Source organism: Quercus lobata, chromosome 9 (assembly GCF_001633185.2).
Source record: "Quercus lobata isolate SW786 chromosome 9, ValleyOak3.0 Primary Assembly, whole genome shotgun sequence".
Taxonomy (NCBI): domain Eukaryota; kingdom Viridiplantae; phylum Streptophyta; class Magnoliopsida; order Fagales; family Fagaceae; genus Quercus; species Quercus lobata.
This window is the reverse complement of record NC_044912.1, coordinates 40665283-40737371: the sequence shown is the minus strand read 5'-3', so window position 1 is coordinate 40737371 and position 72089 is coordinate 40665283. Positions and strand designations below refer to the sequence as shown.

General features: G+C 35.0%; 2 protein-coding genes and 1 long non-coding RNA gene across 5 annotated transcripts; 2 read left to right on the top strand and 1 right to left on the bottom strand.

Moving 5' to 3' along the window:
* Positions 1-12665: 12665 nt before the first annotated feature.
* On the bottom strand, positions 12666-13142 carry LOC115961741. The gene has a single exon (XM_031080668.1). The coding sequence runs from the start codon at positions 13140-13142 to the stop codon at positions 12666-12668; it is 477 nt and encodes a 158-aa protein (XP_030936528.1).
* Positions 13143-29185: 16043 nt separating this feature from the next.
* On the top strand, positions 29186-36704 carry LOC115961740 (flavanone 3-dioxygenase 2-like). Its single transcript, XM_031080666.1, has 4 exons — positions 29186-29394; positions 29540-29665; positions 29728-29830; positions 36471-36704. The coding sequence occupies exons 1-4, from the start codon at positions 29186-29188 to the stop codon at positions 36702-36704; spliced, it is 672 nt and encodes a 223-aa protein (XP_030936526.1).
* Positions 36705-54364: 17660 nt separating this feature from the next.
* LOC115959523 lies at positions 54365-57583 on the top strand. 3 transcript variants are annotated; one of them, XR_004084902.1, is made up of 5 exons: positions 54365-54560; positions 54961-54991; positions 55078-55149; positions 56215-56269; positions 57448-57583. It is a non-coding gene; the product is annotated as an uncharacterized LOC115959523 (long non-coding RNA). The 3 variants fall into 3 exon arrangements; XR_004084903.1 differs by lacking the exon at positions 54961-54991 and having other exon boundaries at positions 54369-54560; positions 57448-57582; XR_004084901.1 differs by lacking the exon at positions 54365-54560 and having other exon boundaries at positions 54898-54991; positions 57448-57580.
* The last annotated feature ends 14506 nt before the right edge of the window (positions 57584-72089 follow it).

Here is a 72089-nt window from a genome sequence, read left to right as displayed (position 1 = left end):
CTCATTTTAGCCTTTTAAAACCACATGATGAACTGTTCGGCAGTCTCATCTGCCCATTGTTTTAATATACCTAATCTTCCATTGACACACCTAAATCCTTGGGGGCAAAGTGGGTTTGGAATTTCTCTTCCTTTTCAACCCAACTGCTAATTGATTTTTGAGTGGGGGGGAAGGGGGGTACTGTAAAGGAATCGGGAAACATTTGAAGTACAGTAGTCATTATTTGACAATTCATCACACTGAATTGTGAAACTCGAAATATGTTCCATAGCAGTTTTATCTTCATCGCCTTAAAATGTGATAAATTTGGAATCTTGTAACTTCCTAGGAAATTCGGCTTCCCCATCTATCCACTCAGGGTAAGTTTTCCAATACAAAGGTCTTGCATGCCTTCATAAACTAGAACCATACGTTTGTTTGAATAAGTCCTTTAACTGATCGTACCTTACTTGACCTGGAAAGGGTATAGCATTTGGTTTTGGGTCTTTGAATGGTGGTCTATAGGGTTCTTGGTAATGATTCCTATCTCCCTCTTGACAATCAAAACTCGCCCTTGCATTTTCTTGGACATTCCTTAATCCTTATCATAGCCATTTTTGGCATTCTCATGAAAGCCAAATCTATGTCGCTATTTTCATGACCATTATTATGTAAGTTTGGTGGCCTAGGTATCTCATTTCAAGGAACCTCAATTTGAGGTTGTTCAATTCAAATTGGTCCATTCCAGGTTGCTCCATTCGGCTGCTCAACTCTAGGTTGTTCAACTCTGGGCTGTTCAACCCTCGGTTGTTTAGGCTGAATCTGCTCAACTCAAGTCTCTAAGTTATATGATTCAATTCTAAGTCTCTTTCCAATTCCATTCGATTTCAAAAGACTAAGACAGATTGCAAATAAGTTAATTGATGCCTAGCTTGTTCGAAACAAACTAATTCGAAAGTTCACAGTAAAAGGCTCAAAGCCTAAGTTATTACACCTAACACTGAAGCAAACACGCTCAAGATCAAATGAGATTAACAACTAAATACTTGGTTCAAACATAAGTAAATATGTTCAAGCTAAATCACAAAGTTACAAGCTTATATTTTTTATGTTAGAAATATTGGGCCAGTTAAAACCCAAATAAAGCGTGTCCAATAGTGGGTCCAATCTAATCTATAAATCAAAACTTTTGTTCTTACCGATGAGTTATATCTTTTAAATCCATACCTTTTGGTTGTTTGTCTGTATAAAGAGGACATGGGCTCGTTTGTCTGCACGTTACAATTTTTTGGGACTGGTAGACAAGTAATCTCTCTCTCTCTCTCTCTCATCAATTTTATTTAAGTATTTAGGCGGTAGATGTTTTCTTCTCATAACAAACACCACCGCATGACTAATTTAAAACACTTATAGATTCTATTTATTGGAAAGATTATTATAAAAAAGTTACAAGAGGACTTATTAATTTTCTGACACTGCACTAAGCCCAATGAAGTTACAATTAAAAAAGTTACAAGATTATTATAGATTCTTTTTTTTTTTTTTTTAACACTTCACTAAGCCCAATGAACACAGATTATCTCCTTGATAACTATATTACATTGATTTCAATAAGTTCTTTGGATTGTTTGTGATCTTCTATTGGAATCGAGCCCCTTATTTATACTAGGAAGTCTCAAAGGTGATTGTCATTCCATGTGTTGCTTTATCATGGGGCTTTAAGACACTTTCTAAACTGAAACAAATGATCTTAACTTTCAATAATTGCTTTAAATTTTACTATAACAATACAATTAGAAAATTTATATCAAATCATCTAAAGTCTTCTAAAATAGAACTACAGTACAAATTTTACACATTTTAAGCCAAAAAACACCCATATCAGTGGATGTAAAAATGTGTAAAATTATGTATATATTTCCATGAGCTACAGTACCCGTGTATATTTACACGGGTACTGTAGCTCGTTCATAATTATTTTATTAATTTCTTCTCTCTCTCCTATATCTAACTCTCATCTCAACTCTCTCTTTCTCATTTCATCACTTTTCTCTCATCTCAACTCTGCAAAGCCGATCAACTTCTCCTTCTTCTTCAAAATCTCAGGCTTTGAAGATGAAGACGACGATAGCTCGGCGGAGATCTCGTGTGACATGGATTGAGTCCGATTGGCTAGTGAGTTGGGAACACTGATCAGCCTCTTCGATCCAACAATCCGTTTGGAAACGGAGACGGTGACGGAGAATTGATCGGACATGGAGGGCGAGTGGGTAAGAGTTGTTGTGATTGTGTCGTTGTTGTTGTGATTGTTGTTGTGGAAGATTGGTGAATCAGTGGCCGGATTTTGTTATTGTGGAAGATTGGTGAATCAGTGGCCGAATTTTGTTGAAGGGTGGCTGGCTGGGTGTGGGTGTAGACGGAGAAGACGAGATGATGAGTTTGTGCCAGAGAGGAGAGGGAATGAAATAATAAAAAATGTAAAAAGAATGAATATTTTATTAAATAAATGTGTAGAATAGATAAACTGATATGGGTGTTTTGTAAAAGTGGATGTATAAAATAGAAAAAGTATGTTTTTTCTTGTAAAATAGACAGAAAATTTGCACGAGCTGATGTGGTTGCTCTTATGGTACCAAAAGCTTGAGCTAATAATTAGTGGTGAAATATTGAGAGAATTTGGTAAATAGCTTGCAATTGTCAAAATGTAACGATTTCTTCTCTTTTAAATGAACACCATCAAATTCAATTAATAATAAATAAATACAAAGATTTTTTTTTTTTTAATACAAGATAGAAATTTTATTCCAACTTAATTTAAGGATATATGTATGTGAAACTCTTTCTTGAAGACTTGAACCTCGACCCTTACCCCCACACCCCACAAGTATCTATACTTGTAGAGTGATCACCGTATCAAGGGTGCACTGTGATAATACAATGATTCCACGTACCCAAGATGTAAAATCACCCGAAAACTTCTCTCTCTCTCTCTCTCTCTTTGTTAAATGTGGGTGTGAATTTGAATTGAAAAGACAAAATTTAGTTACAAAAATGGTTATAATCTAAGATTACAATCTTACTCAATAAAACAAACATTACTACATATTTTAAAAATCTAATAATTGAATTACATGTTCATTTCGCTTTCAATACACATGCCAAATTTTGTGTTAATTGGATATTATTTACTATATGATCTATAAACTTATATTTTATATATAATTTTAAACTACAAAAATTTGCATTTTAAACAATTTATTGATGACATAGCTATTAATATTTAATTTTCTAGAAATTTTGCAAGTATGGAGTACATAAGGTTGTTGTAGGGGATCAATTTGATTGTCCAGTTCTCGTTGTTTAAGTCCTGGTCCAAAAAGTCCAACACAATGAGTTTTTGTAGAGTATGGATTTAAGAATTAGGTTTAAAGAAGTTCAACTAAATATTGCATGGGTTGAGGGAATATATGAACAAGAACAAAGGTCATTATCTTCCAAAATCTCCCATAATGATAGGGATACAACCTGATTTCTGGATATAAGCAGATGCAGTAAGATTACTTTTTATACAATAATATTTTTCCTTTTCCTCTCATGCCTCATCTTACGGGGACTTCTACACATTATATAGGCCTCTTCTTATCATCTTGGCTTTACACTTGTCGATCATCTAAACCCTTACTTGAGCACCTGTCCCATCAGACACCCCTCTCAGTTCTTTGTGAGTTGCGGTAGCCAAGGTAGCACTGTTCAGGGGTCTTCTCCACATTAATGCGGCCAGGAGAGTAGCTTTAGTGCATTCAATGTGGCGGTGGTAGCTTTTACTTAGATATTTCGTGTTTCCCTCCTGTTCATGTATCCAGGATAGGGGTCTCAGTGGCTGGGATGTACCTTTGCTCCGAATTTTCAGTATCCGAGGAGAAATTCCTCCTCAGACATGTCGTCTTTGTTTCATGCAACGCTTGAACATGGATTGCTTGAGTCACATTGACTCCTCGGATGGGCTGGGGTCCTCGAACGGGTCCAAGGCCCAACCTGTTATTTTGGGCTGGTCCCCACAATAGCCCCTCAAAACTCCGGTTTTGATCTCCTTCCGAGGAGAAAAGCTGGGTTTTGACCTTACAAGGGATTAGATTAATTAGTTCCTGATTCGCACGTGCAGAGGCAGTTACTTTTGACACGCTGCAATTTACGAGGCGCGGCTATTTACTCCAGACGGCTTTATGTCTCCCTTATCTAACGGTGAAGCGCAGATCCAACGGCTGACATTCTTCCCAGAGTTCTGGAGCGGGAGCAATCCCCTTTTCCCCCCTTGCTATATAAAGCCCTAAGGAGACTTGTTTTTCCTTATTTTTTTACTAGCATATAAGAAGTCCAGAGAACTCTAGAGAATTCCAGCGTTCAGAGATTTACGAACACTTCCGACCTTTAAATTTCTATTGCTACCTCCGTGAAGCAACCTTCCTTGAAGAGATTTCCAAGCGTTTCAATGATTGTTGCGAGGACAGCCGTAAGTTCCACTCTCTTCATTGCTTCAAATTTCTCCTCGACTTTCAATTTTCACTTCAGTTTTCTTTCTCGTCCCTCCGGTTTGACTTAGATGGGTAGATTCAAGTATCTAGTAGATACACCGGCCGCCATGGAGGCTTTTAAGGCAAAATATCATATCCCACAGGGGGTGGTTCTGGAGTACTGTCCCCCAGAAGGAGTATTAACAGGTAGAGACATGGGTCAAGTCGTTATTCCCATGATTGCTTTTATAGAAGAAGAAATGACACTTCCCATGCGTAGGATTATCCAGGATTACTTGTTTAACCATAGGTTGACACCGCATCAGTATGCTCCAAACATGTTCAAGATCTTAGGCAGCATAGATGTCCTCGGCCTTACCTGGCACGATGTAGTTCATCTGTACGAGTGCCACTACCTCGAGAAGGTGGGGTATTATCTTAAATCTCGGTTCGAGGTCGTTAGGCTAATCTCCTGCCTCCCCAAATCCAATAAGGGTATGAAGGATGACTTCCTCATTGCCTCAGGAGAATGGAGCGATGGTTTTCATTGTTCAACTCGGGCAGGAGATCTAGGTACGGCGCCTCTAGGGCCAATCCTTTAGGGAGGGGGTTTAGCCCTTTAGCTTCATTCTTTTTTGCTTAAAAATCAAAAAATTTTATAACTTAACCACAATCTCCTCCTTGGCTATTTTGCAGATAAAGCCCATGTTGCTTCTCGGCTGAGCCACGTAAACGTTCCGGCCTTGAACTATCTTTTGAGGCCAGAGATCTACATTAACGAGGACAGGCAACTATGCGTGGCTCATTTGGTTTTGGGCTACCAACTTCTATCTCGCACCTTCCAAGACATTGGCCAAGCCATAAGAGCTGGTAGTTCGAGGTTGGTTAGGATTGACGTGTCCAAGCCCAAGTTTTTAGCCCGAAACGATCTCAAGCCGGTCGTGTTACCTAGCATTCAGAATCCTTTACCAGTTGCGCAACTACCTCCACCAGACAATCTTGAAGTTGTCGCACAAGCTGAAGGAGAAACTGAATCATCTCGTCTTTCTCTTGAGGAGGAGATAGACGAGTTCTACTTTGAAAAGGATATTCCCAAAGCCCGTTTGATTGAGGTTTCAGATCCTGAGGGAGAGCAGGATCGAAATTTAGTGGTCGGCGTGCCACTTGTTATAGCTTGCTCGGTTGACTCCTCAGACGAGGAGGTAGATAATATGGCTTCCAACAAAGGAAAAAGCCTACGAGAGTTGATGGCTTCCCGAGGCAAAGGGTAGTCATCAAAGGTGTCCTCCAAGTCCCAAACCCCCATTCTTCCTCCCGTTGCTCCTTAACTCCCTTCCGATCTCTGCCTAAAGGTTAATCCGGACTTGAAGAAGAAAATGCCGGTTGAAACCTTTGAGGAAGGCGAGGTGGGCCCTCGCCCAGGTAAGCAGCAAAAAATAACTCGGGAGCAGAGGAATAAAAGGGCTCCCTTCGTAGAAAGCTGAGAAGAGGGGGACCGGGCTGAAGTGCGTGTTAATCCACGTACTTGGAGCCTGAAGCTCGAGGAAGATGGGGTTGCCATTCCCTATACTGTCTCGGTTCGAGAATACAATAGGGGCCGAGCAGGATATATAGCCGAGGCCCTAGAGCAGCCCATGCTCCTTCCCAAGGACATGGAGGCTTACAGGCGATTCTCACAGCCTGAGCTCTTCCTATCCCTGAAGAGGGACTCTGCAATGGTAAAGCGATTCGTCTTACTTTTGATAAAATCATTAGATCCTATCACATTTTAACGTATCGTTTTGTTGTTTTGTGGGCAGATTACTCAGCAAGTGTTCGTGGCTGAGGAGTATTACCGCAACAACTGCAAGTTAGCTGAAGTTGAGGCTCTCTCTCGTGCCGAGGTGGAGAAGTTTGTAGGGTCTCTCAAGCAGGAGAATTATGAACTTTCTAAGAAGTTCAAAGAGGCTGAGAAGGGCCGCAAGAGTGCTAAGATTGGATTGAAGAACGCTGAAACTCAAGCCGAAGACCAGTGCCAAAAACTGTTCGTGACCGAGACCAACCTCGCCACTAAAAGGCAAACAGTGTTGGATCTTACGGCCGCATTACAGAGAGCTGTGGAGGAGGACCGGATGGCCAAAGAAGAGGCTTAGCTAGTTTGGGAAGCAGCTGAGGCTGAGAAGAAGGCCTCTTATCATCTTGGGGCAGAGGAGACAGAAGCCAGGCTTTCCGAGGAGCTACCAGAGGTATGCAGGGATTATTGCAGCATTTCATGGGCTCATGCCCTTGATGCTGTAAGGATTCCTGCAGACTCGACCTTGAGGTTGCCTGAGAAGGTCTTTTTCCCTCATGAGATCCAAGAGATCCCTGATGGCGCCACTGAAGCTTCTAAGCAGGCTACGGTTGTTCCTAATGCCATCCCCTTAGTTGATAAGGCCAAAGATCCTGCTAAGGAGTCAGTCTCCGAAGGCTTTGGGGCAGATTTCCAAGCTAAAGACGTTCCCTCTCCTCAGCCAGAGCAGAAAGAGAATCCTCTTGCTGAGGCTTAGCTTTTATAGTTTTTATTACTGTATTTTTTCTTTCTCTTTTTTTATTTTATTTTATTTTATTTCAAACGGGGGTTGCCCCATGTATTCTGTTCTTTGGCAAAGACTTTGTATTATTTCTTGCCTATCTATATAGAATGCTCTTTCCTCTGTACCCTTTTTTTTATTTATTTATTGATGTTGATAGAATTCCGTTATTTTGCTCTAAGTTAATGCTATTGTTTCTTTAGTTAATGTTTGCAACAATCCCACCGATGTAAACAAATGAGAAAGGGGCATGATCGTATGGTGAATTTAGAACAATAGATGCTATTATACAAGACTATGAATATACCTTAAAATTGCACAAGAGTTTGGAGCTGTTAATTTTCCCCGTAGTCCGTGGTTCGAGAAGCTACTTAGGTTCTATTTAAAACTGGGATAGATGCCTTAAGTTATTAATTTCCCCTAAGTCTGTTGTTCGAGGAGCCATGCAGAACTTAGGTTCTGTTTAAAACTTGGATAGATGCCATAAGTTGTTAATTTACCCTAAGTTTGTGGTCCGAAGAGCCATGCAAGACTTAGGTTCTGTTTAAAACTTAGATATATGCCATAAGTTGTTAATTTCCCCTAAGTTTGTGGTCCGAGGAGCCATGCAGGACTTAGGTTTTGTTTAAAACTTAGATAGACGTCATAAGTTGTTAATTTCCCCTAAGTCTGTGGTCCGAGGAGCCATGCAGGATTTAGGTTCTATTTAAGACTTAGATAGATGCCATAAGTTGTTAATTTCTCTTAAGTCTGTGGTTCGAGGAGCCATGGAGGACTTAGGTTCTATTTAAAACTTAGATAGATGCCATAAGTTGTTAATTTCCCCTAAGTTTGTGGTCCGAGGAGCCATGCAGGACTTAGGTTTTGTTTAAAACTTAGATAGATGCCATAAGTTGTTAATTTCCCCTAAGTCTGTGGTCCGAGAAGCCATGCAGGACTTAGGTTCTGTTTAAAACTTGTATAGATGGAAGTGGACCAATGGATATGCAACGATCATACAGGACTTAGGTTCTGTTTAAAACTTAGATAAATGCCATAAGTTGTTAATTTCCCCTAAGTCTGTGGTCCGAGGAGCCATGCAGGACTTAGGTTTTGTTTAAAACTTAGATAGATGCCATAAGTTGTTAATTTTCCCTAAGTCTGTGGTCCGAGGAGCCATGCAGGACTTAGGTTTTGTTTAAAACTTAGATAGATGCCATAAGTTGTTAATTTTCCCTAAGTCTGTGGTCCGAGGAGCCATGCAGGACTTAGGTTCTGTTTAAAACTTGTATAGATGGAAGTGGACCAATGGATATGCAACGATCATGGGACAAAACACAGGCAGAGCTATTTTCATTAATAATAATATCTTCTTAGATTATTTACATTCCACGGGCGATGTACAGTTTTTTCACCCAAGCCTTCTAGATAATAAGCACCTATTTCAGCCGCAAATGTGATGCGATACGGTCCTTCCCAGTTGGGTCCCAGGTTGCCCCAAGAGGGGTTCTTAGCACTGCTAAGAATTTTTCTCATCACGAGGTCGCCTGGACTCAAACACCGTAGCTTTACATTAATATCGTACCCCTGCTTTAACTTTTGGTGGTAATAAGCCATATGGATCATCGCTTTTTCCCTTTTTTCCTTAGCTAAGTCTAGACTTTTCCCTAGTAACTCGTCATTGTTTTCTGGGGTAAAGGTGCTAGATTTCAATGTGGGGAAGCTGGCCTCGAGTGGAAGCACGACTTCAGCCCCATAAGTCATTGAAAAAGGAGTTTCTCCTGTTGACTGTCGCGGCGTCATTCGATAGGTCCATAAAACGTGTGGTAGTTCTTCCACCCATCTCCCCTTTGCATCATCCAACCTTTTCTTCATCCTGCTCACTATGAATTTGTGCATGGCCTCCGCTTGCCCGTTTCCTTGAGGGTAGGCAGGAGTGGAATATCAGTTTGTGATCCCAAAGTCGCAGCAATATTCCCTGAAGTTTTTACTATCAAATTGAAGATCGTTGTCCGAGATGAGGGTGTGAAGGGTTCCGAAGCGCGTAATGATATTTTTCCAAATGAATTTCTTGGCATCCACGTCCCTGATGTTGGCCAAAGGTTCAGCCTCTACCCATTTGGTGAAATAATTGGTGCCGACTATTATGTACCGCTTATTCCCTGCTGCTTTTGGGAAAGGGCCAACAATATCAAGACCCCACTGAGCAAACGGCTAAGGACTAGAGAGGGCTTTAAGGACTCCCCCCGATTGGTGGATGTTGGGGAGAATCTCTGGCATTGGTCACACTTCTTCGCATATTCCTGAGCCTCTCTTTGCATATTCGGCCACCAGTACCCTTAGGTGAGTGCCCTGTGCGCTAGGGATCTTCCTCTTGTGTGACTCCCACAAATTCCCTCATGCAACTCCTCAAGCAAGGAATCAAATTCCTCTGGGTGTACACATTGTAGGTACGGCCCAGAATAGGAACGCCTGTATAGCTTGTGGTCCCCTAACAACCAAAACTGAGGGGCATTCCTCCGTACCTTCTCGACCTCCATCTTTCCTTCCGGTAATGTGTCGTCTTTGAGGAAATTCATTATAGGATCCATCCAGTTAGGATTCCTTCTAATCTGATGGATCCGTACTCTATCCCTTTCGACTGAACTTGCCTTGCATAAATCCTCAATGAAGATCATTCATGGCAGATGCTGCGCCGAAGACGTGGCAAGAGTGGCCAGCGAATCTGCATGTGTGTTCCAAATTAAAAAATTCAAAATCTGATTGCAGGCCTTTGACTCGACCGAGATACTCTTGCATTCTAGCATCTCTAGCTTCTAACTCACCCATCACTTAGCCTACGACCAGTCTGGAGTCTGAGAATGCTTCTATTGTCTTTCCGCCCATTTTTTGCACCATTATCATTCCTTGAAGCAAAGCCTCGTACTCGGCTTCGTTGTTCGTAGTCAGAACCTGAGTCTTAGCAATTTTTCAATGGTAATACCTTCCGGCGATATTAGAACTAGCCCGATCCCGGATCCTTTTTGGTTGGTCGCGTCATCCACGTAGCTTTCCAACGAGAGGTTTCCCGTGCTAAGATTGTGCCAACCGATTTTCCATCCATGTTTTCCTTCTCTGTTATTGTTTCTACATAGGGTTCAGCGAATTCTGCGACTAGATCCGCGAGGACTTGACCCTTGACAGAGGACCTAGGCATGTATTTAACATCAAAAGCCCCCAAAAGTGCACTCCACATGGCGATTCTTCCCGTGTAATCGGCGTTTCGGAGCACTGATCGAAGGGGAAGTTGGGTTAGAACAATGACCATGTGTGCCTGAAAGTAGTGGGAAAGTTTTCGTGTGGCATGCACTACTCCAAGAATTGCTTTCTCCAAGGGTAAGTAGCGCACTTTTACCTCATGTAATGATTTACTTACGTAATATACCTGTCGTTGTATTCCATCATCATCCCGTATTAGTACTAGGCTTACAGCATGAGGGGCTACAGCTATGTATGCAAATAGAACCTCGCCGGCCTCAGGACTAGACATGATGGGTGGTCACGACAGGTATTCTTTAAGTTGCTGGAAGGCTAGAGCGCAATCCTCCGACCACTCAAACCCTTTCCACTTATTTATTAAGAGGTAGAAAGGTCGGCATCGGTCTGCAAATCGTGATATGAACTGATTCAATGCCGCGATCATGCCAGTGAGTTTCTGCACTTCTTTAGGGTTCCGAGGAGCTTGTAGGCTATTAATCGCTTTGATCTGGTCCGGGCTTACCTCTATTCCTCTATGGGTTACCATATATCCCAAGAATTTCCCAGACCCAACCCCAAATGAACATTTGGAAGCGTTGAGGCGTAACTTATGTTCCCTTAAGATGCCAAAGATGACCTCAAGGTCTTTTACGTGCTAAGACACTACCTTACTTTTTACTACCATATCGTCTACGTATACTTCAATAAGCTTGCCTAACTGTGGTTCAAACATTCTGGTCATCATCCTTTGGTAAGTTGATCCTGCATTCTTTAATCCAAAAAACATCACCTTATAGTGGTAGTTTCCGACGGGTGTCATGAATGCCATTTTCTCCTGATCTTCTGGTGCCAGTGGTATCTGATGATAACCCTGGAAGGCATCCAGGAAGCTCATTCGGGGATGACCCAGAGTCACATCTACCAGCCGGTCTATTCGAGGCAACGGGAACGGGTCCTTTGGGCATGCCTTGTTTAAGTCTGTGAAGTCCACACAGACTTGCAACTTCCCCGTCTTCTTTCTCACCACCACCGTATTTGCCAGCCATTCGGGGTAAAAGACCTCTTTAATAGCCTCTGCCTTTTTCAGCTTCATCACTTCGTCCCTAACGGCACTGGCATGCTCTTTTGAAGGGTGCCGGGGTGTCTGCTTCTTTGGAATAGAAGTTGGATTAACATTTAAGTAGTGACAAATGAAACTATGGTTAACCCCCGGGGCATCGTAGGCATCCCATGCAAATATATCAACATTTTTCCTCAGAAACCTGACCAGTTCTTTTTTTTCTTGAAAAGGTAGCTCCGATCCGACTTGGAAAAATCTTTCTGGGTCATTGTCCACCATAAATCTTTCTAAACTCTCGCATTTTATCTCCTTGGGTAGTTCGTTGATTTGTGCTACCGAGGTGGTTGATTGCTATAAGTCTTTACAAGCTGGGGACTCGGTATTGGACTGGCGTGAGATGGCGGCCACCATACATTGCCTGGCCATGGTCTAATCTCCACAAATCTCTTCCACTTGGCCTCCGGATGGGAACTTCACCTTTTGGTGGAGCGTAGAAGATACGGCTTCCAGGGCGTGGATCCATGGCCTGGCTACTATTGCTGTGTAGGGTGAGTACGCATTGACCATGATAAAATCCACCTCCACCACCTCCGATCCGGTCTGTATAGGTAATCTGATCTGCCCTTTTGGTACAACAGTCTTCCCCTCGAAGTTGATAAGGGGAGAGTCATAAGCTGTCAAATCCTCTGGCCTTAAGTTCAGCCCCTTGTATAGATCACGGTACATTACTTCCACTACGCTACTCGGATCTACTAGTACTCTCTTCACATCAAAACCTCCAATTCTGAGCGTAACCACTAAAGCATCGTCGTGGGGTTGGATAGTTCCCCTCTTATCCTCGTCTGAGAATCCCAGTATTAAAGAGCTTCCCTTTTTAAATCTTTTAAACTCTTTTTCCCTGTCCTCAGCGGGGAGCCGAACCACGGACAGTACCCTAGAAGGAAATGAGCCGATTCTTCCTGAGGTAGCAAGGATGATGTGTATCGTCCTTGTGGGAGGTCTTAAAGATACATCTTTCCGAGGCTCTTGCATTGCCTGGCCCACATGACCACTAGATGGGTGTAAAAGATGACGTAACTTTCCTTCTCGGACCAGCTGATCTAAGTGGTTCCATAGATTCCTGCAATCCTCAGTGGTATGCCCGTGGTCTTGATGATAATGATAGTATAGGCTTTAGTTGCGTTTCGAAGGGTTTCCAGCCATTTTACCTGGCCATCTGAAGAAAGGTTCGTTCTTGACTTTCTCCAGAATTAGCTGTACTGGCTCTTTGAACACGGCATTAACCGTTTGCATGTTGGTTTGCCCAGCCTATCTCGAAAAATCTCTTCTTGGCTGGTTATGGTTGTATCATTTCGACCTATAATCATTCCCTTTGGGGGGAATGATCTTCTCCTTTCCTTTCCCTTGTAACTGGTCTTCCTCCACCCTTTTGTACTTGCCAATCCTATCCATCAACTGACGAACGTTGGCAACGGGTTTACCAGTTAAAGATTTCCTTAAGCCATGCTCGGAGAGGAGACCGCTTTTGAATGTGTTGATTGCGACATCATCGTGGTTTTCATCCATCTCATTATACATCTCCCAATACCTATCCGAATACGTCTTTAGGGTCTCTCCCTCGTGCATAGATAAGGATAATAATGAACTCAGGGGTCGAGGGACCATGCTATTTGTAATAAAGCGAGAGCAAAAAGTCTGAGTGAGCTGCTTATAAGAGCCTATGGAATTTGCTTTCAGGCTGTTGAACCATCTCATCGCCACTGGCCCCAAGTTGGACGGGAAAACTTTGCACATCAGAGCCTCATTTTGGGAGTAAATAGCCATCCGCTGGTTAATCTGGCTCACGTGCTCCACTAGGTCTGCTCGGCCGTTGTAGATGGCAAACGTAGGTTGATTGAAACGTCAAGGTAATTTAGCCCCTTCTATCTTATACACGAAAGGTGATCTAGAGATCTGATCCAATGCTTTGTTCATAGCATCATTACCCAAACCCTTGCTGGATGGGCTTTCATACCTTCGCGTAGGGCGCGACTCCTTCTCGTAAGAAAATGTTTCACTTGGGGGTGTTCTTGACCTTCGTTGGTAACTCACGTCCTCTTCGTTAGAGGATACATCTGAGCTGGAGGGAGATCGCTTTTGTTGCGCACGATGCAACTTTCTTTTCAGGTCATCTATCTCTCGCTGCATGGCCTGATGGTTGTTTCGCCTTTGGGATACGTGACTACCTATTTGGGTATGGCTTTGGCTCGTCTGGGTAGTATGTATGCTTCCCTCATGATTCCTTCTGTTGTTTGGATTTTTTCCCGGGTTGGGAGGATTATTTTGTCGCTGAGACTCAATAGCTTATGTCTATTGAGGGTCAACTTGGTGGGGATTCTCCTAGTGTGGACATAGTCCTGCCATGCTTAACCGTTGTACTTACTAACACTTAAATTCTTCCCACAGACGGCGCCAATTGTAGGGGAACAATTTGATTGTCCAGTTCTCGTTGTTCAAGTCCTAGTCCAAAAAGTTCAACACAATGAGTTTTTGTAGAGTATGGATTTAAGCACTAGGTTTAAATAAGTTCAACGGAATACTGCATGGGTTGAGGGAATATATGAATAAGAACAAAAGTCATTATCTTCCAAAATCTCCCACAATGATAGGGATACAACCTGATTTCTGGATATAAGCAGATGCAGTAGGATTACTTTTTATACAATAATCTTTTTCCTTTTCCTCTCATGCCCCATCTTACGGGGACTTCTACACATTATATAGGCATTTTCTTATTATCTTGACTTTACACTTGTCGATTATCTAAACCCTTACTTGAGCACCTGTCCCTTCAGACACTCTTCTCAGTTCTTTATGAGTTGCGGTAGCTAAGGTAGCACTGTTGAGGGGTCTTCTCCACATTAATGCGGCTAGGAGAGTAGCTGTAGTGCATTCAATGTGGCGGTGGCAGCTTTTGCTTAGATATTTCGTGTTTCCCTCCTGTTCATGTATCCAGGATAGGGGTCTCAGTGGCTGAGATGTACATTTGCTTCGAATTTTTAGTATTCGAGGAGAAATTCCTCCCCGGACATGTCGTCTTTGTTTCTTGTGACGCTTAAACATGGATTGCTAGAGTCACGTTGACTCTTCGGATGGGTTGGGGTCCTCGGATGGGTCTAAGGCCCAACCTGTTATTCTGGGCCGGTCCCCACAGTTGTAGTTTAAGGTTATTACCAATTTTGTCAAAATTTACTTCCAATAAAAAGATATTGAATAACGTTGTAGTTTAAGGGTTTAACTAATTTTGTAACTAAATTTTGTCCGAATTGAAATTAAATGAAAATTATAACATGGATGACTTAAGAGCACTAGTTTATGAAATATTTTTAGAAATTTTTAATTAAAAAAGAAAAAAAAGCAATGACTTTTTTTACGCATGTACCTCCACGTCAGTTTTTTTTTTTTTTTTTTTAATAAGAAAGTTTACTAATTTTATTAAACAGGGCAGACCCAAATTAAATCTAAATCACATATTTCTCTAAAATCCAAAATCCCTAATAGTGTGGACAGTGGTGCATTCTCCTTCTAGCAACGCTCTTCTGACAACACCTTCAAATGAACAGCCACAAAAAACCCACAAGAACAGACATAAGCATAAAAGAACAACCATAAACAATCTGAGCTCCAAACAAAAGTGTTATATGAAATCATCATCTAAAACATATGATTGATGACAGATTGAGAACGTGTCACCAGTAGCAAAAATATTAAACACCAAAGTATCAAGGCAAGTCCTAATTTTCAAAAGTTTCCAAGGCAACTATTCCCATCAAAACGTTTTTCAAGTTCAGAGCCAAAAAACCCCCAAGGCATCTCTTAGCTTCTAAGTTCAAAGCCAAAAACCCCTAAGTTTCTACTACATCCCCCCGAAATCCAAAATAACAATTTACCCTCGTATTATAGCTGAGAAAGTTAGGGCTCAGGGGTGTAAAATTGGACTTTGAGATATATTTCCTTGTTCTTAAAACTTGACAGACTAAGCTGTACATAATTTTTAGGAAGAAATTTGAACTTTGAGCTGTATTTTATGGATTAAAATAATATTTTGTTTCGCCATACTCTTTTTTTTTTTATAGCAAAATTTTGCCATACGCTTCTATGTATTAAATTTAAGCCACTTTATAAGAAAAGGAATCTTAAGATCCCCATTGAAATTAGTCACCAGCCCCCAATTGGATTTCCGTTGAGACCAAGGGATGAGCGTACGCGAGAGAGAGGGATTTTACTTTTTTTGCCCAAGCCCACTCTCCATGACAACTACAATTTATTTATTTATTTTTAAATATTTTAATATGTTGTGGTTGCACAGTTGGCAATTGATGTGGTGGATAAATTAATTCTTTATTATTATGTTTGAAACATTAGATTTTTCCATCAAAGAGATAACGACATGGACTAAATTGACATGACACTAAAAGATTAGAGACCAAATTGACACAATTGAAAAGTTAGGGACCAAATTGAAATATGGTGTAAAAAATAGAGACCAAACACATAGTTTACCAAAAAAAAAAATCTATTAATACTATATATAGAGAGAGGCAACCATATACAATACCAAAATGGGTATATGAAATCATTTTATTTATTATAGAGTTTCAATTTATGACATCTGCTTCTAATAATTTTGCTCTTTATTATCAGACAAGGCACCAAAAATAGGTGGGGATTGAATTCTAGATCTCTCATTCAACCATCTCTTATTACCGATTATTGAGTTTGAATATTTGATGGTATTCGTTTTAAAGATAACATATATTTAAATTTTGACAAATACAAACTATTTATTTTAACTAGTATCTTACTCACGCAATGCACAGAATCATTTTACATATTAACGGACTATGCATCCAACATAAACTTAGTTATCATACTTTTATTGCATACATTCAAACTTAAATAATGCAGTATATTTAAGCATATAGTGTCTAATATCCCCTAAAAATTTTAAAAATTGGTCTCTTCAAATCACTTCATGTGTGTACTTCCCTTCTATGAGAGATTAAAAAAAGAATCTGATTATAAGCAATTAAAACTTACAAATAGCAAATTTGCTATTCCTAAGAACCACAATAAATTACACCGAACTAAAACTTGCATGACAATTTCAAATACCAAATCCACCATTCCTACGAATCACAATGAATTAAACCATGAGATTAGAGACAATTTGATTACAACCAAAAAGTTTAAAAGAAAAAAATGGTTACAGGTTTATGAAACAGAAAGTAAAAAAATATTAGTAAAATAATAATGCATAATCAATAGTACATGGGAATCTCAAATTCTAAAACCAAACCAATACAATACTCTTAAAAGGGATTGAATCCAACCTTTTAATCACAAAATAAAAATAAAAAGCTACAGTGCATCCCGAATCCACAATTCCAAAAAAGCTACAATGATACAAATAAAATCTAAATACAAAACAACAACTTTCAAGCCACAATATATTTACATTGATGAAAATATGCTTCTGGGCCATGCACATCTTGTTGGTTAGTAATGAAAAATTAATAAATATAAACCAATTTAAGTATCAAATATATTAAAAAAAAAGTATCAAATATATTAAAAAATTAATGACACATCACAGTTTGACCTTGATTGAACCTTGGTCTGACCTCAAAAACCATGAACCTCTCCCTTTCCCGGTTCATTAAATGGTCTAGGTTTCAAAATCATGTATATAAACAAAACAAAATTCCACTTGCAACAAATAAAATGCATAATCCTAACCCTAATTGATGAAACCCATGAAATATTTAAATTTCACTATCCAAAATTTCAATTGAAAAAAGAAAAAAAGAAAAAAAAAAGCTCACAATCCCAAAAAAGCTGCGATGATACAGAGAAAATCTGTTAACAAGAACCTTTGTATTGATAAACAAAATAGCATTCCAACTTCATTGAATTTCGTCGCCATATATAATCAATAGTAGATAACAATCTCAAATTTTATAAACCAAACCAATTCATAACCCTCAAAAGTGATATCGAATCCCTAATCCCTAAACCCAAAAGGGAAAAAAAAAAAATGCTATTCAGAATCTCATTAGTCAAACAAAAATTTTAAAAAAATTCCAAGAAAACAAACAAAAAAGAAATCGAATTGAGAAAAATAAATCGAACTTTGTCACTTTCTCCATTATCATTGTATCAAGCTTTTGACCATATTTTAAGTTTTAACTGGTTAGTTTTATTTTTATATTGAGAGGCTATTAAACGGTGTTTTAGTTTTTCTAAAATAGTATAATGTTTCATTTAAAAAAAAATAATTTAGATGGCTTTTTTTCCTAGGTGGCAGAACAACCTTAATTGTATTTTCCTTTTCTTTTTTTTGAGAAGGAGAACAACCTTAATTGTAAGACAAGGCTTTTGCTTTATATACAATATACTAGTCGCGGATCACATGCGTTGCACGTAATAATATTTTTAGGTTGGTCTCATTATTAATATTTTTCAATTTGTACCAATTCAATCAATAATAATGTGATTCATAATCATATTTTCATTTATTATAGGGAAAATCACAAAATGTTATATATATATATATATATATATATATTACATTTTGCCTATTATATTAATAGGCAAAATTTAGAGCAAGTTCAATTAGAATTTGAAATTTGAATCCAATTTTGTGCCATGTGTCTAAATTTATGTGGGGACCATACCATAATTATTCACTTAAGTTTGTGCCATGTGTCCACTTAAGTTTTTTGATCTTTGTGTCAAGAGAATTAATGAGTGCAAAATATTAAGAATCTAATATTAATGAACTATAAAATAAATAAATAAATCCAATCACATATACTCAGTAAAAATCACTACACAACAAACATCAACACACGTTCTATCTTATTAAAAATTAGAAATTAAATTAGCATAATTAATATTAAATTTAGGTAAGAATTTTGATATGTGATTAATTATATTTACTTTTCAAAAAAATTATTTGACTAATAATTTATATTTGTATGATAAAAATTGTGTTTTAATTTTAAATGTATCTATATGTATGCATTAATGCATGTGTTACATGCTATTTTATTTAATTATTTATAATAAAAATAGTGTTTGATTTTGAATGCATCCATGCGTTTGCATGGGCAAAATATTATTTAATGTTAAAACTGCCCATGAGGAATATATATGGACAAAATTTTTGTTTTGATTTTTCATTGATTTATTATTTAGATATAACATCAAAATTAAAATAGATGAATATGTAAGTTTAAAACCGCCTAAAAGGAATTTGCAAAACCAATATTATTTTATATTTAATATTGTAAAAAATATTAGAGGTAAAAATAAATATAAAAAAGACTAATGGTGGTGGTCAATAATTTAAGATGAGGTGGCTTAATAGAAACATAGTAATAATAAATGCTACGCTTCACCTTTTAAATATATATAAATTAGATATATAGTATTAGATTAGATAAAGTTTAATTATTGACATTTGCGTTAGAATTAATGCACTTAAAAACCAATTTTTAAATGTTTTAAAATAATAAAAGTCTTTTTCACATACTTAATTAGTATGAGTTTATTTAGCATAAAAAATTTATGTTCTTTCTCGTGTATCTTTCTCATATAATAATTATTCACTTGTTTTTTTGTATTCATTTTGTTAATACTATCTGTAAAGACCTGATTTGAGTCCCTAGCCCCAAAAGGTGGATGGACTTAGATCCAAAAAGCTCAAAACAATGAATTTGTAAAGAATGAGTTGGGAAACTGGGCTTTAGTGAATCAGACAACAAGTAAAGTAGATCTTGATGACAAGAGAATGAAGATAGACAAGTTTAAACTAAAGAAAATCATCCTCGACACAGTCTGAGGAGATCCGTTTTTATATACTGATTCTCAAATTTGATTACAAGTTCAGTTCTTGATTACTACAATGTTTTACTCTCAACTTCTCTATCTCTTCTCCATTGAGGGTCTCTTATATTATATGGTTCTCTTTAGACTATCTTGGCCCTCCACTTTTTTATCATCCAAGCCACTACTTGAGTGCTTGTTCCATCAGACACCCTCTCAGGCCCTTTGTGCGTTGAGGTAGCCAATGCAGTACTGTTCAGAGGTTTTCTTAATATTAATGCAGCCAGAAAGTTAGTTGCAGAGCATTTAATGTTGTGGTAGTAGCTTTCCCTTGAGGTATTTTATGGTCTCCCTTTGTCCTATTCCTTTTAGATACCTATCAACATTAGTGGAGCCATCCAAACCGTTGCCCCTGGTGTCAAACCACACTTTCTAACCTCAACTTTGCCTTGTCGAAGGAAGTATTTCTCCTCGAATAGCCTTCTCAGATGGTTATGATTAGACCTCACCTTTTTACTTATCAACATGGGTTCTTAGGAAGGTGTTTACCCATCCTCGGACTATTCATGTCCTCGGATTGGGCCCTTGGCCCAATATATATGTAGATATGCATTCCTGAGCCTATCGCCCCTACAATAGCCCCTTAAAATTCTTCTTTTTGGCTCCTTGGGGAGAAAGGAGGATTTCGATGTCATCGTAGTTGCTCTGTGCTCATCCTACACCACCTCTGACTACGAAGACACCTTTTTAACTACCCAAGGCAGGCTTCTGATACTTTGGCATTTGAGATGCGCCTTCATTAAATTTCTACGGCTCCCTATCCCCTACGTTCTATGGCATGATGTGGATCCAACGGCTGAGAATTTTGCTGGAGCTTGGGCATAAATTCTCTCGCTCGTAACTCTTCTTTGATATAAATACTGCCTAAATCAATCACTCACCTCACTTTAGCATTCATTTCACTTTAGCGCTTATACACAAAACCTGCAGACTTACCTAACTCACTTGTGCCCTTACAAATAACAAGAGCCTGTTCGAGGAGAGTTTTCTTTTTTCTGTAAGTCTTCATACACCTTTTCGCTTTTTCTTTCCATATACTTTTATTTCCTTTGTGTCTTTTCCTCCTCGGCTTTTCTTACTTCTTTCAATCTTCTTAGTTCCTCCAAACTTTTCTTAGGAATGGGCAGGTTCACCCATTTGGTAGACTTTGAGGAGGGTTTAGAGAACTTTAGGACTCAGTATAGGATCCCTCCAGGAGTAGCTATTAGGTATTGCAAGGAAGAGGAGGTGGCATGAGAAAAAGCAAGAGGGAGAAGTGGTGATCCCAATGATTGCCTTCATAAAAGGAGGGATGAGAATCCCTATGGGCATAATCACTAGGGACTACCTTAGGGCCTATAGGTTAGCTCCCACCTAATGTGCACCAAATATGTTTAAAATCTTAGGTAGTGTAGATGCCCTTAATGAGAGAATGGGCTTAAACCTCACTCACCACGACGTTAATTGGATTTACAACCTCCATCACTTAACGGGGCAGGGGTATTACCTAAAATCTAGGTACCTCGAAGTTAGGCTCATCCAATGCCTTCTCGATTCCAATAAAGGCCTAAAAAGGATTTCTTGATCGTATCAGGGGAGTGGCACGATGGCCTCCCCTGTCTGACAAGAGAGGGGAAACTAGGTGGGGTTCTAGGTCTAGGTTTATAATTTCAAAGTTACCCATTTTTCTTTTTCTTTTGTTTGTGTTTGTACATGAAAATTCCTTTGATTTGAGTTACCCTTTGCAAATTGTTTTGTTTTCTTTTACAGATAAGAACGCTGCCATTCCCAACTTTAATCTTATGAACCAGCAAAGCTTGGACAAAATCTTGAAGGCCGAGGTGTTTTTCCACACAGATGACCAACTAAGGGCGGCCCATCTAATCTTGGACTACATCCCCATTTTAAAGAGTTTCCAAGCACCGAGGTGTGTAATCAAGGCAAGAGACCCTCACCTACACCAGATTAGTGTTGCTGCTCCAAACTTCCTTACCATTGGTCCTATCCCAAAAGGCACGCTCACCACTGATCCTATACCAGAGGGCATACTAAAAGTACCCTGCCCTGCCCTTACAACGTTCTGCTGAGGAGGAGGCAACCTCATCCCAACCTTCAATCAAGGGAGAGGGAGTGATTGTTGAAGTCTTGGATTTTGAAGGATCTGAAGAAGACTTGCTACTAACTGATCGCCTTGCACTTGTCATATCCCGTACTCTGTAGGGAATTTGAATAATAGGTGGTAGGTAGATGTTACTGCCTTCCAACTGTTAAAAGTTAGCCTTCCAATGATGGTGTTATAAGAGGACGAACAATCCACCACAAGGAAATTCACTTCCTTGGTTATTTGCTGTAGGTATAATCCCACCACCACAGGTAATGTTATGGTGCCTACAAGTTGCACTTTCATTCCTCCAAATCCCACCAAGGGCAAACATACTGGATGAAGTTGATCTCGTCTAAGCCTCATTTGTTGGAAGGCGAGGTAATACAAGATGTCTATTGAACTTCCATTATCCATTAGCACCCTTATAGTTGTATAATCAAAGTGATGACTATTGCATCATCATGTGGGTGATGGATTCTTTTAGCATCCTCGTCCGTGAATGTTAGTCTGGCTGGCTTGTCTGTCCCCCTCGTCCTTAGTGATCGTCCATAGAGTTGGATGTTTTGTACCACCTTGAGATACGTTTTTCTTGACTTGGAAGACTGCATAACCCTTATTTCTCCAAGTGGGGGCTGTGATGACTCTTCTACCTTTCCTTTCAACTTCTCGTCTTTATAATCTCTTCCAACAAAATGCCTTAACTTTCCCTGTATGATAAGATTCTCTATCTGCTGCTTTAAATCATAGCATTCGTCCGTGTCATGCCTATAGTCTCTATGGAAGTGACAATATTTGTTCTTTTTGCGCTTATTGGGATCTCTCTTCATCTTCTCTGGCCACTTCAAGGATGGGTTATCTTTAATTTGCATAAGTACTTGATCAAGTGGAGCATTCAAGGGCGTGTAATGCTGACTCCTTCCTGAGGACAAACTTGCCTTCCTGTTATCTCGATCCTTTTTCTCTCTTGTTCAGACCTTCTTTGGATGAGGACCTTGTTTTGGATGATGCGGGAGATCTACTTCCATTCGCTCGGCTTTCTTCCTCTTCTTGGCTATAATTACATCCTCTGCATTCATGAAGCTTTGGGCTGAATGGACGAGTTCAGCCATGGTTTGAGGCTCTTGCTCATAGAGTTTGTGGATGAATAAATTAGAATTAACTCCATTATAGAAGGCTGCCAATAACAACTTGTCGTCCATCTCGTTTACCGTTAGGGCTTCCCTGTTGAAACGAGTAATGAAGGACCACAAGCTTTCATTTTCCCCTTGCTATATGGTTAACAAGCTAGATGAGAAGCGTTTATGCCTTTGTCCTTCGATAAAATTTTTGACAAACAACTTACTCAATTCTTCGAAAGAACTTCCAGTGTTTGGAGGTATCTTGCTGAACCACACTTGTGCTAGTCCCTTAAGGGTGGTAGGGAAGGCCCTACACATAATCTCGTCTGGAACCCCTTAAAGGTGCATCGTAGTCTTGAAGCTTGCGATATGATTACACGGGTTGCGCGTTCCATCATATGAGTCCAAGGAAGGTATCTTGAACTTAGAAGGCAGGGGATGACTATTAATGGAAGCCACGAAAAGGGAATCATTTTGATGAACTAAATCATCTACGGGATTCGTCCTTCTAATTTTCTCCTTCATCTCATCCATGGCCTTCCTCATTTGATCCATCTCCCTCTCCAAGTATGGCACTTTTTGTGAAGCGGTACCCTTGACTGGTTCTCATGCTCAACGTTTTCTCCTTCTCTAACTTCTTGACTCTGGGCTTGTCCTTCCACATATCTTTCATGATGCTGTCTCCTTAGAAAGTCTCCCTGGTTAACTCTTGATTCTGAGGGGTTAATTCGGCCACGACAGCTGCCGTGGATTGCACTTGTTGTATGGAAGGTGGTTGCATGATAGGTGACGATTGGCGATCATGGTTGGGATGACTAGAAGCATTCCCACTCTCCTGGTGGCCTGGATTAGTGGTCATTGATCTTGTTCGAACCATGCAGCCTTTTCTCAAAGAAATATAAATTGCAAAATGCAAATTAAATGTTTCCACAGACGATGCCAACTGATGATGCAAATAAAATCAGTAGGCTGAATGCTCCGAGTTTCAATGAACTAGTGATTGTTTAGGAGGCCTGAAAAGAAAAAGACATAAGATCAAAGGTGATCGGGATGAATCGGCCAAGAATCCTTCGATGCTTAAGTTAGCTTTTTCTCTGGAACATTAGAATTCCAACTTTGGGAGTAGTGAGAGCTTACCTCCATTTGATGTGGATGAGTGCTTATATAGTGTGCTTTGGAGTGGTTACTTGTCTCGTAACTTCCCCAATATTGTGGGAGTTAGAAGGTTCAGACTTAACTTTTACAACCGCTATAGAAGTTAGAATGTTTAATCTTATCTTCTACAACTGTCATTGGAAGTTAAGTACTTACTAGGAAGTTATAGCGATGAACCAGGATCTTGCTCATGTTTCAAAATAGTAACACGTGGTCTGATTCACAAGCTTTTGTAGATAAATCTTTCTTGAAATTTCCTAAGTGTTGGGGGTCATCCAGATGCTTTCCTGATGGACGGCCCTTATGCCCATGGATGACTGTCCTACTAGGGATGACCATTCCTATCTTTCTGACCTGGACGACTCTCATAGAAGAATTGGAGTTAATTCAATTTTTAGTTCACCATTAAAAGAGATTCATTCAAATTGATTTAAAGGAAAACCTTGAACATTTTAATTTCTTTCATAATCGGACCTATTAAAGATATATATCTTTTAGTTTTGACAGCTACAAGCTACCTACCAAAAGTTGAAAAGTTTATATTTTAATAAAATTTTATTATTGAAGTCAGTTATTTTGATAGAAATCTTTTGTCACAAGCTTGATTTGGATTTATTTCATTATTTAAGTATGGCATGTGATCTATGAAATATAAAAAAAGGGGTAAAATACAGTAAACCTACTTGTGGTTAGGTCTGTTTTCACTTTGCCTATCCATAGTTTAAAACTTAACACTTTGCCCACCTGAGATTACCACCCTTGGTCTCCTGTTTTCCACCTCTATTAAGTCATAAGACTTGTTAAAAAAGTAATTTAACTAAAACTATACAAGTATACTTTCTTGTAAGTTGACATTTTTAATTATTCTTGTGACTTGTTTAAATATTTCCCATAAATAGTTTTATAAATTGTTGTGTAATGGAAGAGATTCATTCAAATTGATTTAAAGAAAAACCTTGAACATTTTAAGTTCTTTCGTAATGGGACCTATTAAAGATATATATCTTTTAGTTTTGACATCTACAAGCTACCTACCAAAAGTTGAAAAGTTTATATTTTAATAATTTTATTATTGAAGTAAGTTATTTTGATAGAAATCTTTTTTCACAAGCTTGATTTGGATCTATTTCATTATTTAAGTAAGGCATGTGATCTATGAAATATTTAAAAAAGTAAATTATAGTAAACCCATTTGTGGTTAGGTTTGTTTTCATTTTACCTACCAGTGGTTTAAAACTTAACACTTTACCCACTTGAGATTACCACCGTTAGTATCCTGTTTTCCACAGCTATTAAAAAAAAAAGGATAAATATGTATTTTTGCACAATTTTTATCTCTCTTTCCTCCCAAAAAATAAAAAACATAAAAATTCAAGACAAAACAAAATCAGAATGTGCTATTCGTAAAAAATATTATGCAATTTCTTAGAACCTCAACTTTTATTTGAACTTATCATCTCAAACACAAACAAACAACTAATTATACACTGAAAGCATGATAAAGCATTATGAAAAAAGAAAAATAACATCTTAATATAAATTCAAATTTAGATCCAATTTTTACAGAGCAATGAAATATTTTAGATACAACTGCTTTAGCAAAAATGAAAAAGAAAAATGAGTCAGTGATAGTTATAGACTCAAAAAAAAAAAAAAAAAAAAAATCCAGGAGTGTATCAATTGGAAAAAAAATTAAAACTCCTAATCTAACTTAACAACATTCCAATAAATCAAATCAAATCTCCTACTCTGCACGCCAACAAAAAATTAAAAACCCAGAAAAATTTAAAAAATCTAAGAAAAATTAGCAAACCCCAGTCTTGCCCAAAAAAAAAAAAAAAAAAACCAATTATGTTTTGGAGTCCATTGCAATCAAAAAACCCAGATAAAACCAACACAATTAATAAACCCACTCTTCACTCTCTTTGACCTCAAACCAAAACCCAGAAAAAAAAAAATCGATAACAATCACGCCCATATTCTTCTTCATATTCCGTTGTCACACCACCGCCCATAACCACCCCCATCTAACCGCAACTTAGCCAACCCAATAGTAGAATCAACCACAATCAACACTTACCAAGTCAAATCATATCAAAATCCAACCAAAACTTCCAAATCTAAAATAAATCTCTAAACGCCAAAGAAAAAATATACATAAGTTGCTTGCCTTTAATCTGGGTCATTATCATGCCTGGAGAAGAGCCTCGCTGTCAAGACATCTTAATTGTTCTCGTGGGTCTCTTACACCGACGTGTTCTCTTAGATTGAAAATATGGGTTGGTTTCAAACTCTAACCCTCAAGACCCACAATACTATGCCTCATATTATCAACAATTTTCAATCTAAGAGCAATTACATCAGCTTGGGCATAATTGTGCAAAATGGAAAAAGGGGCTAATTTTACACAATTTAAGCAAAAAAACGTCCACAACAGCTTGTGCATAATTGTGCATTTATGCACAATTGATACAATAACCGTGCATATATACACGATTACTGTAGCATGTGTAAATATTATTTTATTAATTTCCGTTCGCATCTTTTTTTTCTCTCTCTTCTCTGTGCACAACAAACTCTTTCCTCTCCTCATCTTCTTCTTCCTCAGATGCACACAAACACACCCACACCCACACACAAAAACATCCACACAGACAAATCAGCATACAAACACACCCACACACAAACAAACCCACACAGACAAACCAACAGAGAGATAGATCGGTTTACCGAAAAAAAAAAGAAAAAGAGAGAGAGATAGATCGGTGCTTGACTGGAATGATCGGTGCTTGTGGGTGAGAGCGGCGATATTGGAGAGGTGTTTTGAAAAGTGTAAGGCTTAATGGAGTGGTAGAAAAAGCCATTGATGGTGAGCGATCTGGGTTGATGGGTCAAGAAAAAGACTCGGGAGGTTGGATCGGTAAGAGGGTTGTAGAGCTTGGTTCGTGGATTGGCCGGTGAAGAAGTCCGGTCTGCGTGGTTCATGGATCGGCCGGTTGGGTTGGTAGTTTTTGAGTGGTAAAGTTGTCTGGCCGGTGGTTCGTGGATCGGCCGGTTGGGTTGGTTGTTTTTGAGAAAGAATGAGAGAAGGTAGAAAAGAGAGAGAGAGAGAGACAGAGAGGTGATCTGTTCAGAAATATCTATTGAGAGGGGAAGAGAGATGGGTATAGAGAGAGAAACAATTCAGAAAAAAATGGGCACAGAGAGACAAAGAGAGAATGCGTATTGTATGTAAAGACAGTTGAGAAAAATAATAAAAAAATCAAGAAGAAAGAATATTTTATTGAAATATCTTGTAAAATAGATAAATTGATGTGAATGTTTTGTAAAAATGATAGTATAAAATAGAAAAAGTAGGCTTTAAGCGTAAAATAGATGGAATTTTATGCACAAACTGATGTAATTGCTCTAATGGCTTTTCAATCCAAGAAAGGGTGGCTTGTGACTTAGTGGTTGCAACAAGCGTAGAGAGATAGAGAGAAATCTATCTGAGTAGAGTTGTAAATATAAACCATTTTAAATCTTGTGTTAGTGTTCTCATTGAAGCTCTTAAAGTTTTCAAATATTTTTACAAAAATCACATTTTGATCTTGTTCTTTCTAATCTTGTCATGTTTTTTTTTTTTTTTTTTTTTTTTTTTTTTTTGTGTTGGTAACGGTAAAAGTGATGGGGTAGGTAACTGCAGATTAATGGTGGTAATCTTAGAGCATTCACATTCGGATGGTCAAATGTCAAATATATGACATATTGTGAGATTTAGCATTGAAGTCCAAAAACCCCCAACACCCAAACTTGTAAAAACCAAGTATTGCAAAAAAATTTGCAATTGTGAATTGCACTGTAACTCAATTGTAAAAAAAAAAAAAAAAAAAAAAAAAAATACTAATATTTTATTCAAACTTTATCAATTCCTTTCTCTCTGACCGGTCACACTCTCATGTCCATTTTTTTTTCTCAGTTCACTCATTCAATCCCTCCCCCTCTCTCGTCCCTCTCTTCCCTCTCATTTTTTTTCTCTCTCTATTTTCCCTTGAGTCAAGGGTTTGATGTGGTGGAGGGTTTCTGTGGTGGTGGCATGTGGGTTATGTGGCAGTGTGGGTCTGGGTCGGTGGTGCTGATCGGTGTGGTGGAATGGTGAGGTGGAGATCAACATGGTGGGTTTATTGATTGGTGTGGTGGTGTGGTAGTCAGCGAGATCGGAGTGATGGTTGTCAGTGACGTGGGTTCCTCTCTCTCAGATCTTCTCTTCAAACCCATTTTTTTTTCAAACCCAAAACCCAAAACCCAAAACTCATGCACATGAACACCATCACCAGAGCCACCATGGCCGAACCCATTAAGTAGTGTTATGTTTGGAGTGATGGCAGTGGTAGTGACTATTTTTGGGTGATTTGGTGGATTTGTTGCTACTTTGTTCTTGGTTTTTTTTTTTTTTGGGAAAAATCTTAGCTAGGTTCTTAGTGTTTAAATAATGGGTTTTGGTGTGGTGGTGCCTGTTGTTGGTGGTAGTGTGGCTGAGAGAGAAAGAGGCAGCGAGGAAAAGTGACAGAAATTAGGGATAAAGGAAAGAAGGAGATAATTTTATATTATTTAAATGTATAACATGGTCAAATAAAAGTTAGGATATTGGGTGTATTGTAAAATGATATGATATAATTGATAAAGTAGATTTTTGGAATGATAAAATAGGATGGGATAGAATTCCCCGATGTGAATGCTCTTAGGTAAGGCAAAGTGTTAAATTTTAAACCACAAGTTGGCAAGATAAAAAACAGTCCTAATCACAGTTGGGTTGATTTTAATTTGCCCAAAAAAAAAAAATGATAATGGTTGCGAAACCAAAGGTGGGCATGGAGTGATAATTTTTCATAGACTTAAAACTATTCTTCATCATCGACATCACCAATGGAGCCTATACTTTTTGTCGTGATATTAATATTATATCGTTTATATGATGTTTAGCAAAAAAGAAAAATATATATCATTTATATGATAGAATGATGCTCTAAAGTTGAGAATTGAGATAGTGACATTTAAAAAGAAAAAAAAAAGAAAAAAACGTGTGTATAAGAATTGTATTATGGTTCATTGTAGGAGGAATGCTTTACGGAATATTTGATGTTTTCTTTTAGTCAACAACTTGTAGCTGAAGCTTTTTATTGACTTATATATTTGTGGTCGATGTTTTCTTAATTCACATCATAGACATTTCCTTCTTCCTTAGCGATTCGGGTTGTAAAGCCATGGAGCACCTTGTTTCAATCTGGTACAACGATCGATCCTTGCCACAATCCTTGCGATAGACCAGGGATGCTCCCCCTAGGCAAAAATATTCCAGTGGTTGATCTTGGGACTCATGATCAAACCGATATACTTCGACAAATTTTGGAAGCTAGCCAAGAGTTTGGAATGTTTCAGGTTCCACCCACATCTTTTCTTTTATTCATTTATCAGACAATGATTTATTCCCAAGTGATGCTTGGCAAAATTTTTCATAATTTATACATTGGTATTATGCAATGATTTGTACCATGTAATAGGTGATCAACCATGGAGTCCCTAGCAACTTAATAAATGAGGCCATGAGTGTTTTTAAGGAGTTTCATGCATTATCTGCCGAGGACAAGGCAATCGAAACTTCAAAGGATCCCAATAAGAGCTGCTACATGTATACAAGCACTCAAAGTTATGCAACTGGAAAGTTTCACTTCTGGAGGGATGGATTGTTACACCATTGTAATCCTCTAGAGAAATACATCCAATTTTGGCCTGAAAAACCACCTAAATATCGGTAAATCCTCATAGTCATAGACATATTAATTTGTTCTTTCATGCTTTTTACCCTTTCCAAGTAGTGGCTTGAGATATATATATATATATATATTTATATGAACAAAAATGAACTACATGATGATGTTTCATGTAACCTTTTTCAGACAAGTTGTTGCGATATATACAGCTGAATTAAGGAAGGTGGGCTTCAGGATTTTGGAGTTCATTTCTCAAGGCTTGCGAGTCAACCCTGATCATTTTAAGGGTGAACTCGGTGAAAATCAAACAATGTTGGTCAATCACCATCCGCCATGCCCAGACCAAGTTTAACCTTGGGTTTGTGCAAACATAGAGACCCTGTTGTCATTAATATTCTTCTTCAAAAAGATGTATATGGACTGGAAGTCTTCAATGATCCTTACGCATTTGTGGTTACCCTAGGTGTGCTGATGCAGGTATATATATCTTCACAAGCAATAACTATATATAATCCTAGCGTTATTCCCGCGCTATAAACTTTTAGAATAATTTTATTGAAAAATAATAAATTAATAATCACTTGAGTCTACATCATATAAATTGTATATAAGGTGTTGTTCTTTGGATTCAAGCAATCACACAATATATATATATATATATATATATGAAAAAATTTCTTAAATTTAATAATTAAAAACCTAAGGAAACTTGACCAGAGATTTTTCATTTGCCAGAATATTTGTAGTTACATCTAAAATGTGTTATGCACTTGAAGAGTATAGACTACATAGTATTTTGTTTTTCAAACCTTTATTTAAAGTTAAATTTTGATACACTAATGGAGGGAATCTCCTTAAAAATGAGTGGAGTCATGAAAATTTAATATTAAAGGAGTCCTAAGGGATGAAAAAGATATATAAGATTGTAAGAAAAAATTATTAGTTCAAGCAAATAGTTGATGTGAATTCCTTTTCATGATTTAGATTTAATATTACTTGCCAATAGCAATCATGATCATACTAAACATGCTATGTTTAAAATTTTATGGATATTGATATTTGTAAAAACCAAAATTAAAATTAATTATAATTAAATTAAAAAAAAAAAAAGTTACATGCTTATTATGTTAGACAATTTCATTCGCACACATATAATATCATTAACAACAAAAATAAAAATGAGAAATAGTAATATAAAAATTTTACTACTCAAGAAACTTATTTTAATCTAATAACGCACATATAAACATAACACAAATACAGATGGAACCCTTTATGTAGAAGAGAATACAAAATTTGATAATTCTTAAATAATAAATAGATAAAGCACAAATATTTATAGAGGTTTATATAATGGATTTCATGGATTTAAAATTGCATTTATGACTCATAAGCAAAACCTTAAAAAACATACAAAAAAGAAGAAGAAGAGAAATACATACCTGTAATAGTCTGGATGGTAGATTCGATAAAGACTTCTTCTATGGATTTCACAAACATCATATTGCCTAAGTAATAAGAAAAAGAAAAACAAAGGAGTGTTAGATTTCTAAACAATATAGAAATTGTAAGAGAATGAGAATTATTGATAATGGGGGAGAGAAAAGAAGAAGAAGAAGAAGAAGAAGAAGAAGAAGAAGAAGAAGAAGTTGTGCCTAAGAATATATAAGAATCCACTAACAAATAGAATATATATATATATATATATAATTTTCAATTGTGAGGAAGTTAGATTTCTAATCATTTTAGGAATTATAAGAGAAGAAAAATTAACTTAGGAAGTATGGTTATCCAAAAAAAAAAAAAAAAATTGTCATATATAGATTGAATGAAAAAAAAATGTTGACATCAATGACAGGAACGTAATGTAAAAAAAAAAAAATGGTAAGTAAACGTGAATGACGGCAATAATGAAATAGAATAGATTTTTTTTTTAATTTTTTTAAAAGTTAAAATCATCTTAAAAGTTTAATGTTATCTAAAAAAGAAAATGTTAAACTCAACATAGCTTTATCCAAAAAAGTGATAAAGTCATAGAAGAAAAGTTGATAAAAGCAAAGAAGATGATTTATTTACAATTTGCTGCAATTTGAATTAAAAAAAAAAAAAAAAAAGTCATACAGAGAGTATGAAAGGAGTTTTTTTTTTTTTTTTTTTATATGAATGTAACATAAAATAAATAAAGAAAAAATAAAACATGATTGATGGTTGTACAAAAAGATGCATAAGAAAAAGTTAAACTCAACATAACTTTATCCAAAAAAAAAATGATAAAATCATAGAAGAAAAGTTGATAAAAAACAAAGAAGATGATATATTTACAAATTTTTTTTTTTTTTTTGAGTTAAAAAGAATTGCTGCAATTTGAATTAACATAAAAAAATAAAGAAAAATATAAAACGCGATTGATGGTTGTACAAAAAGATGCATTATATATATATATATATATATATATATAAATGTTTTCTTTTTACGTGTAGTGTAGTAATTAAAAAATAAGAAAATTGTTTCTTTTTTTAGTAATACACTACACGTAGAAAATAGGGATTAGATGGATTAGATAAAGAATCTGGATTGTAATCAAATTTAGATTTCTAAAAATTACATATATATTTCTAAAACTTAAAAATATTCCTGCAATTTGGTGAAGCCACTTAGCGCGACCACGGTTTCTAAGCCTAACTTTTATTATATAGTATATTTCTTAATTTTTAACCTTTAACTAGTGAAAACTATTGCTCAAAAAAAAAAAAACACAATTTAAAAAACAAAAACTTGTGAAAACTAGTTGATAGTCCATTTGATTTGTGGTACTTACTGTAATGATTTGAATTATGAAAGCATTATGTAAACAAATGCTGAATATGGAATACCATTTTGGACTTTGCTCCCGTTTGTCCATTAGAACGAAAATTTTTGATACTCTATTTGGACTTACTGTTTCAAATTTATTGCTATATATATATTTATATTGTTTTTATATATAAACTAGTCGCTAACCCGTGCGATGCACGGGAAAACTATTAGAAAATAATAAAGCATGCATATATTAAAAGACAGTTTAAGTTTATGTGTGCTTGCAAGGAATACATACCTAAATAGTTCTTGCGGTAGAAATAAAAGCCTTATCTTTGAGATAAAGAACTGATGTAAACAAACTAACCTTACATAAAACAAATTAAAAAAAAAAAAAAACATAAAACTGATGTCACGGGAAATTCAGCCACATAGTAGTAATATATAAATCTCTTAAAACCTAAACCTAAACCTAAACGTAAGGACTAAATATTTATGCGCCTTCTCTTGCTTTCCTGATGTATTTGGTTAAAAACATAAAACTGATGTCACGGGAAATTCAGCCACATAGTAGTAATATATAAATCTCTTAAAACCTAAACCTAAATGTAATGACAAAATCTATACCGTGAGTTGTAAATCTTGAATGCTATACCGTGCGTTTAGGGCTTCCTACATCTGGAGAGAGAGAGAGTTTGCAGAAACCAAAGAAAATCTCTCTATAGCTTAAGAAACACAATATACTAAAATCAAAGAGATAAAATTTTTAGAGGACAAAATATTATAGATAATTTAAAAGAATTTTGGTTTAATTATTGAACACCGCAACTCCATAAAATTCATACTAATAATAATATTTTATGATAGCGCAGTTAGAATTTTGGTTTAATTCTTGAACACTGAATTGGAAATTGATTATATGAGTATTCAATGGTGAACAAAGTACTATGTATTAATTAATATATAAACAAAACTAACCTTACAAAAGCTGAACTTTATAAGCTAAAATCTATACCGTGCATTGTAGATCTTGAATGCTTTAGGGCTTCCTACGTCTGGAGAGAGAGAGTTTGTAGAAACCGTGATTTTATATTTCTTAACTTGAGAGAGGGGTAAGGTTGCTAGGGTTTTGTAGATCTTGAATGCTTTAGGGCTTCCTACGTCTGGAGAAAGAGAGAGTTTGCAGAAACCGTGGCTTTATATTTCTTAACTTGAGAGAGGGGTAAGGTTGCTAGGGTTTTGAGGAGTTATAATTTTTATTTTATTTTTTTTTTAAATATTGTGCTGACGTGGAAAATTGTGGTACCAGCAAAGGCTTCGGTTTTATATATATATATATAGATATATAGATTAATGAATTTCATATATATTTTTTAAGGAAAAATCTCAAATAATTTATTAACAAATTTCAATTATTGGTTTTTTTTTTTTTTTTTTTTAAAAAACACTAACATGTGGGGGTATCTGTAGAGAAGGAAATTTCTCGGAAGTCCCTAGCAGGTGGTAACTCTCTTTACCCATTTCCCAAGCCACCCACGTAAAAGCACTTCACAAGTTCACATCGTCAATTTATTTCTTTTGTCCCCTCATTCTCACCTACTCTTCAGGCTTCATTATTCTTGTATTTTTTTCTTTCTCTCACATCGCATTGTCTGGTTCAGTTCTTTTTTTTTTTTTCCATTGTGTCTATGCTCACTTCATCTTATCCAGTTCTTTTATTTATTAGTTACGGACTCTATGCATTGTACATGGTAATATTTTTAAGATAGTCTCATTAATTTTTTTCTTCATTTTGGACTAATTTAATAAATAATAATGTAATTCATAATCATATTTTCATTTTTTATAAAGATAATCACAAATGTAATATATATAATTTCTGTTGTACCAAAATTTAAAAAATACAATAAAAAACACCAAGAAAAGTATCTAAAAATTAATAAAAACTCAACAAAACTACAATTCAAAATAAAAAAGAAAGGGAAAAATAAAAGATTGTAACTCTCTTTCCTTAAAGAAAAAACCAAGAGCATTTCAAAGGGTGAAAAAGTAGAGAAATATTTTTGAAAAAAGAAGAATTATTGTGTTAATGATGTTATAATCTAATGTAAGTATGTAACATCTAATCCAACAAGTGAAAAATGAAAAGAGAAATATATAATTTAAAGCACAAATTTGAATTTGTTTTCTTAAAAGTCTCAAAAAAAAAAAAAAAAAACACTAATAAGATAAGGAAGATGAAAAACAATATAAAATATTTGTAAACGCTTAAAACAATTACTTAAGTATATATCTAAGAACATCATATAACAAAGACATAAAAATTTTCTTCTAATTTTTTAAACAAAATATTTACAAAAGTGAAAGAAAACTGCACAATAACCATTGTCTTCAACTGCACTAACTGTTCTTCATTAGCTTGTCCAGATTATCCTATTGTGATCCAAATAAACTAAAACCTGATAACAACACAAAATATGAACAACAAACACCATTCATCAAAAAATGTTACAAAAAAAAATAAAAAAAAATACTTGAATCAAGGAACACATATGAATTAGTCAACAATAGGACAATGAGGGTACAAACCTCTAGTAGGAGATCCTCCTATCAACAGTTATCAGGTTGTATCTTTTCTACCATCAATGATTAAGTAAGACCTGTAAATACCTTTTTCTATAGACAATTTTTAAAAAATATTTTTTATTCTTCATTGATTTCTTTTTTCAATTATAAACAACCAAAAGTATACAAGAAAATTTAAAAAATTGAAAAAAAGAAGTTACAGAGAGAGAGAGAGAGAGAGATAACCATTTTTTGTATGGGAAAAATATGCATAGAATGAGAGAGAGTGACAAATTTATAGTAAGAGGATGGAATAAAAAAATCCAAAATAAATAAGATAAATAGGCAAAATAATATTTAAAGTTAAAACCACCCAAGAGGAATATATATAGACAACACTATTGTTTTGATTTTCCATTGATTTATTATTTAGTTATAACATCTAAATTAAAGTAGATGAATATGTAAATTTAAAACCACCTAAGCGGAATATATGTAGACAACACTTTTGTTTTGATTTTCCATTGATTTATTATTTAGTTATAACATCAAAATTAAAGCAGATGAATATATAAAGTTAAAACCGCCTAAAATGAATTTGCAAAGCCAATATATTTTTATATTTAATATTTTAAAAAAGGTTAAAGGTAAAAAATAAATATGAAAAAGACTAATGATGTGGCTAATGAGATGATGGATGAGGTGGTTGAACAGGAGCATAGCAATAATAAATGCTACACTCCAGCTTTTAAATATATATAGATATGTTTGTTCATAACCCCATATATATCACTAGATTAAGCACAAAGTGCGTAATGGCCAGGTCTTTAATTTCAACTAGTATTGACCAAAATTAATTGAAACAATTCGGAATGGGCCAAAATTTGATTCGAGGTGGAATTGAGGGCTTACTGTTCTGGTTTGCTTTCCGATATGAGATTTTCCATCCATTTCATCTGGTTGAAATAGAATTCATAAAATTGATGGGAACAATTGTTGGGTCTTACATTAATTGTGTATCAATTAAGTCAAATCTAAGTTATTACACAATTACAAAAAGCTCTAATCTTTTCGGATATTATATAAGTTGTGACAAATAGCATTACATACAATAAAAAATATAAGACTTGCTTTACCTTTTTTATTTCTGTTTTTGTTTTATTTGTTGTCGTTTTTTATTATTATTTATTTTAAATCTTCAATATGCCGACTACTTAATATGGTTCAGTAACTTGGGGGGGGGGGGGGAATCTCATCTCTTAAAATAAAATAAAACAAAAATCAAAAATAGAAAATCAAATTTTTTATAGCTAGGGTTAGTCATAGAAAACCACCCTAAACTTCATGTGCCTACACTTTGCAGCCAAACCATGTATACTTATAATCATAACCCCAATTGTCATAAATTTTTTGAATTGCATCTCACAACGTGATTGACTATCTAAATTAACAATTGCATATAGTCCATAAAATTTAGTACATTAACTGACTACAAGAGCATAAAAATGTGGCTTGCATTTTTATCATTAATTTTAAAAATCAATCAAGGGGGATGTAGTTTACAAAGTTTGTTATAATTAAGGTGGTGATTGCAAATTTACAAAGTTAGGATGAAAATAAGTGCCGTAGTTTACAGTGGTTTTATGCAAGTAACCATCTTTTTCTCCAAAAAAAAAAAAATATATATATATATATATATTTTTTAGTTGTTTCTTAATAATAATAGTTCTTAGAATTGTGTTGCATTGAGTTGTAGATTATTAGTGATGGGAAGCTGAAAGCTACTGAACATCGAGTGGTGAAAAATTCAAATTTAGCTTGGACAATTGCTGCCTTCGCTCTTGATCCATTTAATGAAACACTTATAGAACCAGCAAAAGCTTTGGTTGATACAAACAACCCCGCACTTTATAAGTCCTTATCATACAAAGACTTTCTTATCAAATACAGAGCTGCTGCCTCCTACAGTACAACATTTGAGAGCTTTTAATTGATTAGTGGTTTGAGAATTGTTGGATTCTAAGACTTTAGGTTTAAATGTATTAGAACTTCAATTTGTAATGTTGGCAAATCATGATCAAAACGTTTTAGTCTTTGTTTTAGACTTGCTCGAAGTGTGTTTATATGTAAAGTTGGAATCGAGTGTTCTGCAGGATTTACTGTGTAAATCTGCCTGGCTTGATCGATCGAAAATTAGACTCAATCGGTTGAAGCTCGTGCAAATTTTTTTTCTGCAGAATTTTTTAACTTAGCCTAAGCCCGTTTGACATGTAGGGTTTTATGTTTTACCTCAAGTATAAAAGGGAAAACCCTAGCCACGTTTTAGGTTGCTCCTTATATTGTGTGTGTGAATCTTTTGTGAGATCAAGAGGTGGTTGCCTTCACACATATTTGGGTTTCCAAGATTCAAGATTATGTCAAGAACTTGGTGATCGAATTAGTTGTTGCATTCAAGAGCTTAATGGTACACAAGCGAGTGTGCTTGTGTTTGCTGGGAATTCAAGAAAGAAGTAGTCCGTGGACTTGGAGCTGTCACGTGGTTAAAGTAGTAAGTTTCCTACTCGAGGTAACAATAGGATGTTAGTGGTCTAAGTCGCTATTGTGTAAACTTCAATTTTTTTATAATGAATTTTGTTTTACCTTGAGGATAGTTAGGTTAAATTCTCTCCAGGTTTTTTACCAGTTTGGTTTTTCTGGGTCATCATATCTTTGTGTTCTTTATTTTTCGCACTTTACATTGATATGATATATTTGTGATAACCTAGATTTGTTAATTTACCTAGGTTAATCACTTTGCAAAATAACTAGGTTAATCTGGTTGTGTTTTAAGGGGTCTAAAAACAAACAAGTGGTATCAGAGCAGGTAGCTCTCTTGTTGTAGATCTTTTGATCTAAGTGCTGATCCTTGACCCCTGTTGTCATGGAACACGGACACTCTCTTGTTATTCCACCTCACTTTTATGGGAATAACTATGCTTATTGGAAAGTAAGGATGAAAGCATTTCTAAAATCTATTGATGAGAGAGTTTGGAACTCCGTTGAATACAGATGAGAAAAGCCCACTACTCTTGTGAGTGAGTGGCAAACTTCTCAGAAAGAAGCAGCTGCTTTTAATAGCAAAGTTATGAATGCTATTTTTCATGCTGTTTCTATGGAGGAATTTAAGAGAATCTCTAATGTTGAGATTGCTCATATTGCTTGGAATATCCTCCAAACTGTGTATAAAGGTACAAAGGCAGTTAAAATCAATAAGTTATAGTAATTAACAAGTAGATTTGAAAGCATTAGGATGTCTGATAATGAGAAGAAAATCAACGTTTTCTACCCAAGCCACCATTTTTCCCCTTCCAAATTGGTAAGAAAAGAGAAGAGAAAATGGCAATGAGAAGAAAAGGTACAATTTTACGTCCACTTTACGTTCTTTTACTTTGCCCTGGTCTGATCACTTGAAAGGAAACAAAGGTATGAAAAAGAAGTTTAAGTTGTTAATATAACAATTTGGCTAATAGTACAATGGGGGGTGCAGGGAAAGTTGGTGGTGTTTCAAAGGAGAGTGAAGAAGAAAGTAAAGAGACTTTTACTACTACTCCTACTAGTGGAGGAGAAGAGAGGAGGCCTGCCAACATGCCTTTGGTGAAAGTGGGTGGTTTGGAGCTTTATCTTTCGTTGGAATATTCTTCTTGCCGTTGCGATAGCTAAGGAAGGGGTTGTGTCTATGACCCTGTCTTTGGAATTTGTTGCCACTTCTGCAGGTTTTGTTTATGCCCTTACAGTCTCTACTTCATCAATTTGAATTTTTGTATAATGGGTGATAAATAAGATAGGATGAAATGAATTTTACTTCTCTTTTTTCGTAGGCTCTCGATTACTCCCCTCCATTGTTGTGACGCATTCTTTTTACATAATGGCATCTGTAAAGTATTGATTTACAACTATATTTTATGTTGACTTTATTTCATGACAAAAAGTGTTGTAATTACATTAATTTATTTCCTTGTATTTTGTGGGATTTTATTGTATCGGGTTTAATTTAATTTTTTAAGTGTGAGCAAAATTTAGAAATCTATGTTTGATTGTTGTAAATAGATCTTTAAACTTGTCGTGAATGATTAGTCAATAGTCTTGTTTGATCTTGATATGTACGTAGACTTGTTCTTATATATCTCCTCACATTTACTTTTATGTCAAAAAGCTCTACAAACGTCTATCTCTAAAAGGAGAAAGAGTTGAAAAAGTCTTGTTTCGAAAACTAGTTTGACTAGAAAAGGTGGAGCAAATTGTATTCAAAATATGTGATGCCAAAGCCATAGACTTATTTATCAAAGAAATATAAAAAATTTCATGGCATCGCTGCTTAAAAATTGAGTTATATTAATAAAAAAGTATGAAAAATGGAAGCCAAATAAAAAACTTTCAATCAGTGTAAAGACTTTGGTGGAGGGTCATATATGTTCATTTCTACTAGTGAGATAGGTCACTTGACTTCTAGCTAGTTGTGTATGACTTGATTGAATTGATCATTGAAGCTTTATACTAGACTATGGACTAGTTCATACTTGATTCACGTACACAACACACAAGTCTAATGTTCAATGAATTCCTATTTGATTTGTATGATTGTACGTATTCAAATGTGATATGTGTGTGCTCAAATCAAACCAAAATTTTTTTTATCATTTTATTTGTTTTTGGAAGTGTTTTTATCACTCTTTGTTTTTAAGTTTTGTACTTAATTTGTTTTTCAATGTTTTAAGCTTGTTTTTGTGTTGAAAATAAGGGTCAAAGTCTTTTGCAAGTCATTTGCGAGTAGTTCGCGACTTAGCTGTAAGTCACAAAGCTGAAAAATGTATTTTTGGCATTTTTGGTCATCAAATAGAGAGTTTCTCGAGTAGCTTGCGAGTAACTTGTGAGTTAGCTACTCGTGAAATTCTCAAATCAACTATTTTATACTAGATTATGGATTAGTTCATACTTGATTCACACACACAACACACAAGTCTAATGTTCAATGAATGCCTATTTGATTTGTGTGATTGTTCATGTTCAAATGTGATATGCGTGTGTTTAGTCATATGTGGATCAAACCAAAAACTTTTGATCATTTTATCTGTTTTTGGAAGTGTTTTTATCACTCTTTGTTTTTAAGTTTTGTGCTTAATTTGTTTTTCAATGTTTTAAGCTTGTTTTTGTGTTAAAAATAAGGGTCAAAGTATTTAGCAAGTAGTTCGCGACTTCGCTGCAAGTCACGAAGCTAAAAAATGTATTTTTGGCATTTTTGGTCATAAAACAGAGAGTTTCGTGAGTAGATTGCGAGTTAGCTACTCGTGAAATTCCCAGATCAACGATTTTATACTAGATTATGGACTAGTTCATACTTGATTCACGAACACAACACACAAGTCTAATGTTCAATGAATACCTATTTGATTTGTGTGATTGTACGTGTTCAAATGTGATATGTGTGTGCTCAATCATATGTGGATCAAACCAAAAAGTTTTGATCATTTTATCTGTTTTTGGAAGTGTTTTTATCACTCTTTGTTTTTAAGTTTTGTACTTAATTTGTTTTCAATGTTTTAAGCTTGTTTTTGTGTTGAAAATAAGGGTCAAAGTCTTTCGTGAGTCATTTGCGAGTAGTTCGCAACTTAGCCACAAGTCACAAAGCTGAAAAATGTATTTTTGGCATTTTTGGTCATCAAACAGAGAGTTTCGCGAGTAGCTTGCGAGTAACTTGCAAGTTAGCTACTCGTGAAATTCCCAGATCAACTATTTTATGGGTATTTCGTGAGTTTTTGGTCCAAAACTCCTCATATGATTCTCTTGTGACTCCATCCTCTCCAAACCCTCTTTTTCAAAGCTTCTACATCAAAACCCAACTAATTTCAAGTGTTTTACATTCGATAAACATCTCTAAGGTAATCTTTAACACTTTTAATTGTTTTTCATCCTTAGATTATGTTTTTTGGGGGTTTTGATTTAAATGTCTGTTTGCTTTGGATGTTGGCCCCTTGTGGCAAAAATAACATGTATTAAGGGTAGATTTTCACATATTCATGCATTATCCATCATATGTGTATAGTGTGTGCACACTAAGTGTTTGATAAAATGCCTCAATGGTATTTTTTTCACTCTTTTGGACTTCGATAAGTACCAAAATTTGGGTTTTTTTCATGTTTTCTCATTACGAACATGTTTGGTTCATTGGTTGTGTTTTACACACCTTGCCCCATGCATCTCTCATGCTTTGTTCATGCATTGCACATAGCCATCTCTTGCATACACCTTTGCTACCATTGTCATGCCTTGGTCTATATCTTATTTCCTCATTCTTAGCATGTGATATTTTACTTTATGCTTTGTAGTATTTTTTTTTTAAGGTGTTTTGTCTTTTGTTTGATCTTCATTTTCTCATTCATTTTGCACCCCTCATGTATCATTACCCTTGTTCATATCTTCTTTTCTTTTCCTCTTTCCTTTTGATTCATTTGTCTATTTGTGACAAAAAGGGGGAGAGTATACTAGAGAGTATACCAAAGTGTATCGCCATTTCTATATGACTCATGTGCACAGTCTCAGGGGGAGAAATTCTATCTCGTGCATATTCGTAGGGGGAGAAATTCATAGGGGAGGTGCATTTACCAAGGGGGAGAAGACATTTCTTTTAATGAGAAAACCTTATTTTGTTTGTTTTTCTTTATGCTTGTTTTCTTGTTGCTTTATGATGCTTTGAGTTATGTTTAGTATCTATGCTTTGTTGTTTTCATCGCATTGTGTTTATGTGTTGGACATGCATACATCCTTATGCCATTGTGCTTTATTGGTTTCATGTTCGAATGATTATTTGCTTTGCCATATGATCATTGTAGTAATTTCCATATGACTGTTTAGTGTTTGATCAAGTTGCTCTTTTGTTTCACATCATGTTTACTTGATCACTTTTTACTTGTTACATTATACTTGTCCTTTTATTGCTTGCTTTACCTTGAGGGTTTAATATGTTTTGTGCAAGTGTTTCAGGATACAGGTATTTTGTTCCAAGTTCATCACAGGTTTTAGATTTAGGTATGAGTGAGTTTTACCATTGCTCCCAAATTCATGTTTAAGTCTAGAATCTATTATAAGGTGTTTTTGTCATGGAATAGCCAAAAGGGAAGATTGTAAAGTTGTGATTTACAATTATGTTTTATGTTGGCTTTGTTCCATGACAGAAAGTGTTATAATTGCATTAATTTATTTCCTTGTATTTTGTAGGATTTTATTGTATTGGGTTTAGTATTAAGTTGGTAAAGAATCAAGCTTGCAATGAAGATTAGTGCAGTTTCACGATTATCTTGTGAGAAGCTTGCTAGTAAAGGAGCCTGTGAAAAGGCCACATGAGAAGCACATGTTGGAAGTTGAAGAGTCAAGTGCCAAGCTACATTTCTCGAGTTCTTCGTGAGAAAGGCCATCTTGCGAGGTACTCGTGAAACTCTCTACCTAAAGGATTTTAAGTGTGACTTTCTTACTCTTCACCTATATTATATATACCTTTATTACCTACACAAGTAAAGAAGAGGCTATTCAGAGAGAAAGCCCTAGATAGGTTTCTATAACACACCCATCTTTTAGAGAGAGAGCTATTCATCCTTTAGTAAGAAATCATTGTAGTCTCTTCTCCTTACCTCTTTCATTGTTATACTTTGAGAGGAGATTTGTGCCCAAACATAACCCACACATATTCAGAGTGTAGAGAGTGTTTTAGAGCTTGGGAAGTTTTGAGGATTTGCCAAAAGAAGCCGGTGAGGCATAGCGGATGCAATCAAGCAATATTGCAGGATCCAGAAAGCTAGTGAAGACAAGACTCCGAGAAGTCCGTTGGTAGCAGGAGCTTGGAGGGCTCAAGTATATTGGGTAGACTAGGCTTGGAGGATCTTTTGTTATTTGTGTACTTCAACTTATTCACTAGTGGATCGATTTCAACTTGAAGGGTCGTGAAGAGGTTTTTTGCCGAGTTCTTCGATTTCCTCTTTGATAGCATGTCTTGGTATTATCTTGTGTTTGCATCTCTTTTCCCTACTCTTTAAGCTTATCATTTGTTGTTCATTATGGTTGGCTATGGCTTAGAGTAGTGTTATCGGTATATTGTACTTATTTATAAAAATTGGAAAGAACAAACAATGCATCTTAGGCATACTCCTGTGTGCCTCAATAATGGTTTGAATGAAAAGAGAAGGAAAACAAATGGAGCCATCAGTAATAAGAGCATAGAAAAAGACACACCTTTCTATAAGAATAGTATGGATATGAGAGATAGGAAAAATGTTATGATAAGCTATCCTAAAGAAGATGTAATTAAACTCAATTAACTCAATTGAGTTAATTCTTGCGTTAGATCCCTAAGTAACTGATCTTTCACATAGAAAGGTCATCACATCATCAATGGGAGGAGATTCAGTGTATAGAAAGGTAAGTCTGTGAACAAGAGGTACATTAAGAGCATTAGATACTACTTTCTTAGTAATCTAAAATTCTTCACCTCTATTCCAAGTAGTCAAGTAATAACCACCTGAATCATTAGAATGAATAGAGAGATTCGCATAGAATTCTCTAATCAAAGTAGTAGGGGGACGAACAAAATTAGAACACAAAGACCACCAATTCCTAGATTGTAGATTTCTAAGAATAGAAGTGAAAGCTCAATTAGTGTGAAAACACTAAAGCTTGCACAAACCCCCAATTTTAAAATTACGGCTAGATTGCTTTTTCTCTAACTTATCTAAGTATGGTATAAGAGTAAATGAGTGCAATAAACCAATAACACTACTCTAAGCCATATGCAACAACTAGGAGAAATAAAAGTAAAGCTTAAAGAGTAGGGAAGAGAGATGCAAACATAAGATAACCCTGAGACGTGTTATCGAATTGATCCAAGAATTAAAGTTTTATGAAAAATTCCCAATTTTTGTAAATAAAAAACCCCAATTTAAAAAAAAAAAAAAACACAAATTGGTTAATTGAGCATCACAACAAGTATAAAACATGTTATGGACAATCAATTAAACAAAGAAAAAGGTCAATTTTAGCCAATTTTACCTAATTGAACAAAAACCTCAAATTCCTCAAGAACACATAAACTCTAATTTCAAAAAATTTCACAAATCATGAAAATTTTGAAATTGAAGCAAAGGAAACATGTTTATATCATGCATGAGCAAAAACCCAGTAAACAAATTTGATCAAAATACCTAGAATCATCAAAAACCCCCAAAAAAATCCTAAGTTCAAAATTTTAGAAAAAATTGATGATTATGCACGTACAAATGTAAAATAATCAAAAAGAAAGGGTAAAAGAGTCTTACCAAATGACAAAGAAGAAAACCATTGAAGCTTTGACTCAGAAAAAGACAAAAAAATTTGACCTAAGAAGAGGGATCGAGAGGAATCGAAGAGAAAAAAAAGAATAGAGCAAAACTGATTTATCAAGCCTTAAGAATTCAAAATTTTCGAATTTCGATTGATCGAGAAGAATTAAACAGCGATTGAAGAAAGGCTTTTAAGAATTCGACTGACTAAAGAGCAATCAAAGAGGAATCAAAGTGGACAGAGTGTTTTGGCCTAAAAACTGAGTTTTTTTGATCAGTCGAGAAACAAGTTTGATCGATCGAAAACATAACAATCTGGAATTTTTGAAATCCTTGAAAAATTATTCAAAAACATAATGAAAACTATTTTCGTGATATGAAATGCATACAAATGATCCCAAAAGATTTAAAAGAATTCACTAATATATTTTTTTACATTTCTCTTAAAATTCATCCCAATTCAAGAAAAATTTATTAAAAATCACAAATAAGCAACTTAAGATGGCCATATTAGTTAAAACACAATCATATGTACTATGCTTAGCAAAGAGTTGCGTGTTGTCAGTGCAACTAGAATGTGTACAAAGCACTGAAAATGTGATATGTAGATAGTAACCAAACAAATTTTCTGCATCATCAATCATATTAGTTTGAAAGTGACTATCACCTAAAAAGTTACATCATATAACTCTCACATCTCCTAGAAAACACACTTGCAATCATGTTAAAGCATTTTGATCCTTTAAGCTTTTTTTTTTTTTTTTCCTTTTGATATTCTTTTATTTCTTATTCTTTTGAAATTAGCACCTTGTTTTATCTTGCTGTGCAAGTGCTACACCTTACCGAGCACAGCTTTTATGAATTGCAAACAGGTGTTCATGATTGGTGAGTTCAGCGGTGAGATGATTATATATGCCTTTCTCCTAAGATATTTTAGTCCTTACAATCAAACGAATGTGACATCCAAATCAAGATCATTTGTGTTAGGTTCTAAAAGTTTAGAACAATTGGCGAACCATGAGCACAAACTTGTTTAGGTATGGATCTTAGAGTCTATAGAGTTTATTAGACAATGCTCAAGGTGTTACAAGTCATAACACAAGAACATAAATGCTGCAGAAAGAAGAATTTGAATTCAGTGAAATCCGACCGATCGAAAATTAGATCCGACTGATCGAAAATTGTAGACATGAAATTTCTGCAGAATTCTATTTTAGCCCAAACTCTACTTAAATGTTTTGGGTTTCAAGTGAAACACTTCTAGTATATAAAGGAAAATCTTATCTACGTTTTCAGAGCTCTTAGAGAGAAAAGAGTGCATCTTGTGCCTCCAATTGTAAATCTAGCATTTTTATACCCAAACCTCTTTAAAGTCTTCTACCGGCAATATTTCTTGAAGAATCTCAAGATTCGGTGTTGTAGAAGTTGCTGCTACAAGATCAACAATTGAAGGTGATCTAAAACCTTTGAGTGGAGTCTCAAAGTCACAAGCAAGGGTGTTCTTGTGTTGCTGTAAATCCAAGAAAAGAAGGAATCCGTAGATTCAGAGCTTGCACGTGGTTGTGTCAGTAATTTACTAAATGAGATAGCAATAGATTTAGGGTTAAATCTGATTGTAAAAACTTCAATTCTCTTATAGTGGATGTAAGGTTGAATTTATTCAACCATCTAATTGGCTTTATTCCGTACCAAATTTGCTTGTAATTCAGCAATTAGTAACCCTGTATTTAGGTGGGTTTGATGTAAGGGTAATGAGTGAGATAGAGTGAAGATTACTCAAGAGTGTGCAAGAAAACAGAGACTCGCGACTGGACCTCGCGGGTGACTCGCGGCTGCAAGCTGCAGACGCAGCACACGTGCCAAGCATACTGGAAGGTGAACAGTCATGCAAGCTGGAGCACTACAGGACAAAACAGGATAACTGGCCATACGGTTATCTCGCGACTGGATCTCGCAACTTAGTCAAGCCGCGAGGTCAAGCCGCGAGCCACCCCTGTTTTGTAAAACCTGACGTTTCACATTCCTCTCCCACTCCAGTATAAATACCCCTTTTATCCACGATTGTAAGAGAGCTTCCAGAGAGAATTTTGAGAGAGAAACCCTAAAGAAAAACAAGATTGATTCACCCACAATCTATACATTAGAGTCTCTTCAAATTCCTCAACTCTCTTCCTCTCCATTGTCAAATCCTTGAGAGGCATTATACCAAACCTGATTCTCACCATTATCATTACTGTGAGAGAGCTGTTTGGATTTCTGGGAAGCAGTTAGGAAGGAACCAATCTTCATTGGTTGATGCTACGGTCTAGTAGTGGAATCCGGGAAGCTAGAAAAGAAAAAGGTTCGGCGCAACCTCGTTGGAGCAAGAAGCTTGGAGGGCTTAGATGCACTGGGTAGATTAGGCTTGGAGGGTCTATTGCTGTCCATGTATCCCAACTGTATTTTCTAATGGATTATTTACCGCTTGGAGGGCGGCGGAGAGGTTTTACGCCGAGGGCTTCGGTTTCCTCTTCGATAACACATCGCGTGTTGTCTTTGTGTTTGCATCTTCCTTCCTCTCTATCTTTGCCTTTTTATTATCTGTTGTGGATTGTGTTTTTGTTTCGGCTTAGATAGTTTTTACCAATTCCATATTATAGCTTATATTAAGTTTCCGCACACTAGTTGTTTGACATATTGCTTAAATTGGTTAAGTTGTAATTTGGGGGTCTAAACGTTCAAAGGTGTTTATACACGTTTTTGAACTTTCAGTGGATTTGTTTTACCTTAAGGATAGCTAGGTCAAATCCTCTCTAGGTTTTTACCTTGAAACGATTAGTTTCATTGGTTTTCCTAGGTAATCATATCATGGTGTTATTTACTTTTCTGTAACTTAGCATGATATGATTTATTTGTGTTTAACCTAGATCTAGAAATTAATCTAAGTAATCACTTGGCTAATTAAGGGGTCTAAACGAACTCTCAATTTGTTTAAAGACTATGAACAACTTACACAATAAAGCACTACATAGCACAAACTAGCAAAGTGCATAAAATAGCTCATCGAAGCTAAACAAGGTACATAGTTATGAAATGAAAATTTCATTGGCCAACCTCAATTACATAATAAGTGATGTGTAATACAAATTTTTTTTCTATTATTTTTTATTTAAAAAAAAAAAACTTAAAAACATCCTAAACAACCTAAAATGAAATGCATGAATGTAATGCAAAAAAAATCCTAATAAAAAACATTTTGGACAAAAGGATCGAGAGTTAAAGCATTAGGACCATGTCAAATAGGCTCACTGAGATTGAGTCTTTTGCATCCACCCTCTCTTAGATGCAAACCTAGTATTGGAGTTTCTAAACAAATGAGATTGTTGATCAACTCCAGCATTGGCATAAAGGTTAAGAGCCTTTACCAATTCATGAATAAGTTTTATAGGATCTTGTGCTTTTGACACATACACTTTTTGCTTGGTTGCTTGCTTTGTGGCTTGCAACTTAAAACAGTTTGGGCGAGTATGCCCAGCTCCACTACAAAAGTGACAAAACTGCTGAGGTTTGTGTTGTTTCTTACCTTTAGAATGTGTAGGTTTTTTGGGTTTTTTCTCACTAAGATCTACCTAATCTTCCTAGTAGTTAGAACCTCTTCTTTAGGTATCTTAACTTCTAGTTTAGGAATAGATATAGCAGGAACAAACTTAGTAGGAGTAACAATAGATGAAGAAACACTTTCAACAAACCCTAACCCTATTTTATCATAAGTATATTTTTGAACATTTAGCAAGTTGTTTAGTTTAGAAGTTGAAATCCTATCAAGTTGTTCTCTAATAACAAATAATTCAGATTCTAAACTTCTAATTTTTTCAACCAAAGACATGTTCTCAATCTTAACAGTAGTTATAAGCTCATTAGTATCAAACAATTTTACCAACAAATTTTTCTTTTCTTTCTCAAGAGTGTTAATCTTTTTCAAACCTAAGTTAACATTCATAGCATCCTTTGCTACAATCTTGCAAAGCTTGTTATAAGCCTCTTGCAAGTTAGCATTCTTAGAGAGTTCCCTATTAGAAGGGTTCTCATCAACAATTTCAGGCTTACTTACTTCAGCAGTAGTAGTGAAAGGCATGAAATTTCCTTCTTGATCACTTTCACACTCATGATTAGAAACTTCATCATCACTAAGGGTAACGGCCATAAATTTTCCCTTTGATCTTAAATATGTAGGACATTCTGACCTAAGATAACCATACCCTTAACAACCATGATAGACCACAAACTAAATGACCCATTGTGATAGAAATTAATTAATTAATTAGTCAAGTTATTAATTAATCAATTTATCATGCAAACGCATCGTAACACAAACAAATCACCAATAAACTAATTATGTAGCGGAAAATAAATAACACGGTGATTTGTTTACGAATGGGGAAAACCTAATGACAAAAATCCTACCGGGTGATTTTCAGGTCACCACTCCCGAAACTCTACTATTGTCACAACAAGCGGTTACAAGTAAAGGAATCCCAAGTACCTTACCAACCTACAGTTGAACCCTTATCCCAATACCCAATTGGACTTATTTTGTAGTGATAGTTTCCCTTTCTGATGAACGACTCCCAAGTACGTGACTAACCAATTGCATGGATCTCAGTACGCGACTTCAATTACCAACTAAGAAGATTGTTGGTTGCAAAGTTCTTTAGTTCATCAACACGATGAAGATCAAGAAGATGCTTGGTCACAAAACCCTATGGTGCACATACACAGCAACTTTTTCAAGAGAAAGAGATGAACTAGGTCAAGAATTTTGTCTCCGGTCACAATTTACTTGAACAGAGTTTGCTCAATGCTTGTGCAACTTGTGAACTATTTGACGGCCCTTAAAACAATCCTTTTATATGTCTAGGGTTAGGAGAAAAGAAAGCCCAAAGACATATTCACGGATCTTAAGAAAATCAAATCAGAATTCTGAAATTCTTAAACCTCGACAGATAGAAGGTGTCGAGCAGGTGTCGAGCACACGGGGCTTTGAACAGCTTTCTTAAGCTCGATAGATGCAACTATCGAGCCAGCTATTGAGGTTTAATGAATTTACACTATCAGCTTGTTTTCTTGGACAAACTTGAAAGCTTCAACACTTGATCTTGAAATATGATTTCTTGAAGTATTTAAACACATCCTAAATCTACCCAAATAGAAGTAAAGTGCATTTTGTCAAATGATTGGCTAATTACATAAAATCATGACATATATTCCTAACACGTGAAACACATATGTCCTAACAAACCAAAACACTATTGGCCTAAAGCATTGTTAAAAGATTGAACAATTTTGTCTTTTGATTTTTCCGAAGTATTATTCTTAGTTGTTTCATTCTTCTTCACATTCTTAGGGTTAACATTGTTTCAATTTCTTGCCTTTCTATTATTGTTTCTTAGATAGTTTATAAAATTCTTGGCAAGATAAGCAATCTTTGTAAAAGAGATTTCATCATCAAATCCACAATCATCTACATCATCAATAGATTTTAGGGCTATAGATTTGGATTTGCTAGTCCTGGGTAAGTCAAACTCATATAGGATTGAAGAGATCCTACAAGTTCATCTACAGGAATAGTGTCAACATCCTTACTTTTTGTTATGATAGTGACTTTGGGTCTAAAGTCTTCAGTTAAGGATCTAAGTATCTTCCTAACAATCTTAAGTTGATTATATACTTCACCCAAGTTAAAAGCCAAGTTTACTATGTCATTCAATTTGGCATAGAACTCGTCAAAAGTTTCATCATCTGCCATTCTAAAGTTTTCAAACCTAGAGATTAACTGTTGCAGTTTATTAATCTTTACAGCTTTAGTGCCTTCATGCACAATTTGCAAGATATTCCAGGCAGTGTGTGCAACCTCTACATTAGAGATCCTCTAGAATTCTTCCATAGAAACGGCATTGAATATTGCATTCATAGCCTTGCTATTAAAGCTTGCCACTTATTTTTGAGAAGTAGTCCATTCACCCATATCAGTGGTAGGTCTCTCCCAACCATTTTCCACAGATAGCCAAACTCTCTCATCTAGAGATTTCAAGAAGGCTTTCATTCTTACCTTCCAATAGGTATAGTTATTCCCATTGAAATGGGGAGGGATCACTGGAGAGTGATTATATTCCATGACAGCAGGGGTTAAGGATCAACTCAAGGTAAAACTACCTAAACAAGAGCTAACTCGCTCTTATATCACTTGTTTGTTTTGTTTGGACCCATACAAACCAGATTAGTTTAACCTAATTAATTAGCCAAGTAGTTACTCAGACTAAATATTTAGATCTATGTTGAACTCATGCAAACATATTACTTAGTGTGGAAAAGCAAAGAAGACAGTAATATGATGACCTAGGAAAACCAATGAAACCAACCATCACAAGTCTTCCAAGAGTCTTTAAAACGTAGTTAGGGTTTTCCTTTTATACTTAGAAGTGTTGGACTGAAACCCTAAATGTTCTCGAGGGCTTCAGCCTGATTTAAAATTTGTAAAATTTGATTTACTATGATTTTTGATCGGTCGAATCTAATTTTCGATCAGTCGAACTTCACTGAACTTGAACTCTCCTTTTTACAGCTTGAATGTTCTTGAATATTGATTTGTACAATCTTGAGCAATGTCTAACACCTAAACGACATGTTTTTGTTCTCGATTTGCCACCATACACAAAATAGGAATCTAAACATTTAATCCTAAATCTTTAGAATCTAACAAATATTCTTCTTCAAAGTGAAGTATATGGGCTTCAAGACTTCAAGGATGAGGAATAAATTGGTGTTAGTAATCTATCCTTTGCAGGTATGTAGATATATCTTAGTATATAATAAACTTGTTTTTTTTTCTTTTTTTTTCTTCGTTGGAAGGATATATACTAGCTAATTTGTAACTACAAGATGTTTAATTAGTGAAAATTAGTTGATCATCCATTTGATTTGTGGCACTTCACCACAATGATTTTGAATTGTGAAGGAGTTAGGTATATGATTGTTGGGTCTTATTGTGCAATAATCAATCTAAGTTATTTACATGATTGTGGGATACTCTAATTATAGGCAGTTTTTTTTTTTTTTTTTTTTTTTTTTTTTTTTTTTTTTATAAATTTTGGGATATCATATATGAAAGTTCAAAATTGTGTAAAAACACAAGAGCTGTTTACACACCCAATTAAAAATATGGCTAGAATGCTTTTACTCTTACTTAATCAAAGTGCAGAAACAAGAGTAAATGTGCGTAATGAACCGATACTACTCTAGTGCATAAATATGAACAACAAACAATAAAAGTAAAGCACAAGAGTAAGGGAAGAGAGATGCAACTACAAGATAACACCAAGACGTGTTATCGAAGAGGAAACCGAAGAACTTGGCGAAAAACCTCTCTGCTGTCCTGCAAGCGGTAATCGATCCATTAGAGAATAAAGTTGGAGTACACAAATAACAAAAGACTCGCCAAGCCTAGTCTACCCCATGTACTTGAACCCTCCAAACTCCTGCTACCAACTGATTTAACGAAGCCTTGTCTTCTCAAACTCTTCGGATCACGCAATACGCCCAATTGCATCTGTCAAGCCTCACTGGTTTCTTTTGACAAATCCCCAAAACTTCCAAAACTCCAAAACACTCTCTACACTCTGAAAAGGAGTGGGTTGTATTTGGGTACAAATCTTCTCTCAAGGTATGACAATGGGAGAGGAAGGAGAAGAGGCTAAAATGATTTCTCACTAAGGATGAGTAGCTCTCTCTCTCTCTCTAAAAAATGGGTGTGTGTGTTATAGAAAACCTATCTAGGGTTTTTTCTCTCTGAATGGCCTCCTTATACTTTTGTGGGTAATGAGAGAATATATAGTATGGGTGAAGGGTAAGAAAGTCACATTTAAAAATCTTTTGGGCAAAGAGTTTTACGGGTATCTTGCGAGAACGCCTTACCCGTGAGACACTTGTAAAATCCTCCAGGCTAGCATGACTCAGCTTCCAACATGTGCTTCTCATATGGCTACTTCATGGGTTAGCTTCTCGTGAGCCTCTCGCGAAATCTACTAATTCTTCATTTCATGCTCGATTCTTCACCAATTTAATACTAAACCTAATACAATAAAATCCCACAAAATACAAGGAACAAAATTAAAGTAATTACAACACTTTTTGTCATGGAATAAGCCGACACTAATGTTATGAGAAAATTCATAACTTAACAATATAAATGGTGAAAAATAGTATCATAATGCAAATATTAACACCTGCTTTACTTTAAAAAAAAAAATTGTCAACAATATGCCTACTAATTAATATGGTTATTTAACTTTTATATATACATATATATATATATATAGAGAGAGAGAGAGAGAGAGAGAGAGAGAGAGAGAGAGAGAGAGAGAGAGAGAGGAGAGAGAGAGAGAGAGAGAGAGTTATAGAAAACCGCCTTAAACTTTAGGGTACTTACACTTTCATTCCAAACTATGAAAACTTATAATCACAAGTCACAACCCAATTGTAACAAACTTTGCAAATTGCATCTTATAGCATGATTGACAATCTATATTTATATATATCTAAAAGCTGAAGTGTAGCATTTATTGTTGCTATGCTCCAGTTATGCCACATCGACGTCATGTCGTCATTTATTTTCTTTTTTTCATTTTTATTTTTCAATTTATCGATTGACATTTATTGAGCATCTCCTTAAATTCAAGTGTTACTCTATCTCCAACTCTACTGTGTGTCTCTCTATTAACCCAGACTCTTCAGATGCTACTATTATATGGAATTTTGACAGTCAACTATAGATTGCAACCTCTTCACCTCTTATTTCTTTCTTTATAAATTATTAGTTGTTCTCTCTTCGCAAATTGATCAGTATGGCCTTCAATGGGATAGTTTCTTGAGTGTTTTAACCGTTCTTTCTGTCATGACTTAAGTATATCTGCCAAAACTGATGCATATAAGAGGCAAACATTAGTAGCCCAGGTCCAAAGGGTATGAACTCAAAATGAGTTTTGTTATTTTATTATTCTTATTATTTATTTATTTCCATCTCATTACTTGAAAAAAATAAAATATTCAATTTTGGGATTTCATGATGAATGAGTTTAAGTTTTCATGACCTCAAAACTATTCCAATATATTTTTTCTTTTTCAAAATTGATTTGAGTTTGGCATTTGATCATGTTTGTTGTAACTTGTTTTATGGTTTCCCTTCTCTAGGCTACAAGAATGTTTCTCTCAATGTGTTTGCTATAATATTTTTCTAATTGATAATTAACTTCAATGTGATGTTTTCATTTTGGTCTTTGTTGTATAGTAAGAGTGCTATTTATTTTCACCAAAGAGAAATTGCTAATGGTACACTTTTTGTTTAAATTTATTTAATTTTCCTCGGAATGAACAATCACATATGTTTAATTGTAATCCTAAAAATAAATAAATTATTATATATAAATAATCAATTAATGTTATATAAAAATTAAGTAACTTTTTAAGTTTAGTTATTTAATTAACTAAAATTACTATTTTTTTTTCTAGTCATAATTATCACAAAAAGGAAAAAGAAAAAGAAAAAGAAAAAAAAGCTTAATTAAGGTGACTTTTAACAAAATATAATATATAATAACGTTTTTGAGGACAAAGAAGTTGTGTTTGTACCCTCTACAATGTACAGTCATGGCAAACCTCGGTTGGACAAATAATAATTATTTTAATAATTTATTAATATAAAAATAATAAAATATATGTACAAAATTTAACAATTTTAATTAAAATTATATATAAAGAGATTAAATTATTAAAACATATTTTAATTAAAGAAAAGATGATATTTTTTGTAATTTATTACAAATATGATAAAATATCTTTTATATTATTTAAAAACTTTCAAAAAATTTGGACAACGTAATGAATTTTTTAACAAATTATGCTAGAGATATAATTTTTGACACAACTTTATATCACAACTTGCCTTATGATGAGTTGTGATTAGTAAGGGTATATCCTCACATGACCCACTGACATATCTTTATCAATCATAACTCACCATATGACAAATTATGGTACAAAATTGTGTAAAAAATTGTGTGCCTAACATAATTCTTTTTTAACTTCCTTTTTACTTGTTTTCACTTTTCATTCGGCCCCACTCCCCAAAACTTTTTCTCCCCATTCTTATCTCATACACGTGTTCCCTAGTCTTGCCTTTTATTCTCTTTAGTTTTTTTTTTTTTTTTTTTGGTTTTTTTAATATAAATTGTACTCTCTAGTCTTATCAATTAACAAAATCCCAAAATTCTCACATACAAAACTTCATCCTCACCGTCAATTCTAAATTCTCTCTTTAGCTCTCTATCTTCTTTCTTCTTGTCTTTCTAATAGTCTGATACTTTTCTCCTTTTTCGTCTCTTTCTTCATTTTGGTTAGCTCCAAGAATGCCTATAAAATAGCTCTTCGAAAATGCATGATTCAACTTTTATTTCAGAAAATCTAATGCCAGCGTAAGTTTGCTCTCCATTTTCCATTACTATATTTACTTCATTCTCTCTAATCTCTAATCTCTATCAAATGCGTGTGGTTCTCATTGATTCTAGATTAAAAACTAAAAAAAAAAATGGGTGTGGTTGTCGTTGTTTTGTTGCCTATATTTTCACAATATTTTTATAATTAAGTGGTAGGTTGTTATTGTTAATGTTGGAAAAAAAAAAAATTTTTGTATTATGATTTGTTGTTAAAATATTGTAAAAATATTGTGAAAATAGCATCTCAAATTTTTTTAATTTCTTTTTGCGCGGTGCCTAATTTTCAGGCGCGTTCTAAATTTTTTTGATTTTTTTTTTGATTATTTTTTATTTGCGTAAACAAAACATTGTTACTCTCTCTTTCTCCTCCCACATACAGACCCACGCCTCTCTGCCTCCCAAAAAGACCGGTAAGCTCTCTCTCATTGTCGTCATTGATCCTCTCTCTCTCTCTCATCACTCTTCTCTCCCTCATCACTCTTTTTTCTTCTTTCAGGATTAGCAGGATATTGATTTCGAGATTAGAGAGGGTGTTGGTTTTAGGACATAAATTTTGGGATTGGAGAAGGTAATAGAGTCTTTCCCTTTTGTTTCATGGTTATGCGCAAGAAAAAATGACACAAATTAAAGTTTTTGACTTTGTCTTTGTTTGAAACTTACATGTAAAAGTTAATTCCTTTGTGGGTTTGTCTAATTTTTTAGTCAAGTTTTTACATACCCAATTGGATTTTCTCTTATGGGTCTTTCTTATTTCGATAGATTTAGTGTGTTTCTATGGATTCCCTAAAATTTATTAGGAAAGTGAAATAGAATCGTTTTTTTTTTATTATTAATTTTAATTTTGTCGGCATTGTGTTTTTAAGACAGAGGCTTTCTTGCATGTGTTTGTTACGTTGTTCAATTGGCAGTGTGTAACCTAGGTTTCTTGTTCAAAGGGGTTGAATTGGGTTGAATTTGCATTGGATGGTTTTAGAGTCCATCTATTGCTCTTTATGCATTCAAGTTCAAGCATGCCTTTGTGTTAGAAAGTAATGTAATCTCTCTCAATTTATGTCTTTAATAAAACTTATTGAACTTCGAGCTATGTTGTATTATTAACGAATTCATTCATAAAAAACTAAAAACAGACAGAAATAAAGTTTCTCTTCCTTTATAGGTGTGGAATCCTTTCATAGGTGTGTATAAAGGATATTGCTTGTCTAAAGATGCTGAGGAGCACCTTGTACTGATGTGGGCTACCATATATATATATATATATATTTGTGTTTTAAAATTATTTAGCTTTTAGGGTCAACGTGTTTGGCTTCTTTGTTCAACAACCACAGTTGCCCTCGTAGTAGAATGCCAAAATCTTTACCATTTTATATAACTGCATCATCAAGGTCTCACACTGAGATTGCCCCTTAAATACTTCTACACTTCCATTTTATTTAGGATAAGTGGCCATAGAAAATATCTGAAACTTGGTCTAGAGTTAGAAATTGCTTTTAAATATTTGTCTCTTTAACTGATTTGTCAAGTTTTTGGAAGTTGCCATTTGTGTTTTGCTTTAGTTTATTGTCCTTTTTTCATGACATTGTGGCCTTTGTTATTGCAAGGGATTGTTCTAATTGCTCTCTATCATAATTTTCAGCTTCTAAGTGGGTCAAGGGGAAGCAATTGGAAGAAGTTGTGGCCATTAAAAACATGTGAGTTTTGCCAATATATGATTTGTTGCTCAGTTCATCTTGTCTGTGATTTGGGTTTTCTCATATATGCTTGTTTATCCACCCATTTTCTTGGCTTAGCTACTACCTATATGTGGTTTGCTTGTTTGTTCTTATGCTTGAAATGTTTTGTGTTTTGGGTTTTGGATAGCCAATATTTGGTGCTATTGCAGGCCATATAGGAAAGGGACATTTGTTGTGTACATAAACTGTAACTTGATATGTAGATACACTCCCTGCAATATTGTTTTCAATTATATCAACATGGTCAATTCTAGTTAGGAACCATAACTCACTGAAATTAAAAGGGAAATAGAAACAAAAACACACACCAATTTTATTGTGATGGTTGAGTTTTTTGTTTATGGTAGTGGCTGTGTTTTTGTGTAAATGGTGGTGATTGTGTTTTTTTGTTTAATGGTGGTGGTGGGTTTTTTGTTTATGGTAGTGGCTAAGTTTTTTGTTTAATGTTGGTGGTGGGTTTTTTGTTTATTGTGATGGTTGGGTTTTTGGTTTATGGCAGTGGCTGAGTTTTTGTGTTAATGGTGGTGGCTGTGTTTTTTGTTTAATGGTGGTGGTGGGTTTTTGTTTCTGGTAGTGGCTGGGTTTTTGTATTAATGGTGGTGGTTGGCTTTTCTGTTTATGGTAGTGGCTGGGTTTTTGTGTTGATGGCGGTGGTTGTGTTTTTTGTTTATGGTGGTGGCTGAGTTTTTTGTTAATTGTGATGGCTGGGTTTTATGTTTATGGTGGTGGTTGGGTTTTGTGTAAATGGTGGTGGCTAGTTTTTATTTTATTTTATTTTTAATAGTGTTGGCTGGATTTTTTATTTGTTGTGGTGGTTGGGTTTTTGTTTTAGATTTCACTTTATTTGTTTTGTTTTAAATTGGGATTTTTCTGCATTCTTTATGATTCTCCATGGTTTGTAATGGGGGTTTGGTTTTTATTTGATGAGAGTGTTGTGGATCTTCTTTCTTTAATAGTTTGGCTTCATATGATGTTGTATTATTATTATTTTGTCTAGTTAGTTATTGGGTTTTTTGTGGACATTTTTTGCATTGTCTTACTAATAATGTATATATTTTTTGGTATTACATCTTACCAAAGATATAGGTTTGCAATCTAGTTTGTTATTGATGTATTTTCCTTTTTTACTTGTGTAGATATGGGATTGGTGGCAAAAAGATAGCTTTTGTGGGACTATTTGAACTCAAATAATTTTTTATAAAGTTTGGAAGCTAAGATATCATTTGTATATAAATAGTTGTAATTACTTTGTGAACATCTTTATTGCATTTTGAGATTGTATGGATTTATTTATTTATTTATGGATTTGGTTAGAAATGAATGGATGTCTTTTTTATTTTTTTTATTTTTATTTATTTATGGATTTGGTTAGAAGTGAACAGGTTAAAGTAATGGAAAGTACATGTAAAGAATATTAATAAAATAAAAATTGGTGATAATTTTCGTCGCCATATTTGACTATAAGTAGAAATTGGTGACGAAATAATTCGTCACCTAATCTATTGAAATCATAAAATAAAATTAAAAAAAAAATGGGTGATGCAAAACTTCGTCACCTAATCTATTGAAATTGGAAAAAAAAAAATACATTTGGTGACGAAATATTCCATCATTGAAAATAAGGTTTAGTGACGAAAATATTAGGTGATGAAAAATTTTTGTCACCTATCATTTTTTTTATTGGTGACGATACATTTTCGTCACCAATACATTCTGTGACGAAGCTTAGGTGACGAATGCTATTTCGCACCATATGCGTTTGGTGACGAAAAAAGGACATATTGTGATGAAAGGTTTTGTCACCATAGTCCACATTTGTTGTAGTGGGATCCTGTCATTTTATATGATGAACATTTTATATATATATATATATATATATATATATCTCTATTCCATTTGTCCACTCATTGACAGATGTCAACAATCAAGCCTCGCAATCACTAAAAGCTTTTTGTTCTATTGAAGATCATACCAATCAATTGGTAACCATTCTTTTCTTAGAAACTTTTGAAGAAAGGGGAAAAAATATTTTGTTTTTCTTGGATGGTGCTTGATAATTTGCTTTTTATGGTTCAATACACAACAATTATATTAGATTTCCTTTTTCTTATATTAATAATTTGTTGTTTACTATTTAATTGGAATATTTGGGGACCCAAAAATTGTGAAAATGGAAGAGAAAAGAGAGTAGAGTTTGAATCTTAATTTTTTTTTTTGGTATGGAACTTGGGGTCTAACAGTTTAATTTTTTTTTTTTTAATCTTAATTTTTTAAATGAGACTTAAATTCTTCAAAGTACATCAGTTTAAGTAGAGTCTTGTGGCTGGAATTTTTGTATTTTGGACTTAGTTAGCTTGTTTGGTTGATGAATAACTTTGTGGATTGTTTAGTTTTTGAGAAATTGTTTGGGATTTTAGGAGAGATATAATTCAAAGAACTAAATTCCTTTTGAATTCCATTAGTATCTAGCATTAAGCTAATTTTTGTGTGGGTGGAAAAATTAATTGGTTCTTGATTATTTAATATCTATCAATAATATTTTGTACATGAACAATAGTTGGGTTTGTAGTTTTAGATTTTAAAATATGTAATTTTTTTTCAACAACTTGATTTTCTTTTAGAATTTTCTCCTCTTGAATATCTAGAATACTGTGTACATGAGTATTAGACAAAACTTAACAATACTACTATATGCTAAGTTTTAAGTTTTGAATTTTGCTATTTCTTTCATTATTAAACACAGTATGATATAGTTGATGTGATCCAATGAAGGCAAAAGTAACTACTATTTTTGGGGCATAGCAACTGATACAATCTGATAATTTTCCATAACTATTTAAATTTCATGAGCTGGAATGCTAATAGTCATCTTCTCCGAGGCAAGAACAATTGGCCGAGCTCAGCAAGTTTGCCACCAACTTTGACCACAACGTGTTGGAAAATTTTTATGAAATAATTATTATTGATTAAATCATTTAAGTGGAAAGATCAAATTAATTTATTTTTCATATCCTTTTCATCAGTTTTCTTTTTTACCAGCTTTTGAGATTTGTAAATTACTTTCTATTTAACAATTAATTTCATATATGTAGTGATATAACGCATGGTTTAATTGTTTTTTACCACAAACTTTAAGGCTTAGGCTGAAGAATTGATTGTCATGCGTTAACTACTTTTATGACAAACGTTTTGAATTCTTTAAATTCATAAACATTACCTATGCAGCTATGAAACAACGGGTAGAAAAAGCTATGATGCAATTGAAATATGGACTTAATTTGTTATGGCTACGTCTGTATGTGGTTATGTTAGTAAGATATAATATATATGCCTATGTTCTTAACTCACTCACTTACAATTTGCACTATTTTGATTCTTTGTGGGAATTCAGAACATTGATAAAATGAATGTAATGACAAGTGGGTGATTTTTATATGGATACATTAATAAATGTGTGGTGGACTGGACAAGGGTGGAATCAAGGGCACATTATTGTTTAACAATTTGGTCTTTGATGGAAATTGGTATAAGTGAGGGTCTATTAAATCTGATCATTTTTCTTAAAATAGGTTTGTTTAAAACATATTTTATTTATTTATTTTATTGTAAATAAAGTTCTGTACATGATGATTATAACTTGTTAAACCTCACTTTAGTTTTTTGTTGTTGTTGTTGTAGTTTTATCATTTTTTGTTGGCAACTAATGTTCAATTTTTGAGGTGAAAAGAGATGAACAAATTATTTTCAATTAACAAATTATGGATTACAAAATAAATTATATCATATTACAAAATAATTATATATTCCCACGCATTGCGTGGGTTTGCGACTAATTGTAATTAATGATCATGTATGTGCAAGTTACATAGTTACCTTAAAAAAAAAGGTGCAAATTACCTTAACAATTTGTTCTTTGATGGAAATTGGTATAAGTGAGGGTTTTTTAAATCTGACAATTTTTCTTAAATAAGGTTTGTTTAAAACATATTTTATTTAATTATTTTATTGTAAATAAAGTTTTGTACATGATGATTCTAACCTGTTAAATGTAACTTTTTTTTTTTTTGTTGTTGTAGTTTTATCATTTTTTGTTGGCAACTAATGTTCAATTTTTGAGGTGAACAGAGATGAACAGATTATATTCAATTAACAAATTATGGTTTACAAAATAAATTATATCATATTACAAAATAATTATATATTCCCATACATCGCATGGGTTTGCGACTAGTTATAATTAATGATGATGTATGTGGAAGTTAAAAAAAAGGTGCAAGTTACATAGACCATAAAAATTTAGTACATGAACTGACTATAGGGCAAAACTGAGAATTTATTTCTTCACAGTCATGTAACTTGCATGTTATCACTAATTTCAACATGTTATCACAAATTGAAATTATGCTGCATTTTAGATTATCAGTAATGGGAAGTTGCAAGGTGTTGAACATCAAGTGGTGACAAATTCAAATTTAATTAGCTCATACAACTGCTTCCTTCTTTATTAATCCATTAGATGAAACAAGTCCGCTATCTTGTTAATAAAAAAATAGAGCAAACAACTCCAAATGCAAACACATTGATTTTCGCTATATTCAAGATATAGTAAAGAGGGGTGAGATATGAGTCCAATTTATCCCCTCGAGCGAGATGGTGGCTAATCCTATGACCAAGGGATTTTGACTCTAGTTAGAAATAGAGTGTATGTGGGCAATATAAGACTTGTGGATTCAAAAATCTAGGTGGAATACTACATGCGGTTGTATAGACGAAAGGACCAGGGATTCCCAGAGAACATAGCTATGTTGCTTCTACATAGCTCATATAGATTTGCCGATAAAATTTTTTGAGGAGAATCTTCAGAAATACTGGCCTAAAGAAAGTAAATAATGTAAAAGTCAATGTAAATCGACACATGTTTGGTTTGTGTGGCTAAAGGACATTGGCGGAAGTATGGGCAAAATAAAATCCTAGAGGCATGTGTGGACTAAGTTCCACATGTCTAGTGCTGTTCACTTGAAATAATGGTGAATCGATAAGACATCTAGAGTCTGCGGCAAGAAATATTGTATATGACGAAGAGTGTGATTAGTGGAGTTCTACAAAAAAAACTGTCTTATATTAGCTTTTTTCCCAGCGTTTTCAAAAACTGCCATTATAGGTCATCTATTATAACAATTTTTGTCACTGCTGCTGTTAGGTTCTAAGGATTAGGAACTAATGTATTAGAACTCTAATTTGTATTGTTGGCAAACCATGATCAAAACAGGTTTTAGTCTTGTTTAGACTTGCTCAAAGTGTATGCGTTTTATGTAAAGTTGGAATCGAATTAATGCAGAATTCACTGTGCAATTCTGTTTGGCTTGATCGATCGAAAAAGTAAGCTCGATCGATCGAAACACAGGCAGAATGTTTTTTTACAGAATTTTCCAACTCAGCCCAAGCCCATATGATGTGTAGGGTTTTATGTTTTGTCCTAAGTATAAAAGGGAAAACCGTAGCCACGTTTTTGGTTGTCCATTATGCTGTGTGTGTGAATCTTTTGTGAGATCAAGAGGTGGTTGCTTTCACACATATTTAGGGTTTCCAAGATTCAAGACTATGTCAAGAACTTGGTAATCGTTTCAGTTGCTGCATTAAAGAGCTAAAAGAAACACAAGCGGGTGTACTTGTATTTGCTGGAGAATCCAAGAAAGAAGGAGTCCGTGGTCTCGGAGTTTGCACGTGGTCGTATCAATAAATTTCGACTAGTGGGTAGCAATAGGATGTTAGTGGTCTAAGTCCTATTGTAAAACTTTGATTCTTTCATAGTGGATTCAAGTTTACCTTGAGGATAGTTAGGTTAAATCCTCCCCCGGTTTTTACCGGTTTGGTTTCCTAGGTCATCATATCTTTGTGTTTATTATATTCCGCATTTTACATTGATATGATTACATGATTGTGTTAACCTAGATCTGAAATTTGGACTAAATAATCACTTGGTTAATTTACTAGGTTATTTAGTTGTGTTTTAAGGGGTTTAAAAACAAACAGCCGCTATAAACAGAGGCCTACAATGATGCTTTTGTAAGTGCCACAATAGGTACGATTGCCAGGATCAGGCATTGACATCAATCTATGAGAAGCATAGATGAGAATAAACATAAACCAATACCATGGGAATCATAGTATATGTTGAGTGTAGTTAACACCATTAGTTATGGTGTGATCAAGTGGGAGAAGTTAATGTACAAAATTGATGAGTGATCACACCATAATCACCCTCACTTATGCAATAACCCCCACTTGGTTGATGATGATGCTTCACCAACATTTAAGTATAAAATATATTTAACGTTAAGTTAGTTATTAAATAAAAAGTTATATCTTTTGTATAAACTTATCTTTTAACAAAGAAATGTGTCTCACTACCGCACACTCTTGGTGCGATGATCACTTTTCAAGTATAAATACTTGTGAGGTGTGAGGGGTAAGGGCCAGGGTTTAAGTCTCCAGGAGGGAGTTTCACACACATATACACTTAGATTAGGTTAGAGTAGAATTCTATCTTGTAAAAAAAACGAAAAAAAAAAAAAAAAAAGTGTCTCTTACCAAAGGACATGAAGGAATTCTCATTCAATTATACTTTAGATTATTGATCAAAATTTCCAAACCCTTAAACCAGAAGTTAAATCTCAAATCTTTCTCTCTCTTTCATTACTTTCATTTCTCTTTCATTTCCTCAGAAAGCAAAGTCCACTAAAATCAAAGAGAATTGGTAACAAAATGAACACCAAATCATGAACCATGGCTAGCCAATGCACCCATTTCAAGGCCCTTCAGTTTTTTGGAAACTAGTTGTTCAATTTTGAGTAGTTTTTAAGTGAGATTCACAATTTTTAAGAACCAATATCATTTTTTTCTTCAAGTAATTAAGTTATCTTTGTTTTTATTTACTTTTATTATAAATCACATGTATTGGTTTTGTTCTAATTTGTAAAAGAGTTGTGAATTTCTATGTGAAGTGTGGTAGTGGTTTTGTTTTGTCTTTCAGTTTGTTGATTTGAGGATTTTTTCTTCTTTTGTTTTTTTTTTTAATAATTTGATATTTATAATTTTTGTAAGATTGAATTTAATCAACCATCTTGTTGACTTTATTCCGTGCCAAATTTGCTTGTATTTCAGTAATTAGTAACCTTGTATTTAGGTGGGATTCTTGTAAAGGTAGTGAGTGAGATAGTGTGAAGAAATGCTCAAGAGTGTGCAAGAAAAACAGGGACTCGCAACTGGATCTCGTGGGTGACTCGTGGCTGCAAGCCGCCAGAAGCTGCACACATGCTAGGCATGCCAGAAGTTGAAGTGTCATGCTAGCTGGAGCACTACAGGATAAAATAGAACAACTGGCCGTTCAGTTACCTCGTGGCTGGAACTCGCGACTCAGTCAAGCCGCAAGCCAGCCCTATTTTGAAAAACCTGACTCTTCACATTCCATTCTTATCCTAATATAAATACCCCTTATACCCACGAAAGAAAGAGAGCTTCCAGAGAGAATTTTGAGAGAGAAACCCTAGAGAAAAACAAGATTGATTCATTCCCAATCTTCATTAAGAAACTCTTCAAATTCCTCAATTCTCTTCCTCTCCATTGTTAAATCCTTGAGAGGCTTTTTACCAGAACTTTTTCTCACCATATCCATATCTGTGAGAGGGCTGTTTGGTGCTTTGGGAAGCAGTTAGAAAGGAACCAATTTCACATTGGTTGATGCTATGGTCAAGTAGCGGAATCTGGGAAGCTAGAAAAGAAATAGATTCGACGCAACCTCATTGGAGCAAGAAGCTTGGAGGGCTTAGGTACAATAGGTAGATTAGGCTTGGAGGGTCTATTACTGTTCATGTATCCCAACTACATTTTCTAGTGGATTATTGACCACTTGGAGGGAAGTGGAGAGGTTTTACATCAAGGGCTTCGGTTTTCTCTTCGATAACACATCGTTGTGTTGTCCTTGTGTTTACATCTCTCTTCCCTTAATCTTTGCCTTTTATTTTCTGCTATGGATGTGATTTTAATTGGCTTAGATTGTTTACCAATTCTGTTTATAGTTTATGTTCATTTTCCGCACACTTATTGTTTGTCATAAAACTTGAATTGGTAATTTTGTTATTGGGGGTCTAAACGTTCATAGTGTTTTATACACTATTTGAACTTTCAATTTTTAATGGGGAGGGGTGATTGAACTCCAGATGTCTCTCCTTCAATATACTAAATACTAGGTAATGATTTATAATACTATCCATGTGTATTATTTGAATATGTCACATGACTCATTAAAAAAATCATGTGACTAAAACTATATATGTATGTTTTCTCTCAATATCACAAAAAATCAATCACAATATGTCAAAGAAAATAAACCCCAACAACAAATAAGTTTATATACCTTACGTTTCGAATATTATATTGGTAAAATGACATTTAATTACATGGGTGAAATGAGTTCCCTAGGTTGGACACGAACACGACACATTTTTTGAATGAGTTATTCGTGTCAACCTGAATGTAACACAAACCCGTTGAACCTCAGTCCATAACCTACTATTTTCATGTTGTGTTGTATTGGGTTCATGGGTTGTGTAAAATTTAGCCACCCCTAGAACAAATAATGGGTGAGAAATGAGAATTAAACTCATCGCATCATCTGCTTACCCATTTGGTCCACCTCTTTTTCCCCCCTTTTATGCAATCCCTTCTTTCACATAAAATTGGCACTTTCCTTTATGATCAAGCACATCTCGAATTCATGAAACTTCCCTTAATATCATTAATCTTTCCCTTAACATATATAAATAGAGGCTTTTTCCATTAATATGTTTTCTCTATCTCTATCACGAGTTCCTTCATTCTTTTGAGCATTACCGTGAGTTCAAAGCTTTATGGTATGTGCGTACATACAGCCAAAGCTTATGGTTGATTCTTGGGGGTGATCACTGGAGCCTTATTGCACCAAGGATAAACTACATCCAATGGGGTGAAATCACTTCTTAGGATAGTGGATTAAGTTCCACGCCTCATGATGTAGCACAGACCGCCATGGCCTTTTTGGACTCTTATGCACACCTGAAATCATCATGTAAGGCAAAAAGACATTAATAGAAATCTTGGGCCTTGGAGTTGGAATCACATGAAATTTGGTAGGTAGAAGTGAAACGACCTTCTGAGCAATAGTTGTTGCTTTGCCACGAAATACCTCCTGAAAATGGAGAATTCCTTCATTTAGGTCTCGAAAATTGCAATTTTGCCATTTATAGTTTCTTTTGTTTCCTTAATAACCTTTTGCTCAAAAGTCAAAATAAGGTCTCGCATGTTTTGGGATGACCCTTAAAGTCTGCAGTTTATGATTTTGCATTTAACTCAATTTTTCCATTTTTGGTAAATTTCGGTATTTTGTCACCTAATCGTGTAATTAATACGAATTAGAGTTTCAAACGTTTTTCTCAGTATTTATATGGTTTGTAGTTGTCAGAGGCGAAGTAGATTATTATCAATAAAATTGCAAAATTTTTCTCAAACTTTTCTCTGGTGGATTCCTGTTTATCTCCTTGTGGATTCAGGGAACTCCTCATGGACTCGAGGTTTATTACCCAGAAACTAATAGTTTAGTTTCTGTCCATCAAAGAGAGCATCATGTGTGCTTTCTCCTCCATTTTGCTCTTGGTCTGCTTGATTTAATCTCAAATATTTTTTTTTCCTTTTATTTTTATTACATTTTAGTCATATGATATTTTTAATTTTTTTTTTTGATAAATATTTTTAATTATTTTTATAACTTGTTTAATATAGATAGTCTTATAAATCTTTGTGTATTTAAGAAAGAGATTCCTTCAAATTGATTTAGAAGAAAACCTTGTTCATTTAAAATTCTTTCATAATCGGACTTGATATAAGTTGTTGTCTTATATTCACACGATATATGGCCAAAATGGGCAAACGCCCTTTTCGTGCAAAAAATCCAACCTTCTGCCCTCTTTCTCAAAATAATTAGGGAAATGCCCTTCTTTTGTAACTCGACAATATGAGGGTCGAGTTTTGTGAAGAACTCAATGCTTGTATAATCGAGTTTAGTGGGGATTTTTGCCATGCTAGCCAGCTAGCATGGCATTTTTTTTTAATCCCTGAATAATTTGATTATCTTAAAATCGAGTTATATAGTGTTATAGCTATTTCAGCCTGTCTTGGTGTCAGGCGTAGCCTTTTTTATTGTTTTAATATAACTCGATTACTTTAATGTCAAGTTATAAAGCAAACTCGTAATCCTTAAAATCGAGTTATTCTTGTATTATAGCTTCACTTCTCTTCACATTTAGAGTGTCTTGCTTTCCGTCTGAACTGAATTCCATTCTGCTCCACAGATCCATAGCTGCTTCCGGACTCAACTGAAATTTGTATCACCTCAGGTAAAAAACTCACACCAGAATTTTATGGCAATGGTATTTTCATTTGATATTGTATTGAATTTTTATTTTTTTAGTTGAATGAGTGTGAAGTGAGTACATTGGTGTGATTTTGGGTGATGAGTGTTATGTGTGTACGTTGGGTTATATTGGGTCTTTGGTGGTGTAAATTTTATTGATAAAAACTGAAAATATTTAGATTTGCAAAAGTTGAATGTACATAATCATCATTGGTTAGACATTAACAACAACATTTTGTATTGCACACAACGTGTAGACATTAACAACAACGTCTAATGTTTATGGTCAAATGTGAGTGTTAGTATTTCATTTTTAGCATGTAATAGTACACAAATTTATGAATGTCTTTGTCGTGTACCATCTTATGCAGTATTACATTATTTACCGACAGTTGATGCACACTGTTAACTTGATCATTTGATGTTATTGTATTCAGCGTCGATGTCTAGTTCTGACAACCCTTTCATCTACAGGACTTGCGATATGTTCACTGCTATGAGTCGTTGCTGGGTATTGGAAGATGAGTTCAGCTATCCAATCGATCCGAATCTATGAAATAGTGCAAGGGTTCACAATACCATGAGACAGGAGTGGGCTTGGTTACTCCGTGAACAGGAAATGTTTTATAATGCGTTGGTTGGTTATAAGTTGCGAGTGCCTCGACGACTCACATCGCAGATGCCAAGCGACACGATTGACGAACTTTGTAAAGCATTGAACTACATAAGAGAAGAAAATAATCGAATGAAGATACTTCTTAATTGATATCGGACCCAAGTCGAGATTCAAGAGTCAGTGGAGTGTAAGTTGTATGAGAATGCACAATACATGCAATCACTTCTTACTTATCCCATTTATCAATCAGATGTGGAGATGTCAGATGAAGAGTTATCCTATTGTGGTGTAATTGGATTTTGTTGGAGAACTATTTTCCTTAACTATGTTTTAGATAAACATGTGTCACTGTTGTTGCATTTGTATCATGTAAACCTTATTATTGATTGTGAGGAACATGTACGTTATTTGTAATCTTGATTATTCCCACTTAACGCATAAAAATTAAATATTCTCACACATGATGTTTATCAATATGCACCTATGGCATAATATAGAAAACTTAAATATTCTTACACGATGCCACCAATATGCATGCATTGCATATCGAACAGTAACACTACTAACATTATTAACTTAACCCATAGACATAATACACACACTATATAGGCATTCATTCTGATAGGTAGTTCTCGTAGTTAAGGATATTGTTATGTTCCGCCCGGGTGAGTTACCTGTTGGTTGTTGCAGTTAGCTCTTTCGCAATTTGTAGCATGTGATACCTACACCTATGGAGTATTATAAGATTGTTTTTTTTTTTTTTTTTTTTTTTTTTTTTTTTTTTTAACCACAACATGCTTATATTGGTGCATGTTTCACCGTGGTAGTGTGAGTGAGATAAGGTTGACAAGAGGCACTTCGAGTCGCACGAGATCATTATGCAGAACGTTGGACTCGTTCATGCGGAACTCCCACTCCCACTGTAGTTTGGCATAGTATTCCCTCTCATCGAAATCTCTCTCCCTCCTATAGTTATCTGGAAAACGAGGTAGCATCCAATTGTGCGTTGACTTTGGAAAATGTGATTTCAGATTGGTATGTGTAGATGTTTTGCAAGGGTAGATGTAAATGAGACTTTAAGTAGGAGTTTTGCAAGGGCAAGTATTGACGTGGATGTGACTATATGCAAGGGTAAGTATTCATGTGAATAAAGATGATATGACTCGATAGTGTATTCTGCAGTGGCGAGCTGTTGAGCAGCACATGTAGAACTGTGAACATAACTTGGCTGAACAGTGGCGTCTGTTGGTGCATGTGGTTTGTTGAGGCAGTTGTTTGATATGACTACAGCTTGTGCTACAATAGCAGGCTGGTGATGTGTACTGCAAAAGAGGTTGCGTATTTATTCAAGTGAAAACTATTCAACATTCCTGTGTTTTATCTGACATGACTTAATGAGATAGTGCCAAGCTATGTTAAGTGTATTATAAACATTTCAGGGATGCTCTGCATCCTTGAAAACGGTGCATTGCAAAATGATGCTTATATATGTATTGACGTGTCTGTAGGTGATATGACTGGATAGGGTTTAACAGTGCGAAGCTGTTGAGCAGCACATGCAGAACTGTGAACATCAGTGTAGCAATGGTGAACAGCTCACCCCCAAAATTGATGCACAAACTTTTCAGGAATGCCCTAACTCCTCGAAAATGGTGTATTGCAAAGGGTTGCACATCTGTGTATTCACATGAGTGTGGATGGCTACTTATGGTCGGGGTTCAATAGTGCCGAGCTGTTGAGTAGCACATGTAGAACTGTGAATATCAATGTAGCAATGGTGGACAGCCCACCCTTAAAATTTTGCTTAAACTTTTGAGGGATCTTCTACATGCTTGAAAACAGTGTATTGCAAAAGGTTGCATATCCGTGTATTCATGTGAGCGTGGATGATATGACTAAACAAGGTTCAACAGTGCCAAGCTATTGAGCAGCACATGTAGAACTGCAAACATGACTTGGCTGAACAGTGCTGAGTTGTGCTAGCCTTCTCTAACCTCACTTGCCAAATGCTACTATTATGAGTAGTGAGTGTAGCAACACTGGAGAGTTTTATTCCCTTAAAAACTTTTCAGGGAGTCTTTGCGGGTGCAAAATTTAGTTACATTTTCTCAACATCAATGTAAAATTACATGAAGAAAACTATGCTTCCAAGGTTTACATTCATGGCTTCCTATCATCACAATTGCAACATTGGGGAGCTTTGGAGCAATGCTACAATAAACCAATAACCAAAACCTGAAACATTTTAGAGGCTGATCAAGCTTTTAGGCTTTTATCCTATTTCTAAGTAAACCAAATATCATTGTGACAGTGTGTTGTGTGAGGCATATGGATTTTCAGTGAATGAATGGTTAGACTGGTTTGGATGAGTCTGTATATAATGTATCTATATAAAGTAGTACACTGGCAGAACTAAGATACACGGATACAGGTATATGATACATTGACGCAAACAACTCATATAAATGAATTATTTGTATTATTGAATAATATGTGTGGTTGGTCTGTGTGGTTTGGATGAGTCTGTATGTATTGAATCTATTAAATTTTCCTAAAAGTAATGTGCAATAAGTCTAATTTAGGTGATGAGTGTTATGTGTGTAACATTTCAAATTATACAGACAGAATATTGGAAACATCAACATATCCAATTGGAGGCATTTCACTTTCTAAGGTTTTTCTTACATTACAAAGCAGAGGACATTGTCTAACCAAAGCACAAGAATCATATGTAGCAACAAAGAACAGGGGGGAAAAATGAGAAATAGATTTCTTATAAACTTAGCCAAAACTAATGAACAGTTAATCTTTAGAGTTGCAAAAGTTGAATGTACATAATCATCATTTGTCAGACATTAACAACAACATTCTGTATTGCACAGAATGTGTAGACATTAACAACAACGTCTAATGTTCGTAGGTAGAAATTTTTGGAAATCATCATTGCTTGAATCTGAGAAGTCTGAAATATCTCTTTCATCATCTGACGCAGTAATTTCATTAATAGATTTGATAGCTCGCTCTTGATCCTTACCCTTTAGATGCTTCCTAGCTTTTTGGATTGCGTGAAAACAGTCTAGTCGCATTTGCATTTGATTGTTCTCTTGTTCAAGATGAGTAAGTATGTTGGCAGGTTCATCTCTAAGTAACTTGGTTGAGCGTGCCTTAGGAACTCGTAACCCATGCCATCGACAATACACCTCCAACTCACACCTCTTCTCGTATAGGGTTGACCATGGTGGTTCTGCTACGGTGAAACCTTTTGCGGTGATATCTGTACTTAGTTTTGTAGGTTTGCCGACCATGATATGCCCGATGCTTCCAAGACTCTCTTCTTCTATTGAATAAAATAAATACTGTACATGACACTTTTATTATTAAAACAGAAAATGGAAAAAAAAAATGACACTTGTATTTGATAGGAATACGTTTCCTTTAGTTGTATCATACACGCATTTGAGCATTGAACTTTTATGTCAATGCCAAATCAACAGTCATCAAGTAATTTTTTTTTTATACAAGATAGAAATTCTACTCTAGCCTAATCTAAGTACAAGTATATGTGTGTGAAACTCTCTCCTAAAGACTTGAACTCCGGCCCTTACCCCCCACACCCCATACCCCACAAGCATTTATTCTTGTAGAATGACCACCGCACCAAGGGTGCGTGGTGATCAACCATCAAGTATTATAACTTTTATCTTTAACATTTAACAAGCCATTTTTTACAAATCAAAATTTATCAGTTCCATAAGACTCTCGTATGGTACTTCTAATCTCAAAATCACGTGTAAGATTCCGCACATTTGAGAACAATTCAGGAGATGCAAGTTTCTTTAATTAATACGAATGTATGCGTAAGATATGCTTATGTTATGCATCTTTACTAGTTGAGCTTGGAATATTTTTGTGACCTGATTAAACATTATGCATAAATAGTTTTATAAATTTTTGTGCACAGGAAGATTCATTCAAATTAGGACCTACTGATATATATCTTTTAATTTTGACAACTACAAGCTATCTAACAAAAGTTTACAAGTTTATTTTAATAAAATTTTCTTATTGAAGTTTGTTATTTAATGATAGAAATCTTTTTCACATGCTTGATTGATTAGGATTTATATTTCATTATTTAAGTATGGCATGTGATCTATGAAAAAAAATAATCATAATGGTTACAAAACAAATGCTCATATGGAGTGACAATTTTTCATTGACTTAAAACTATTCTTCATCATGGAGATTGTAAGGTTGAATTTAATCAACCATCTTGTTGGCTTTATTCCGTGCCAATTTGCTTCTAATTCAGCACTTAGAAACCCTGTATTTAGGTGGGAATCATGTAAGGGTAGTATGTGAGAGAGTGAAAAAATGCTTAAGATTGTGCACTGAAGTAGGGACTCACGATTGGATCTTGCGGGTGGCTCACGACTAGCAAGCTGCCAGAGGATGCACACGAGTGAAGCATGCAAAGAAGCTGAACCGTCATGCCAGCTGTAGCACTACAGTACAAAAAGTTCAAACTGGCCATTCAATTAGCTCGCGGCTTGGACCCGCGACTCAGTTAAGTCGCGAGGCCAAGTCGCTAGTCCACTCTATTTTGGAAAAACTGACTATTCACATTCCTTTCTCACTCCAGTATAAATACCCCTTATACCCACGAAATATAGAGAGCTTCTAGAGAGAATTTTGAGAGAGAAATCCTAGAGAAA

Coding starts and splice junctions, on each gene's coding strand:
- LOC115961741 (XM_031080668.1), bottom strand. CDS start 13,142: ATGGCTATTTACTCCCAAAATGAGGCTCTGATGTGCAAAGTTTTCCCG.
- LOC115961740 (XM_031080666.1), top strand. CDS start 29,186: ATGAGTGTTTTTAAGGAGTTTCATGCATTATCTGCCGAGGACAAGGCA. Junction 29,395..29,539: donor GAAAAACCACCTAAATATCG/GTAAATCCTCAT, acceptor AACCTTTTTCAG/ACAAGTTGTTGCGATATATA. Junction 29,831..36,470: donor CCCTAGGTGTGCTGATGCAG/GTATATATATCT, acceptor ATTGAGTTGTAG/ATTATTAGTGATGGGAAGCT.